Genomic DNA, 72089 nt, shown 5'->3' on the forward strand with positions numbered 1-72089 from the left:
GAGAGGGAAAGGAAAGGAGAGAACCTGCCCGGAGGAAGCCCGGGGCCCCCGTCTGGAGCCAGGCCCAGAGGGAGGGCCCGACAGCGAGCGCCTGGTGGCCGGGTTTGTGGACAAAAGGGTCGCCTCCCTACATTACATTACAGTTCATTTAGCTGACGCTTTTGTCTAAAGCGACGTACAAAAAGTGCAAACAATCATGGAGATACAACTCCGAACAGCAAGAATCTTGTAAGTACAATAGCTTTAAATAGGTACAATCGTATAAGTGAACACTGTCTTCAAATAGCCAGTTTCAAGTGCAACAACATAAGTACAACATACAGAAACAATAGAATACAAATTCAACTATTAGCTATAAATAAGCCAAACCAATACAAGTGCAACATACAAAGTACAGTTATTTAGTTTTCTTCATTCGCCGAGGTGCAGTCGAAAGGTGTAAATACTGTCTGCTGTTCTCACATCAATGGGGAGGTCATTCCACTATTTTGGAGCCAGGATAGCTAACAGTCGGGTTTTGTTTGAGGGAAATCTGGATCCCACTCGTAGTGAGGGAGTGGCGAGCCGATTGGTCGACACAGAGCGAAGTGAACGCGCTGGAGTGTATGGTTCGACCATGGCCTGGATGTAGGCCTGCGCCTTCGGGTTATGGGGGGTAAAACTCTGACTGTTGTTTGTGCCTATGCCCAAAACCGCAGATCGGAGTATTCGGCCTTCTTGGAGACCCTGAATGGAGCCCTTCAGCGGCCTCCAGTAGGGGACTCCGTAGTCTTGCTGGGAGACTTCCACGCACACGTGGGAAACGATGGAGACACCTGGAAAGGCGTGATTGGGAGGAACGGCCTCCCTGATCTAAACCTGAACGGTCGTTTGTTGTCGGACTTCTGTGCTAGTCATGGAATGGCCATAACAAATACCATGTTCGAACATAAGGATGCTCATAAGTGTACGTGGTACCAGAGCACCCTAAGCCAAAGGTCACTGATCGATTTTGTAATCGTATCATCTGATCTGAGGCCGCATGTTTTGGACACTCGGGGCGGATGAGTTGGATCAAGGGGTGGGGGAAGACTCTGGACAGACCTGGTAAGCCCAAACGGGTAGTGCGGGTGAACTGGGAACGTCTGGAGGAAGCCCCTGTCCTGGAGATCTTCAACTCACACCTCCGGCGGAGCTTTTCAGACATCCCTGTGGAGGTTGGGGGCATTGAACCTGAGTGGGCTATGTTCAAAACCTCTATTGCTGAAGCTGCGGTGATGAGCTGTGGTCTCAAGGTCTTAGGTACCTCAAGGGGCGGTAACCCTCGAACCCCGGTGGTCAGGGAAGCTGTCCAACTGAAGAAGGAGTCATTCCGGGTTATGTTATCCAGGAGGACTCCGGAAACAGTTGCAGGGTACCGAAGGACTAGAAGGGCGGCAGCCTCTGCCGTGTCAGAGGCAAAGCAGCGGGTGTGGTAGAAGTTCGGAGAAGCTATGGAGAAGGACTTTCGGTCGGCACCAAGGTGCTTCTGGAAAACCATCCGGCACCTCAGGAGGGGGAAGCGGGGAACCATCCAAGCTGTGTACAGCAAGGGTGGGACCCTGCTGACTTTGACTGAGAAGGTTATCGAGCGGTGGAAGGAGCACTTTGTGGAACTCCTGAATCCGACTAACATGCCCTCTATGGTAGAGGCAGAGCTGGAAGCTGATGGGGGATCATCGTCAATTTCCCTGACGGAAGTCACTGAGGTAGTAAAACAACTCCACAGTGGCAAAGCCGCAGGGGTTGATGAGATACGTCCAGAAATGCTGAAGGCTTTGGGTGTTGAGGGGCTGTCTTGGTTGACATGCCTCGTCAACATTGCGTGGAATTCTGTGCCTAGGGGGTGGCAGACCGGTGTGGTAGTTCCCTTATTTAAAAAGGGGGACCAGAGAGTGTGTGCCAACTACAGGGGTATCACACTTCTCAGCCTCCCTGGTAAAGTCTATTCCAAGGTACTGGAAAGGAAGGTTCGGCTGATAGTCGAACCTCTGATTGAAGAGGAACAATGTGGATTCCGTCCTGGTCGTGGAACAACGGACCAACTCTTCACTCTCGCAAGGATCCTGGAGGGGGCCTGGGAGTACGCACATCCGGTCTACATGTGTTTTGTGGATCTGGAGAAGGCGTATGACCGGGTCCCCCGGGTGATACTGTGGGAGGTGCTGCGGGAGGAGTATAGGGTGAGGGGGTCACTTCTGAGGGCCATCCAATCCCTGTACGCCCAAAGTGAGAGTTGAATGAATGTTGGCCTCCGCCAGGGCTGTGCTTTATCACCAATCCTGTTCGTGATTTTCATGGACAGGATACCGAGGCGTAGTCTTGGGGAAGAGGGGTTGGAGTTCGGTGGCCTGAGGATCTCATCGCTGCTCTTTGCAGATGATGTGGTCCTTATGGCATCATCGGTCTGTGACCTTCAACAGTCACTTAATCGGTTCGCAGCCGAGTGTAAATCGGTTGGGATGAGGATCAGCACCTCAAAATCTGAGGCCATGGCTCTCAGCAGGAATTGCCTACTCCGGGTAGGGAATGAGCCCTTACCCCAAGTGAAAGAGTTCAATTACCTCGGGGTCTTGTTTGCGAGTGAGGGGACGATAGAGCGAGAGATTGGCCGGAGAATCGGAGCAGCAGGGTCGGTACTGCAGTCGCTTTACCGCACCGTTGTGACGAAAAGAGAGCTGAGCCAGAAGGTAAAGCTCTCAATCTACCGTTCGGTCTTTGTTCCTACCCTCATCTATGGTCATGAAGGCTGGGTCATGACCGAAAGAATGAAATCACAGGTACAAGCGGCCGAAATGGGTTTTCTCAGACGGGTGGCTGGCGTCTCCCTTAGAAATAGGGTGAGAAACTCAGCCATCCGAGAGAGACTTGGAGTAGAGCCGCTGCTCCTCGACGTTGAAAGGAGCCAGTTGAGGTGGTTCGGGCATATAGTAAGGATGCCACCTGGTCACCTCCCTAGGGAGGTGTTCCAGGCACGTCCAGCTGGGAGGAGACCCCGGGAAAGACCCAGGACTCGGTGGAGAGAATATATCTCCTCACTGGCCTGGGAACGCCTTGGGATCCCCCAGTCGGATCTGGAGAATGTGGCCCGGAGAAGGGAAGATTGGGGTTCCTTACTGGAGCTGCTGCCCCCGCGACCCGACCCCGGATAAGTGGTAGACGATGGATGGATGGAAGTGAGGAAAGAGTTCAGAAGGTGTATGGCAAGAAAGGTTGCGGGTCCAGATGGCATCAGCCAAGGCTCCTCAAATCCTGTGCTGACCAGCTGTGTGGGATTGTGGAGCTATTGTTCAGCCTGAGCCTGAAGCTGTGGAAAACATCTTGTGTGGTACCTGTGCCAAAGACCCCTCACCACAAGGACTTCAGCAGCTACAGGCCGGTGGCGCTGACATCGCAGCTGATGAAGACCATGGAGAGGCTGGTCCTTGGCTATTTTGTGAGACCATCGATGGACCCACTGCAGTTCGCTTACCAACTTGGGATCGGTCTGGATGACGCTGATGCAGAGATCCCTCTCTCACCTGGAGAAGTCTGGGGGCACCGTGAGAATAATGTTCTTTGATTTCTCCAGTGTTTTCAACACCATTCAACCCAGACTGCTGGGGAACACGCTGGAGTGCTCAGGCGTGGATCATCACCTCACCAGCTGGATTCTGGACGACCTCACCAACCGTCCACAGTACGTGAGGACCCGGGAGTGTCACTCAGACACGATTGTCTGCAGCACGGGGGCCCCCCAGGGAATGGTTCTGGCGCCGTTTCTCTTCACCCTTTACACTGCAGACTTCACCCACAACACAGCAAAATGTCAGCTGCAAAAGTTCTCTGATGACTTTATTGTCGGACTCATCTCTGATGCTCAATGCAGGGAAGACCAGGAAGCTGGCGGTGGACTTCAGGAGGCGGCATCATTCTCCCCCAACACCAGTGAACGTTCTAGGAAAGGACATTGAGATTGTAAAATCTTACAAGTACCTGTGTGTTCACCTAAACAGTAAACGGGACTGGTCAGATAACTCTGCTACTCAGGTCTTTTGGAGTGCAGGGGGCACTCCTTAAGACAGGGGTTGGGAACCTATGGCTCGCAGACAATTTTGAGCTGATATTTTTTAACATGAATAACAAGTAATAAATAATTATACTGTGTCATTTTAAAGTAAAACATTTAGCAGCGGATTTTGTTTTTAGTTCTCCCCTCATTTTCTCCGCTCCGTCTCTGACTATAGGTGTGTTTGCACGTGTGTGTGTGTCGGCAGCGAAGCCCCGCCCTTCACAAAACAGAGCAGAGGAGAAATTTCCGCAAAGCAAACAGTAGACCAGGGGGGTCAAACTCAATCACAGAGGGCCAAAATGTAAAACTTGGACTACGTCGAGGGCCAAACACGGTCCACATTTATTGAACAGGATAGACATATTGGATAAAGTGCAAAAAGATATGGAACATATTTAAGTAGGCTACATTCTCCTTTTATGCAGTCAGAGCCAGATGTTTGGAATCTTTTCTTAGCTGCCAGTTTAATGTTTGGGGTTCTTAACTGTGGAAACCCTCAGTGAGTGAAGGTGTGCATCAGTGAGATGACTTCTGTGTTGGTTTTTGTTCATCTTCATCACAGAGAAAAGCTGCTCACACAGGTATGTGCTTCTAAACATGTAAAGCATCTGAGCGGCATGAAGGAGGGTTTAGGCATCGTTTCGGGGATGAAGCTTGGAAACTGTGCAGCGCCCACAGTCACACTTTGCCTTGAGTGTGCCATTACACTCGAGGTCAATCAGCTTCATTTGAATGTTCACAGGTGCTGTTTCCATGTCAATTGCAAACGGATTGCTGGGCAGTTCAATTTTTATTTTTGAGCTGCAAAGTCGGAAAATGCACTCAGTTTATCAACAGAATGCGCAGTCGGCAACACAGCGGTGGACATGATTTGTCAGTGTTTGGAAACACGTAGTGACCAAAGTTTCCTTGCTGCATCCGAGTCTCCCACAGGCAGCATGGCTTGGAACGCTCTCACTGCATCATACATGTCCGTGATCACACGGCCCTGAAGCTGGAGGTTTAACAGTGAGATGCTTCGTTATGTCGCACAAAAAACGCCACTTTTCGTCCCAGAGATCTGTGGTGTGTTTCTCTTTGCTTTCCAAAAACTCGAAACTCGAAAAATCTATTCAGCACTTTCCCTCGACTTAAATTGATTCTTATAAAGGTTCCTGTCTGTGTTACGGCGCTTATTACATGTTCCATCTCCATCAGAGCTTTACAACACAGCGCTTCCTGGTGTATGATGCAGTGATACACCATCAGCTCACCTGCACAGGTCTCCCGCTGCATCTTCTCCCGCATCCTCCCCACTAATCTGCTGATATGTCTTTTCCCGTGGTTGTGACAAGCATTGATTTAATTACCAAAACCGGTGGTCCAGTTATGATAGACATATGATATTTTCTCACGGGCCGTATATAATTGCCTTGAGTTTGACACCCGTGCAGTAAACACTGAAACGTGCACATAAATTAGATAAATAACATAAGCGCTTTTAGTTCTCGGAGACGTGTTATACTTAAAAAATGCACGCATACAGTTCATACATTCAATTTGATTAAATATATGGCTCTCAAGGAAATACATTAAAACATATTTGGCTTTTATGGCTATCCCAGCCAAAAAGGTTCCCGACCCCTGCCTTAAGACCTTCTTTGACTCTATGGTGGCATCAGCTATTTTTTATGGAGTGGTCTGCTGGGGCAGCAGCATCTCTGCTGCTGACAGGAAGAGTCTGTACAGACTGGTTAAGAAGGCCAGCTCTGTCCTGGGGAGCCCTCTGGACACTGTGGAGGTGGTGGGACACAGGAGAATGACGGCGAGATACCGTATGTCCTTTCTCCCTACAGCAGTCAGACTGTACAATCATCACGGCCCCTGGTAGACCACCACACCAAGAATCATAAAACAGATCTGTCTTTGCATTTACACTAATAATGCATAACATGCCTAAGTCAGGTAATGTACTATTATAGAACTACCATACATATCAGATTTCTGTCATTTTGAGCCTGTTTGAGTCAGTGAGAGAAATGACACAGCCTTGATTTAGATATTTCATCATAGTTTGGCTCATAAGTGGTAAGGGCAATCCTGAGACACTCATGCAACTTCTCATTGGTTATGCAGAAACGAGCCATGTTTTTTATGCCATTTATATGAGAAAAGCTAGACTAACAAGCTAACTCACAAGTATAGGTAGATCCAAAAATTGTCAGTATAAGCAAGGCCACCTTGTGGGGTACTGACACTGGCTAACCAAAAGTCCACTACACTCTCAGACTGCAAGTGCTTTTTTGAAAGGAAGACTGCATATCAACCAGTTCCATCTGAAAGATGCTCTCATCAATACAAGATATTACCTCTTTTACTTTTACACAGAAGTCTGCATCAGGCTCATGGGTCACGAGCAAACTGCAATACCTCAATGGGAATGCGGAAGCTTTGTAATCTCTCTGAAAAGTTCTCAGTGGAAATTCTCCAAACAACCTCTCCACAGTGTGTTACAGTGTTCTCAGCTCGTTGTTTTCCTAATCAGTAGCAGATGTGTGTATGTTGTGTGCACATACGCTGACTCTGGAGCTCAGGGTCTCAGACAGGCAGTTTGTTGTTCTTCATGTGGCAGCGGTGGTAGCGCAGCCTGCTCCACTATGATATCATTGGTTGCTGGTTGTGAATTAATTGAGGAAATGAGAACCTCATTGAACCCAAGCTGAGAACATTTCTTCTTCATCTATTGTGTTGCCTTCAGAGGTTTTGTTCGATTTTCTTTTATCTTTATATCTCTAGCAATTATTTCAATTATGACAGACCCTTGAGAAATAAATCTTTGTCTTAGATCTAACATGTTGTTTCAATTTCACCTCCAATGTGCTGATGAGCCCGTTTGTGGTTATTGACACAAACTTGCTTTGTCTGTTTCGACAGAGAACGGCATCTCTGAATCAGCTCCCTGTTGAGGACCTCAGAGACCCCCTGCCTCCTCAATGGAGATGCTACGTGTCTCCACAGGGACGCAGATACTACGTCAACACCACCAGCAATGGTAAGAGTCAATGAAATGTAACAGTCCAGGACACATTTTGAAGACATACCGTAGCTGCAGAAGATAACTCTCTCTAAAACCACAATCTGCACTTTTTACATTTCTGTTCATGTACGGGTTAAATAAACAAGATACATGTTAATTACTGGCTAACTGATTCCTCTGCTTCCAGCCTGTATGCCTATGCTAAGCTAGGCTAATCACCTCCTGAGTCCAACACCATATTTAATGCACAGAGACAAGGTTGATCTTCTCATCTCGCTCTCAGAAAGAAAGCAAATTGCCATTTTTCCCATAATGTTGAACTGCTCCTTCAATGTTTATTCTAATGAACACGTATGCAGTGTATATCAGAATCAGAATAAAAAATTCTTTATTAGTCCCACAAATGTACCTTGTTACAGCAAAATAACATATGAAGTAAAGTGACAAGTACACAATAATTAAATAGATAAAGATAAACAAGTACAAAGTGGTTGATAAAAAGTTATAAAAAGTGAATATTGCACGTGGCAGTGATAATTGCACAACAGTGGTGGAATAGTGTGTTCTTGGTATGGTGGTATACCAGGGCCCGTGGTGATTGTACAGTCTGACCGCTGCAGGGAGAAAGGACCTACGGTATCTCTCCGTGAGACACCGTGGGTGAAGCAGACCGTCGCTGAAGGAGCTGCACAGTGCGGACAAAGTGTCCTGGAGGGGGTGGGACATGTTGTCCAATAGAGAGGACAGCTTGGCCATCATTCTCCTGTCTCCCACCACCTCCACAGTGTCCAGAGAGCTCCCCAGAACTGATATAACTGATGGGATAAATGATGAAGAGTAATGAGTATAATAAGTAATATGAGTGCCCAAATTACAAAAATAAGACCCTAACTCTCAAGTTTGGCTTTTTTTCTTCCTGATTTAATTTTATACCAGGATGAATCCATAGTGTCTCATTAAGGTGGATTAGAATATTCTTTATTTCAGGTCCACTTTGTTATTTAGTCTGTGAAACAGGTCATGTCTTTGCATGCAGATATTACCCAGTGCTGTTTTTAGTTGTAATTTTTCTTGCTAGCTAGAAAGGTTACTACTGTGATGTGAAAGGGCTGCTCTGTGATTTATTCTTATTAAAGTGACTGAAGGTGCAACGTGTAAAAGATTAAAATAATTAAAAACAAAAACAAAATGTAAAACATGTTTCTGTGAGAAGACTAAGTGATTTTTTCCTTCCATTTGCTCAGGAGCCGTTTCTGTGAACTACTCCTGGAGATTGTGTCTTTCCATTGCACATGTAAACACAAACAAGCTACAAACCTCCTGGAGCGCATGTTGGATGAACAGTTTATAGCAGAAGTTTACTTTCTGTGGGAAAATTCTATCGCTGATTTGGTTGAAAGACTTTGTGCCTTCAAGACAAAGCTAACGATCTTCAAAACAGACATAATGATAATAACACTGCTGCACTTCCCACAACTCTGTGCATTTATGAGCACATCACCTGACGAATGTGCTGACCTGACCACAAACGTAACGCCAGTCATGACATGACAGACTTCATGACAAAAGAGATTCTATGGCTTCAGCATTTTGACAGCATCTTTCAGATGGAACTGGTTGATGTGCAGTCTTCCTTTGCTTTAAAACAGCACTTGCAGTCTGAGGGTGTAGTGGACTTTTGGTCAAACCATGTTAGCCAGTATCAGTACCCCACAATGTGGAAGGTGGCCTTGCTTATACTGACAATTTTTGGATCTACCTATACTTGTGAGTTAGTTTTTTTCATATCAATCCATCAAAACAAGCTTGTTTCTCCATGACCAATGAGAAGTTGCATGAGTGTCTCAGGATTGCCCTTACCACTTATGAGCCAGACTATGCTGAAATAGCTAAATCAAGGCAGTGTAATTTCTCTCACTGACTCAAACAGGCTCAAAATGACAGAAGTCTGATATGTGTGGTAGTTCTATAGTAGTGACTTAGGCCTGTAATGCATTCTTAGTGTAAATGCAAAGACACATCTGTTTCATGATGATTCAAACAAGCCTACTTACTGTTAAATTGTAAAAATGTATCCAAGATATGTATGTTATTGTGAGTCTGATGGCTGCTGTTTTACTATGTTCTATTTGCATTTAGTATTTCATTTTATGGATATGGACTTGTTTTCAAAGCACCTTATGTATGCTTGGAAGGGTTGAGGATATTATAAACAGGGCTACTTACTGTTAATGTGATGAATACTGTTTTATTATATTCATCTTTTTTCTACATTAGTGGACATGGACCTGTTGGGAAAACAACTTATGTCTCCTTGGTTTTAAAGATGCAACATTTTGCACTTTTGTGTCAAGCCTTGTAGCCATAGCTTTCCTACTGTTTCGTTTGGACTGGTTGCTTTCTGCAATGAATTATGGTGACAATTAAAGTGAAGAAAAGGAATGCACATTACTAGTTCATTTCATGTATTAGTAACTATTAACACTACTGTAAGTAAGAGTTATTTGTAGTGATTCATTGACAAAGTCCAGGAACCCCCAGGGATTTTCTTATTTGGCCCACTTGCTAATGAAGTTGAATACCCCTTCTCTAAGGTGTCACCTTATGACCTCTGACCCTGTCTGGGGTCAGAGTTCAATTCCACGCACAAGCCAAATCTCCATTTGCCTTTTCGCTGAAACAAGCTAGCAGCAGCAGCTACGATGGGGTGCTAGGTGCGTTTTTTACGCTAAACATGGCAGAAAAGCAAAACTATTTTCACAATGATTGGGAGGAAGAATTATTTTTTACAACAGTGAAATAAAAGTGTGTATGTCTCATTTGCGGGGAGACAGCAAGAGGCACATTATGGAGAGACACTTCGGTACGTGTCACAAAAGCTACCCACCTGGCAGCACTGTGGGCAGAACAAGATTTGAAGATGTGACAGTTAATAATTTCCTTAATTTTTTTTACAGAAGTGATAGTTTGTACTAAACTATAACCGGTGTGATTTTGAACAAAATACTACAAATGTTCTCATTCATACAAAACTGTCAATAAAGACATTTACAAAAATATCAGAGATGTGATAACTCTGACTTTCAAATGTTGAAATAGATTGAGAACATAAATAAATAATGTTGCATGTTTAAATATATCTGTGTTTCCTACCATGGTAAATTATTGTTAATAATCATGATGAATAATTAACATTAATATGTGCTCAGTCTCTTCACATATATGAATATTTATTATGATTATATTATCATTAAAGGTGAACCGTGCAACTATCTTATTCAGGAAGTTTGTATCAAACAAGTAGCACTTAGTAGTATTATTTAGTACCCTTGAAGTAGCTCTCAGTTTCAAAAAGGTTGGTGACCCCTGCCTTAGAGTATTCCTTCCATTTATTTTCCACTTTTAATCTGTCACTTTACACAAAATAATGTCCTGCTTTGCTCAACAACTACACTTTGGATTGAAAATAAAGCATTATCAAGGGGCAAACAAGGAGGGCTGGGCAGGAGGCCGGCGAAGCAGCTCAGGATGCCGGCGGAGAGGGGGGCGGCGGTGGAGACGCCCAGGAGGCCGGGCTGGATGCGGGTGGAGCCGCTCAGGAGGCCAGCAGGGAGGCCGCGATGGAGGCCGGTGGAGATGCACCGGAGGCCGGTGGGGAGGCTGGGCTGGAGGCGGGCAGAGCCGCTCAGGAGGCTGGTCTGGATGTGGACAGAGCTGCTCAGGAGGCCGGCAGAGATGCTCAGGAGGCTGGTCTGGATGCGGACAGAGCTGCTCAGGAGGCCGGCGGAGATGCTCAGGAGGTCGGGCTGGATGCGGGCAGAGCCGCTCAGGAGACCGTCTGGATGCGGGTGGAGCCACTCAGGAGGCCGGCGGGGAGGCCACGCTGGAGACCGGCGGAGATGCTCAGGAGGCCGGACGGGACAGCTGGTGGAGCCGCTCAGGAGGCCGGCGGAGGGACGGAGGGAGCACAGGGGCTGGAGTCTCGAGGGACTGAGGGAGCACAGGGGCTGGAGTCTCGAGAGACTGAGGGAGCACAGGGGCTGGAGTCTGGAGGGACGGAGGGAGCACAGGGGCTGGGGTCTGGAGGGACGGAGGGAGCACAGGGGCTGGGGTCTGGAGGGACGGAGGGAGCACAGGATCTGGGGTCAGCAGGTTCAGAATACCAAAATTCGACCAAACTGCTGAAACTGACAGCCTGTCAAACTCTGCTGTCTGATCATTTTCACGTGAGGCTGATGATCTGTGTTTACTGGAGCTCTAATGTTAACCGGAGCTGTAGCCCTTGTAACGTTACGTTAGTTTGTTTATCGGACTAAATCCAAAGGTGCTAGAAAATCGACCCACATATTTGTCTCATTTTACCGGTGGCGGTGCAGCCAGGAGAGCAGAGGAGGAGACAGGTCGCAGAGCCGGCACTCGGCAGCCACTGGAGTTACAGTGACTCACTATCACCTCTAGAGGAACAAGTGGTAATACAGACTGGACGGAGCACAGCTAGCTGTTAGCATGCTAACTTTAGTAGATATCTCTACAACACAACAGAGAGATGTCTTTAACATAACATTAACACTGTTACTTCTTCACACTCATACTGTTGATAATGTTAGTTAATTGTTTTAAGTATAAATGTTGACATATCTTACACATTGAACCTTTAATGGCAGTCTATAATTCTTGTGGAATCAATGGTCACCGGTTCGATACTGCTACTGCTGCTTCTAAATTACTAGTACTACTTCAGTGGTATTTTTGAATTATCATTGTTATCTCCCACAAATTTTCTTTAGGAAATGCTTATTCTAGTTTTGAATTAAATTACAGGTAATTTTTTTATTTATTTAGCAGACACTCTTATCCAGAGCGACCTAAAGAGAACTAACTACAGGGACAGTCTCCCTGGAGCAACTCAGGGTTAAGTACCTTGCTCAGGGGCACAATAGTGGCAGCCTCGTATTGAACTCACGTATAAAATTACTTTGTTACGTTGCATGGCTGGATCTTTAGTCAATTAAATTGACAAATGTCAATGGAGTTTCTTCTGGAACAGAATCCGGACATTCTGTTTTCATTTCAGCTCTTTTCCTGCAAATGTCAACATTGTTTAGTTTAGATATGGTAGGTTATATTATTAAATAGCACTGATAACAATATGCAGTCTGTCCTTGGCTGGTAGGCTTGGTGTCCAGCAGAATATGCTTACATTTCTCGTTACATCTCAATGCCACTGTCTGCTCAGCTGACCTCAAATGCTTGCAACGGCCTGCACGCTCAGTTTGTCGTAGTCTTACGTAACTGTAAATGCTAACCTTTATCCACAATGGCTACAGTGTATCTTCTGCTTTTTCCTTGTCTGTTTTATCGCTATAAGAGGAGAGTCTTCTCCAAAGAAATAAGGGGCAGCATTTCACCTCAACTACTGGGTCCATACTTATTACTTACAATCTGAATTTGGGCTCATTAAAGTATATTTATCAATCAATCAATCAATCCATCGGCCAAACTAAACGGCTGACATTCTGAGAGACAGAACGTTGGCCTACAGTTTACATTAGCCATCTGTGTGTTTACTGTGCCACTAACCGGGGGCTGTAAAGTCTGTGTAGCATTGCGTTTTGATAGTTTGTTTATTGGCTTGGATCTGGGGTGGCAGAGATGAGGGAAAATTATTTTTAATTAAATTCTGGCCATATCTTATACATTGCACCTTTGGGCACTATCGTTCCTCTGGGATGATACGGAGTGTGAATGGGCTGTCTTGACTCATAAAAACCACAGACAGGAGGTACAGTAGCTAATGCATCAAAGCCAAGTGTCATATAGTTATGAATAAAATATAGCAGTGTCAATGCTAACTTCTCCATTTCTCTTTCTCCCCGATCAGAATCGGGGCTGTATCGCATCTCTTGTGGCGTGTATGGTGGACAGTAAGCTGATGGCAGGGTATTTTTGTTTTTAGATTTGCTGTTGACTATTTGAATTAATTAATGTCTGCTACACTACTACTGTCTTCTGTTGTCAGTCACTAAGTTGCTGCTACACTCCGGTGAGTCTGAACCAGTGATATATGCAGAATGAACTTGCAGTTATGACTGACTGAATCTGATCTCTCACCTGTATAGAAACCTGTTTGACTGAAATTATAAGGATTTCAAGAGCTAGTTGGCTAGAAACTCAAACTGTTCCACTTGAGTGTCAACATTCTTAGTAAATATGTGCGATTTTACACCTCGTACAGTCACTAATACAAACATGTTTCAATTGACTGAAAAATATTTTAAGGGCATATTAAATTAAAAATGATATTGATAAGATAACTTAATTTGTCATATCAATTGAATTTCCTATTTTTCAATCTGGCAAACTGGGCATTATCCACATGTTAAATGTAATATAAATATAGTTTTTTAAATAGAACTTTTACTGCTATCCCTTTGGCAAGGCAGACAGTTACAATAACAAACACTTTTCCAGAGGTAAATAGATTATGCTGTATTTTTCTGCATTAGTATATTTCGCACAGTATCGATTTGTTTACGACAATCTAATCGAGGGAAATTGAGCCATTTAGGGTAAGTGCGCTGGTGTTGTACATCAAAAGTGAAGGCACAGCCTCTCTCCATAAGGCGCCAGTTATCCCCTCCATGCATGTAATTTGAGCTTGGTTCAGTTGTTTCCCCTGCTTCGCAGCACCAAATAGAGGTGATCCAGCCCAAGAGACTCAAATGAAATAAGAGCTCTTTACATGTCCGTCCTCTTCTTTCTATACTGACAGTAACGGCTCAGGGCTGTGGTGAGAATAGACTCAGGGGAGGATAGATCAAAGAGAGCCCTTCATATTAAGGTCTTTTCTCAGCCAGGCTTTTTGTGTCCCTATTTTCCAGCATCTTTACAAGCAGAAGTCAAATAGGGACAGATGATGGGAACGTATCAGTGCCACTAAGGCGCTCAGTTATACATTACAAATCTATTAAATGAAATTGAAAAGTTTGTACCTATCATATTCAGTTGTTATTAGTCTAAAGGAAAACAGATGATTGATGAAGGAACCTATTTTCTTTATCCAGTAACTTAAAATGACTGATGTGAAGGGGCTGTTGTACAGGACATTCTTTCCAACCATGAAGCTAAACCCACAACTTGTATTGCAGAATGTAGCCCTTTCCACCATGGGATTTTTGTCAAATGTGGTCCTGATGTGATAATAGTAGTTCTTGGTAAATGCTGGAGCCACAAAATACAAATTTGAGCACATTGGACGCAACAAGCAAGAATGCGACAACCATAACAGGTGACTCCCTGGCTGAGAGACCTGTCAATAAAGTTCACATCCCAAAATAAATGTTTCCAAAATACACAGTAATTCTCATATAATTATAATATATATATATATATATATATATATATATATATATATATATATATTTACATGCTACATATGTGCATGTGCTTATGATAAGTAATCACATAAGAGTATTTTTAAATTTTAACATTAACAACATGAACATTTTTCTGTAACTCATCTTGAAACCTGGGTCACTGTGTTCTTGTAGTAAATAAATATCCTAATAAGATTGGGACTTGGGCATTGTAAGATAGCTTTTAGCCATGATGGTGGCCAGCTGTTTTCACAAGGTTATGCAATAGGATAATTTAGCTGAGCATTCTATAGTTTGCTCTGACCTGCTTTGTGAAGGTATAATGAATTATTTTCCTAAATATAAAAACAGTAATATCATTGTTTATACTTAACACATTGCTGTGTAAGCTGTTATTGCTGTTAGTTGTGTTTGCTAATGATAATGTTAGCCAGTTACTTTAAGTCTATTTTAGAAAAGTTGGAAACAGTTGACGAATTAGGGTGATTCATCAACTCATCAAGCCTGGTTCCAGACCTCTGAAATGACATGTGAAATATGTTCTGGTGTATTGTGTTCATATGTAACACAATGTGTGGGTTGTTGTCGTAGTAGTATGCGTTATTGCTGTTGAGTTGTTGGTATTGTATTTGATCATTAGCCAGCCAACTAGCGAAACAATTTTTATGCACACCAGCATCATCTATTCCTTGTGCGCAAGTAAAGAAACCAGATCTAAATCTGTTGAAAGAATAATGTACATCCCACATAAAAATGCGCAGCCCCAGTGGCGCAGCTTGTAGAGTAGGCGTTCCCTCAATTAAAGGCTTGCCGCAGCACCCTGGGGTTCGAATCTGACCAGTGGCCATCTGTTGCGTTTAATTTTCCTTATCTCTATCCAATCTTAAACTGTACTATCATTTAAAGCCTAATAAGCCCACATTTTCCTCCCAGCACTCTCTTCTCAATAACACATACACACAATCATCAATATTTATTTTTAAATATAACATGATATTCAGTCTTAGATGTGTGTGTCAAAGAATTTTCAAGGCAAAGATACTTTAAATCCACTGCAGCCTTGCACTTCGCCAGTAGAGGTCATTGTACCTGAAGCTTCGAGTAATGAACCCATTTCCGAAACAATTGGCTGAAGCGAGTGCTTCACTACACTGAGGCACATGGAAAAGCTAAACCTGACAAAAACTGAACTGATCACTTGAGACTCACGACACATGAACAAGTGCCAACTGGCACAAGACAAGGGGGGGCAGGACTATTTAAACATGATGTGAGAGGGCACAGGTGAAAACAATCAGGGGCGGGGCATACCAAGGAAGGAAGTAAAACAAGACATGACACAAGGGGAAGGGAACATTTCAAAAAGTGAAGTGAAGTGCATGACGAGACTAGACATGAGTGAATCTAACTACACAAAGTGCACATGACAACCACAGACTAACTTTAAACTAAACAAAAACCTGACCTAAACATGAACATGAATACAGTTAACATAACTGACGAGACACAACACAGCTTTTTGGTCTGGATTAAGAATGTTCTTTCTACAAAGCTAGCTAGATATATAACTACATGGGAAATAGCCACAGGCATGAATTATATTTATCCAGCTGCACATGTTGTTGTTAGTTGACTTGCAGAAATAACAACTATTTTGTTGACATATTACTCTGATTGTTATGTCAAATATTAAGTGAACTGCTCCTAGAAACCGCTCCCACTTCTGTGTCGACAGAAAACAACGTCTGCTGACTCGTTAGGGTATAAAAACAAAGTAGATCCCACTCCAAACTATGAACACGTCAGAATGATGTCATGAAGTGAAGGAAAATGTCGGACCAGTCATCACAACAACTGTACTGTCAGACACTGTAAGATATGTGCCTTTTTCTAGTTCAACTGCTGACTGCACAAATGGAATCACTTCCTCTTATTTTTGCTCAAATTGAACAAACACTTACACAATGACAAGAATATGACAGCTGGGAGACCTACTGCTCTCCTAATCTCAACCCCCCCCCCCTTTCTCTTTAACACTCCATCAGAAACGACATGGGAGAGACCGTCCAGTGCACCTGGGACCCCCAAGACCTCCCTCCGCCACAAGACCTCCCTGCCAACAGGTACTACAAATTTATGTAGTGGCACAAAGCACCCGCTCATGCACACCAAACATACTTCCTGTGACTCATTTTATCTGCAGATCTGCTGGCCTACTGTGTCTTTGTGTTGGCCCTGCTCTAAAGGCAGATACACAGAGACAGACACTAAGGTTTGTGTGATGTTTGTCATTCTAATGGGAGCAGCCCCCATTCATTTGTATCCCTTTGATTATAAACCAACTACACTAAGTGTTTTAGTAGCTAAGACATTAATTTAGTTTACATTTTTTTAAATTAAGAATTTATTAAGGACTTTGCACATAAACTCAGTGATTGATTTAGGAATAGCTAGCGAAACCCAATCCAGATCTCAGTTTTTTATTATCCGTGCTTGCCCTATTAAAGACATTTATCAAGCAACAAAACAAAAGGACATTTCAGCACTGGCTTGATTTAACTCATAAAAATAGGTGAATTTTCCCAGGATCAGCACAAATTTACAGCCCATCTGCAAACACCAAAGAAGTAATGACATTTCTTTCTCTCTCTCTGTCTTGATCTCTCCTTTTTTCTCTTCTTTCTCTCCAGTGAATGGATTTCCCTTGCATCATGTGGAAGAGTCACACAGTCTGGTTAGGAAAAGCAGTACAGAGCCACAGGTAAAGCTGTCTGATTATTGTTATCCCTGTTCCTCGAGAACATGTCACACACCCACCGCAGTGAGTATAAGAGTGTCAATTAAGCAATTAGCCATGAGAAGCCGTAAGTCACAGTGATATTACAACAGCTAAGGGCCGATGTTAGTGGCGACACAGAGCCTAGCTGTTAAAATCACCGGCCTCAAGTGGTTAATTTATAAAACGCTTACTACCTGGCAAGGTTTTCTAAAATAAACACACTGCAACATAAAATTAAACCATTTATTGATAACAAATAATCATTTGACCGCCAAGCAACCTTCAGCGACCGAGCATAGTAGACACACAGACGCTGTGGAGCTTGATTAAAGATTGGGGTGATTATTCTCACACACACACACACACACACACACACACACACACACACACACACACACACACATTATTTAATTAATAATTATTTAATGAATCATTTTTAATTTTTGTGTACTTTTGTATTTTGATACTTTAGCCACATTGTTTCTTTAAACTTTCATGCCAACAAAGCATCGTTGAATTACATTGAATTAATTAATTAATTAATTAATTAAATTAAGAGTGAGAGCTGAAGCTGAGAAGAGCTTGACAGACAGATGAAAACACCTATGGGTGGGGGAGGTCACACCATGGGTTTTTATGTGGTATGTGCCATTTTGCTACCAGGGTACCCTATTCAGGTGCTTTAATGATGTACTGAATCGATTGTCAGAAGATTATTTAGAATTTTAATAAGCCTTAATCAATTAACTTATTTATCCTATAAAAGCACAATCAAAATATAAGTTAAGATACTAACGTTAATGCTTTTCTTTTCTTTGAAATCTTCAAATCATCATCAATTAAATACTTTGGTTGCAAATCTGATCTGAAAATAACAATCAATTAAAGGCTCACTGTGTAGTTCTGAGCCACCTTCTCCAAAGAAACAGGGCGCAGTATTTCACCTCTAAACTGGCTCAATCTAAATTCATCAATCAAAACCATCAGTTATTAAAAAACAACTGTAGTATTATCCTGTTTATATTTTATATATTGTATTCTAATTTAATCTTTATATTGTGTATTGTATTTGACAGCTATATACCTCTCTTTTCTAGTGTTGATATATTTACATGTGGAGCTTAGATATCAGCTTCTAAGCAAGGTACTTAACCCTGAGTTACTCCAGGGGGACTGTCCCTGTAGTCAGTCCACTGTAATTCACTCTGGATAAGAGCATCTTCTGAATGACTAGGAAAAACCTTGTTTTGAGTTTCAGTTCTTCCAGTCAAATGTTTAGAGCTCAAATAAGCCTGAGGCCACTAACACCCAATCAGCAGTATAACCGTATGTGAGGTAGCCAGAAGTGATGATGATGTATACCTGCGCTAAACTTTGCCTTGACAGCTCTATGCTCTGCACGCTACCTTAAGGCTGAAGGCAGCTTTAGAACTGTAGGGTTTCTTTTAACTAGGGGTTGGTTTTGATACTTTACATTTTCCGATATTCATTTTGATCTGTACCAAAAACTTTTAGAGTTGCAATAATCTGTTTTTGGGCCACATTTGTAATCAGTATGCTGGAAATTACACGTTTGACACATTGTGGCCTTCTTAATGTGTGTATATGAATATGTTAGCAGATAGTTAAAATATACAGACACAAAGCAATTAATCTGGTCACCTGACACATTTTTGCAATGTCAAAAAGGACCTTTTGTTGATTTGTTATGACATATTTAGTCTTCAATGTTGAACTTCAAAGGAGGCGGTCCCGGAATAATGATGCAGTTCAGAAATATTAGTTTTCTTTCTGTCAAGGCAAATGGAAATTGACATTTTTATTTATTGCTATTATTATTTATTATTATTATTAGTGTTATTATATTCATATTCATATTATATGTCTACTTATTCACTAAACTAAACACTTAGCACCTGTCTCGTCTTGCACATTGTGTCGTGCACTTCCACCTCAGGTTGAGTCATCCAGTCAGGTTGTCCTGATCTCAGTCTATCAAACAGTCAACACTCCTGCTGAAACACTAGAAACTTGTTACAAAACCTGCCATCCTCCCCCTGTGATTTACATTCAGCAGTATACTTAAGAAATAGGCTGCTAAGAACCAATCAGATTGCTTGATTTGACATGTCCATTTTATAATGAGGCTTAATCAGCGCTGGACTCTCACCCGTCTAATGAGGCCACCGCCGCTTAACACCTAACAAGACAAATGGAAGCGAGGAAGATGCTGGCTCTGAGTTCATATTTGAAATGGGCCCTTGCTGACTTCAGAGAAAGATAGAAAGAAACCAGTGGTACTAGTTCAGGATGTGTGAATGGAAACATAGCTAGTGTGGTTTTTAGTTTTCAGAGAGTTTACTCCGTCTTAAGAGTGAGATGCTGTTCACACAGTAGCCAGTTTAAGTCAGACTTGAGTAGGCATGAAACTTAATACCTGCTTCAGGTCAGGTTGGGTTCTTGGTCTGCCAAGGTTGTCTATGTCCAGCTAACAACACGGTAGAATACAACCAGACACAATCACAACATTGTGGTTCTCTCTCCTTTCGGCTTTGTTTTGATCTACACCAACTCCTGAGAGAAAGATGTGACTCCGCTTTTACAGCGGGCCATAAAACCAGGTGAGGGGAACTACTCCCTGTGGTTTCCCCTCTCATATTACATGTAGTCATTTCATCCATTGTAATTAGTGCAGTTTTTCATAAATAATGGTGTATGATATCATCTTTCCACATATCAGATCTCTCTCTTCATTCATAGAGAGTTAGAGCAGATCAATCCTAATCCCTTGATCATAATTAACCAGGCAGGCAGGGTGCAGTTATACAGGATCCAGCCACCACTTTATCATGCTGTCTCGTCAATTATTTCCTTTGCTGCCTCTTACACTAATGCATACCCAGTCATTCAACAAATATAAGTTTGTTGCTGAGGATTCAAGGTCCTGTTCTCTTGTCTATCTTTTTATTTTTAGTAAGAGAGGAATTCCCTTTCATCTCACTTTATATGTATTTATTCTCTCATCATCTCTGTCCCCTTTGTACACTCTCACTCTGTTGGTTCACTCCGGACACTGCAAAGGATTCTAAGTTTAAGTGTTAAAAATCACACACACACATACACACACACACACACACACACACACACACACACACACACACACACACACACACACACACACCAGCAGCAGTAGAGAGCACCAACAGCACTCGCCAGGAAAACAACTGTGAGCGTGCGAGTGACCATGTGTATGTTGAGCAGTCATGTCTGACAGGCAGGATGGAGGTTTTGACAAAGCGTCCTTCTTCTCTCCGCAGAGCCCAGTATCAACGTCGCCCACCAGGAAACAGAACAAGAAGACCACGGTCACAGTGAGTGGAGCACCTAACCGGAACTCTTAACTAACCATGAACTCACCCTGGCTCTCTTCTTGAAGGAACACATTTTATACCACAATAAAAGTTTAAAAAAGGAAAAAGCAATTTCCTGCAAGATAGCACAGGTGGGATTAATTTTTTCAGATCAGTTGAGGCCATACAAATATGAATAACATTAATACACATATTAATTACTCCTATGAAATGTTTTTGCTGCTGGTTTTCAGTTGCACAACAGTGTACACAATAGTTACACAGTGAAATCATTATATTCAGCATCTAGGTTCTCAACCTTTTGTGGGCCAGCGCCCCCCATTATCCAGGTCCCTTACCGCCCCCATCAAATAAAATGTAGGCTAATTGTCTCCCCTGAATTTTTATTTTAATTATTATTCTGTTTGTATTATTCTGATTATTATTATTCTTAGTATTTATTATTTATATAACATATTGATTATATTAATTTAGTATTTTAATTCTTATATTTTTATTATTATTAGGCTGCTATATTATATTATTATAAAAACTCAAATTCTCTGAGATTGAAGTTGCATAATAACATTTCTAAATAATAATAAATATTATATTATTAAAAATATGTTTTGTTGTTGTTTTTACCTTCAATTGACCTAATACGCCAGTTACCCAGGGAGCAAACAAAGACATTTTATTCAGGAGTGTTAAACAAATGCAACGGTAAGAAGTTTGAGATTCAAACTTTAATCTGTGTCATAGACCTCAGCCAATCAGAAACGGGTAAGACATTCAAACTTTAATTGGTGTTAAACACAGCAGTCTCAGAAATGCGAAACAATTTGCACTCTTAAGTGTTCTAACGATAAATAGCAGCCAACAAAGGAACAAGTCTGAGGCGCTGCCCCTCCAACGGAACCCCCTGAAATTCAGTTGTTTTTAAAAATACAGTTAGGTCCATAAATATTTGGACATTGACACAATTTTCATAATTTTGGCTCTGTACACCACCACAATGGACTTGAAATTAAACAATCAATATGTGCAGACTTTCAGCTTAAATTTGAGGGTATTTACATCCAAATCAGATGAATGGTGGAGGAATTACAACACATTTTATACGTGGTATCCCCTTTTTAAGGGACCAAAAGTAATTGGACAAAGTAACATAATCATAAATCAAACTGTCACTTTTAATATTTGGTTGCAAATCCTTTGCAGTCAATGACAGCCTGAAGTCTGGAACCCATAGACATCACCAGACCCTGGTGATGCTCTGCCAGGCCTCTACTGCAGCTATCTTCACTTCCTGCTTGTTCTTTGGGCAGTTTCCCTTCAGTTTTGTCTTCAGCAAGTGAAATGCAAGCTCACTTGGATTCAGGTCAGGTGACTGACTTGGCCATTGCAGAACATTCCACTTCTTTGCCTTAAAAAACTCTTTGGTTGCTTTTGCAGTATGCTTTGGGTCATTGTCCATCTGCACTGTGAAGCGCCTATGAGTTCTGAAGCATTTGGCTGAATATGAGCAGATAATATTGCCCGAAACACTTTAGAGTTCATCCTGCTGCTTTTGTCAGCAGTCACATCATCAATAAATACAAGGGAACCAGTTCCATTGGCAGCCATACATGCCCACGCCATAACACGACCACCACCATGCTTCACTGATGAGGTGGTGTGCTTTAGATCATGAGCAGTTCCTTCCCTTCTCCATACTCTTCTCTTCCCATCATTCTACAAGTTGATCTTTGTCTCATCTGTCTATTGGATGTTGATCCAGAACTTTACAGGCTTTTTTAGATGCGTTTTTAGCAAACTCTAATCTGGTCTTCCTGTTTTTGAGGCTCACCAATGGTTTACGTAGTGTGGTGAACCCTCTGTATTTACTCTGGTGAAGTCTTCTCTTGATTGTTGACTTTGACACAGATACACCTACCTCCTGGAGAGTGTTCTTGATCTGGCCAACTGTTGTGAAGGGCTTTTCCTTCACCAGGAGAAGAATTCTTCTGTCATCCACCACAGTCGTCTTCCATGGTCTTCAAGATCTTTTGGTGTTGCTGAGCTCACCAGTGCGTTGTTTCTTTTTAAGAATGTACCAAACAGTTGATTTGGCCACACCTAATGTTTTTGTTATTTCTCTGATGGGTTTGTTTTGATGTTTCGGCCTAACGATGGCTTGCTTCACTGATAGTGACAGCTCTTTAGACTTCATATTGAGAGTTGACCTCAACAAATTCCGAAAGCAAATACCACACTTGAAATCAACTCTAGACCTTGTATCTGCTCCTTGTAAATGAACTAATGAGGAAACAACACACACCTGGCCTGCAGCCAACAGATTCAACATCACTGCTGCTGTTGATACCAATATTATTAAGAGCAATCTTTGGATACCCATTGTGCTGATTGCTGCGGGCCAAAGTAGAACTTCAGAGTATTGAGGGAGAGAGCTGAACGATGAATCCTAGAAAGCTTTGTGTTTGTGCGTGTGTGTACGTGTGTGTGTGTCTCAGGTTGTGGCATGTTGATACATATTGAGCAGCAAAATAGGTCATTCAATTATTTGAAACCTGGGATTTAAAGGTTGAATTTGTCAATGGAGTGGATGGTGTCTCAGGGGCTGGATTTAAGGTGGTTAAAAAAATCGAGTGCTCTCATTCGATTTAATCTACATGCATTTGTTGGTGTTTTTATGTGTACGCGTAAAATATATCTGCAGAGTTCTGCATGTAAAGACTCTGTTGATTCTGATGACTGAGTGGAAACCATACTTCATTACCATACAGCGCAATGGGCCCGATGACACTATCAAATATTTTAAGCCAGATTTTAATTGGAATTTGTCTCTTAATTGCATTTAGAGCTCTTCAAGCTTTTTCTTTTACTGCATTCACTGCCCTGTTCAAACTTCCTGATGCTATTGTGGTTAAACCAAGGTATGTATAGCTCATACTACGTTTGATGATATGGTTATTTATGGTTAACTGGTATTCCTGTGGCGTTTTTGAAAAATCATGACATTCTTCATATTTACTGCCAGGGCCCAGTTCTTGCAGTACTTTTCGACTCTGTCCAGCTGTTGCTGTAGTCCTTGTTCAGTAGGAGACAGTAGAACAAGGTCATCAGCATAAAACAGAAACTTCACCTCTCTATATAGGAGGGAGAGGCCATTGATCCAACTGAACATTTACATGGGGGAGCTGGGATGTGTGGATGTATCAGGAGGTGCGGAGAGTTGTTGGGCTAGGTGCAGAGCAGAGAGGGTGGGTCTGGGACACTTGCAGGGAGAGTCCGTGTCTCTGTACTTATTGTGGGCACTGATAATAGTTGGTCTGTCAGGTGTTGGACTTGCTTGGTGAAGGTGCTTACTCCATTCTCAGCACATTCCTGCCAGATGAGAGGCACAGAAACTCTGGGGATGATGCCCCGGATGCTGAGTTAGTAAAATACATTTAAGGAACATGAATGCATACAGATAGAGAGGGTATTGGGCACTCATCGTCTTCACTGTAGATGGAATCAGTGAAAAATATGAGGTTGTTTTTCTTCCTTGCTTCTTTTTGTTGGGCATAGTTAGTGAAGAGGACCTCTGGGTGTTCCCACAGTGTTCTGCTTGTGTTTCTTCCTAGCTTTTACACTTTTACATTCTCTCATACAATCTCTCTGCTCTCTTCTTTGACAGCTGTGATGTTCTTATCTGCCTGCTGGACAGTTTCCATGACGACCACTTGTTTTGTTCCGAGGGAAGCTAGGCTAATTGTTAGCCTTTCTAGCCTATAAACACTTAAATTTTTTTTTCTTCTTATCTTTATAAAATAATTCACAAATAATAATCTTTCGCTCCCTTCTTCAGTACAGCTCCTGGCACCTCTTTCTCTATTTCTGTCGATCAATGAGCTACATGACAAAGATTTTAATTTGGAAATGATAAAATGTTCTCTTAATTGCAATTAGAGCTTTTTCTTTTAGTGATTTCACTGCCATGTTGAAACCTCTCTCTCTCTCTCTCTCTCTCTCTCTCTCTCTCTCTCTCTCTCTCTCTCTCTCTCTCTCTCTCTCTCTCAGATTAACTGTGTGACGTTCCCGTCGCTTGCATGCATCCCGGAGCAACAGCTGCTGAAACCAAACGAATGGAGCTACTGTGACTTCTTCTGGGTAAATTCACCTCGGCATTTAAGAGACAAAAAATGTGTCGTCTACTGTCCCTGAGCACAACTTACCCAAAATAAAGAGTTTTGGTTATGTTCATCTGTTCATAAACACGTACATTCTCTCTGGACTGGAGGGTGCTCCACAAAGCGATATATTTTGTTTTTGTTTTGTGTCTGCACTATAGGAAGATTAAAAAGAGTTGCGAGCAACGTCTCTCCCTCTCTCTCTCCCTTATCTTAAACCTTATCAAGTTAGTTTTCACAAATACGTTTGTTTTCTGTGAAATAAGCAAGTGACCTGTTTTGACCCCCTCAGAGAATCAAAATCAAGAACTGTTAAGAACCGAAATCGATAGGCAGAAATGGAACCGGAACCAGAATTGTTAAAATCCAAATGATACCCAACCCTAGGGTCAAATCAAGACCAGTACGCTAACACCAAACAAGTGTAAGCTTATTAGAATAATGAGCAATCAAAAAAAGAAAAAAAGAACATCCTTTCAAAAGGTGATTGTTCTGTTGACATTGCTGCTTGCCCCACTAAATAGACATCTTGAGTCTAAATGAAAACAACACAGGATCCTTTTCATCTTTCAACAAGACTCCATATTTATCTCATACTGCTTATCCTGCATGCTGATCAACGCATCAGCTGGAGTGCAGTGAGCCAACTGGCCTCTGCTGCTCTGTTTGGACATCTTCCACCCCTGCAGTGTAATCTCTACCCGATGTGGTGTTTGGCTCTAACACACTGTAGTCATGCACACGTAGGTGAGAACATAGTGGAAGGAAAGAGTGAGTTGGGAAAGTGGACACCAGAGCCAGGGAGTGGCAGGACAGTCAATCTCAAACCTCTAGGTTTTGATCTCTGTTTTCAAGAATTTATGAGCTTAATAATCCATTTGTTTACATTCTCTTTCTGCATTATTTAGATTTTTTAAAACATCATGTAAACAAAAAACACATTATTGGAATTACTGAAATTTTGTATAGCTTGAATTCTGAAGAGAATTCTGAAGTCGAAACCTTGTTTCAGGGCCATGTGTAATAATAGTACATCTACATGAAATATTTCATATGGAAAAAATGCTGTGACAGAGGGCTTAAATTAAATATTCTTAGTCATAGCGGAGAATTCTTGAATTCAAAAGGATTTAATTAAAACTGCCTGAAACTGGTACTGACACAAAGTTTCACGGGGTTATGAGTTCCACGGGTTAATATTTATGTCTACTTGGGGACAGTGAAACAAATTGAAAACACAACTATGACTTATTATCACCTAATAAAGAATTTCAAGACATTGAGCATTAGCAATTATTTGTCCACATGACAAATTCACTATTAATATTCATTTTAGCTCTCTTTTGTTATTCATAAACTACAGAGGGAAATATCTGTCTCTTTAGCTGCCAAATGCTCCGATATTTTCTGAAAAAAGTGAAATAAATAATATTGAAATAATTTAGTGGAGCAGTATGTGAGAACACAAATGTCCAATTTATTCGAGCAGACCTTAAATAGTTTACAAAACAAAACAATGAGCTGAAAGAAACTAAAATACACAGGTACAAAATGATTTTGCAATTGCTAAACTTGCACAAATAAGATGGGTAATACTCACAGCACCTCAAAGGGGTGAAATACAACCCTAACTGCGTTGCCAAGCAAATAGAGTCTCACTGCTCCTGGGCTATTTGCATGTATTTACATTAGGTAACAAGCAGACATTTGGTGCAAAATTGTTTATATTCTTTCTATGCAAATGGGCCTCATTGCAAAACCAGTCCAATTGTCCAAATATCAGCGCAGTTACAGAGACATTTTAGTGTCGTCAGAGAGTTGGTGGTAACTGGAGTGCATTTATAAGGGGGGACTTCCCACAAGGATACACTGGAAAGCACAAGGAAGAACGAAGAGAAGGAGGCCGCCGCTCTGGAGGCCGGCCAGGAGGCAGCTGGGGAAGAGCTGTGGTCTCGAGAGGCAGCAGGGGGACATCTGGGGTCTCAAGAGGCCGCAGGGGGAGAGCTGGGTCTCAAGACGCAGGGGGAGCACTGGAGCCTGTCGCGGCCCGGCAGCAGGAATGGAGGGCTTTCGCGGCCCGGCAGCAGGAACGGAGGGCTGTCGCAGCCCGGCAGCAGGAATTGAAGACCGGGAGGTGAAAAGACTCCTTTTCAGAGGCCTGGGAGTCCTCTGCACACTCCGAGGACCTCCCAGGGCCAGGCGAGTGCCCAGAAATGGCTCAGGGGGAAGGATCGGCGGGGTTAGACTGGCAAAGTGGGGTGTCCACAAAGTCCTTGAGCCATTCGGGAAAAAACTCTTCAGTCCCTGCTTCTTAGCAATGTCCTCTTTTGCTAAACGTAGCGCAGCCTGCCGTATCCTCCAACAGGGTCTCCCTTAAACTCCCTAAAAATACTAATTAAAGTGTATGCTAAATCATAGATCTCCTCGTCCCCAACGTCTGCTGGTTCCATAGTTGGTCTGTTCGTACTGTCACGGTGGAGAAAAGGTGAGGACCCAAATGCAAAAAGAGAGCTTTATTCAAAAAGCTTACATTTATCGATTATCTGGGTTGAAAACAACATCACTATTAAGAACAAGTATCCCTTGCCCCTCATCAATTCAACCTTCGAGCCATTACATGAACCTACCGTCTTCTCCAAGCTCGCTTACCATTTGGTCCACATACGGCAGGGGGATGAGTGGAAGACGGCATTCAACACCCCCCTTGGTCATTTTGAATACCTCGTGATGCCATTTGGACTCACCAATGCTCCCGCCGTTTTCCAGGCTCTAGTGAACGAGGTCCTCCAAGACCTGCTGAATTGTTCTATATTTGTTTATCTGGATGACATTCTGATTTTTTGCAGCACTTTGGACATGTACAACACGTGCAACAAGTTCTCCAAAATAAATTGTTTGTGAAGGCCGACAAATGCAAGTTTCATGTGGACTTCCTGTGATACATTATCGAGAGGGGACATGTCAGGACGGATCCAGAGAAGGTTCAAGCAGTGGCCCCAACCTACCAGTCGGAAGCAGCTTCAGCGTTTCTTGGGTTTCGCCAACTTCTATCGCCGGTTCATTAGGGACTACAGCCGTGTTGCCGGACCTCTCAATCAACTCACATCCCCGGCAGCATCCTTCTCATGGACTCCTCAGGCTGAGGCTGCATTTACAGAGCTGAAAAGACGGTTTACGTCAGCTCCAGTCCTCATTCATCCCGACCCAGCTATGGAGTTTATCATCGAGGTGGATGCCTCCAAGGGAAGTCAAACGGTATGTAAGGGTATTCTGTCCCAACGCACTACCACGGACCAGAAGCTCCATCCTTGCGCGTTTTTCTCCAGACGCCTGTCTGGAGCTGAACAGAACTACGACGTCGGCAACAAGGAACTACTCGCGGTTAAGCTGGCGTTTGAGGAGTGGAGACACTGGTTGGAGGGGACCGAGCAGCCGTTCATCGTCTGGACGGATCACAGAAACCTGGCTTACATACCATCCGCCAAGAGATTAAATTCCCGCCAAGCTTGCTGGGCATTGTTCTTCGGCAGGTTCAATTTCACAGACTTTTGGTCCAGGTTCCAAGAACGATAAACCTGATGCTGTGACCAGACAGTCTTCCATTGACCAGGATTTGGCCGCTCCTGATACTATTGTTCCATCTTCCAGCATAGTGGGCGTCGTTACGTGGGAGATAGTGGGAGTTATCAGGAATGCTCAAAAGGATCAACTTGATCCTGGTAATGGTCCTAATAACCGTCTGTTTGTTCCCGATTCTGTGCGCTCCCAGGTTCTTACATAGGTTCATGCCTCTGTTAGTCTTTTCTCTGGCTATCATCTACAGACTAATGTGCAGACGGAGCGGGCCAACCAAGACCTGAGGACCATGCTGCGGTGCGTCACAGCTCAGAATCCCTCTTCCTTTGCGGTGATTGCGGTGCCCTCAGTCCAAGTTCATCTGCATCGCTGCAGGAAGATTTCGAAGAATGCCCGCTCGGCTCTGCTGAGGACCACGGAACGTAACCAACGTGGCCCGTGTGTGTGGTCCTGATGTGGTAGTGCAGGAGCTAATTTGGTTTGTGGATTGAGGGGGGGCGGTGATCGAGAATGGGATATTTGATATTTGAATATTGAATGATTGAATGAGTTGATTTCCGGGGGTGTGGCGTGGAGGCACTATTGTGGGTCGATGCGGGTCACATTGAAGGGTAGTGATAAAAAATTATTTTATTTCAAAAAGTAGGAAAGGAAAAATTAAAATAGGAACTTGTGATGTTAAATATATAGAGTTTTATTATTTTAAGCACTTTATTTTAATGTAATTGTACAAATGAAAAATATGTAAATAAAGTGTTTTTTGAAAAATCAAAATAATGTCTGTCTCTCTCTCTCTATATCTCCGTCTGTCTCTTTCTGTCTCTCTGCCTCTCTTTCTTTCTTTCTCTCTCTCTCAACTGAAAATGTTACCTACTATACCTTTAATCAATCAATGGACTTAAATAAATAAATACATTATTCAGTGATAACTACATCATATGCATCATATCAGAGAGGGATTTGCCTGATTGTGTGTTAATGCTTCACTTAATGCATTACTTTTTCCCTGCATGCAGCCGGTGGTTTATTTGCTCAGGGTGTGATGTCCTCCTGTTTGTTGATAAGTGTTTGTTTGTTCAATGTGTTTTTCGTGTGCTTGCTGTGTTTATCTCGTAGACTGATAAGAAGGATTCCCAGGGCAACGACTGCATCACAGGATTTGAGGTTTTGCTACAAAAACAGCTGAAGGGGAAACAAATGCAGAAAGAGATGGCAGAGTTCATACGAGAAAGGTATCAGATGTTCATCAGCCATCTTTTTTTCACACTTCATCCTCAGGTTACCATGAAAACCAGAAAATTGTCATTAGAACAAACCATTTCCTCTTTCATACATCATGTGTTGCACAACACAGGAAAGGCGCATGAAAGAGTCCGATTGCGTAAAGACTGTGTGGTAATAAAACTATCTACTTCCCTCTCAGGATAAAGATAGAAGAGGAGTATGCCAAGAATCTCTCCAAGCTCTCCCAGATCCCTCTAGCAAGCCAGGAAGAAGGGTGAGTGAATGAGAAAGACAAACTCCTCTCATAGAGTAGCTAGATCAACATTAAAAAATAAAAAGGCTACATGTCAACACTTGGAAAATAAGTCCAAGTGTGCAGTCGCTTAAAATGTGGGAAAATATATAAATGGCTGCAATGGCACATTGCTAATTATCAAGCAAGAATGTCACCTGTTTTTTTTCACCGGTTCCAGCTTCTCAAATATGAGAACGTCTTTTTATGGTTTTATATCATTGTAACTATAATGTTATGTAATGTTTTTGACTGTTCCCTCAATATGCTCTTATGCACTCTTATTTTGGTGCACTTCTTATTTGTTACTATCTGTGCCGCGGTGTGCACAACATAAAGACATAATGCGGCAAATTTGATCGGCCAAAAAGATTGGATATATGACACCGGTCGCAGATAATTTTCGATCATCTCACAACTGGCTGGTTTTGACTGGTGGCCGAACGATCAGTGCATCTCTAGTGATTATTGCTTTTAGGTATTTACCAGTGTTATTGCCAGGCTGACATTCAGCTGAAGGCTAGGGCTAATGGACAGTTTTGGAACTTACTCACAGAGGAAAAGTACCCAAACATGAGGAAATGTGCTACTTCCCTGACTGCATTATTTGGCTCTACTTATTTATGCGAGTCAGCCTTTTCCCACATGAAGATTATCAAATCCAAGTACCGATCCAAGAGGACTGATGGTTTTTTGATGCTACATCAACAGGCTCTTTGATGCAAAGAGTAGTGCTCAAATGTGCTTGATTAGGCTGGTCCAATCTGTACTTACTACTGGCTGGGTAAAATCTGAAACTCTATTGTGTTATTGTTGACTCTGTTCAAGTTCTCTTTGTGTTGGCCTGTCCAACTCAAACAAAAACTTACACCATCCCCCCTGAACCCACCGACCAGCTCCAGACCACCAGCATCCCCCTCCCCCACCTTAAAAGTGCCATCTTTATTCTAGAAATGAGCATTAACAGGCTGATACAGAATCTCAGTAAAGCATCCAGTACAAACTTTGCCTCACCCTTCACTTTAGAAATACTGTTCTGATCAGCTGTCTCTGATGGTCAGAGACATCTTTATCACCTTACTGGAGACATGCCACATGCCTGCTTCAAAACCTCAACCATCATCCCCAAAAAACCAAGGATCACAGGACTTAACGACAATAGACCCGTCGCCCTGACCTCTGTGCTTATGAAGTCTTTTGAGCGTCTTGTCCCACATTAAAACCCACACCAACCCACTCCAGATTGCCTACAGAGCCAACAGTTCTGTAGACATCAACATTGCCCTCATATGCTCCAACACCTGGAACCTACGTCAGGTTCCTATTTGTGTACTTCAGCTCTGCCTTCAATAGCATCATCCCTTCTCTGCTGAAGGACAAGCTCACCAAGCTGCACGGGCTAGGAAGAGACGCTCTAGACCTGTCCTTCCATCCATCGTAATGGGAAATGTCCGTTCTCTTCCCAATAAGATGGACGTGCTAGCGGCGCTGACCCGGCACCAGAGGGAATACCGGGAGTGTAGCATCATGCATCATCAGAGACTTGGCTATTTGCCGCTACTGCCGCCAGAATTCTCACATGTTATTGTGATAGCGCCATAGCTGCTGGGGTCTTGAGGGGAAGCTGGGGAACAGCTGGGGTCTGCAGCGGTCCGGCATCAGCTGGAGCGGATGTCTGCAGAGATCTGGCAGCGGGGATGGGGGTCTACGGAGGTTCGGCAGCAGGAACTGGAGTCTGTCGCGGCCTGGCAGCAGAAACAGGAGGCTGTCGCGGCCCGGCAGCAGAAACAGGAGAATGTCGCGGCCCGAAAGCAGGAACTGGAGGCTGTCGCGGCCCAGCAGTGGAAACAGGGGGCTGTCGCGGCCCGGCAGCGGAAACAGGGTGCAGTCGCGGTTGTCTGCCGTGGTCTGGGTCTCTTGCGCCAAGACCTGGAAGTCCCCTGGAGACTCAGAGGACCTCCCAGGGCCAGGCGAGTGCTCAGGGACTGGGATATATACACAGACACTAAACGAGGGGAACAAGACACAGCTGGGGAGAGAAACTAAAACACAAGGGCAAGGTGAACGGACACAGGAGGAACAAATCAACAATCACAGAGTGAAAACACACAGACAGGAAGTACACTAGACATGACATAAGGGGGAGTGAACACTTCAAAATAAAACAGGATATACAAAATCACGATCATGACATCTTCTACAGAGACTGGAACATTATGTTGGCATAAAAGGAACCGCACTAAGCTGGTTCAAATCCTATTTATCTGAGCGATCTCAATTTGTACGTGTTAACGATAAATCCTCCATGACAGCCAAAGTCGGTCTTGGAGTTCCGCAGGGTTCTGTACTTGAACCAATTCTATACACCTTATATATGCTTCCTTTGGGCAATATTATAAGGAACCACTTTATAAACTTTCATTGTTATGCGGATGATACCAATTATATCTATCAATTAAACCAGACGAAACCAATCAATTGGCTAATGACATAGAAGCTCTGGATGGCATTAATTTGGCCTCCAGCACCACCGTAAGGAATCTTAACGTTATCTTTGATCAAGATCTGTCTTTTAACTCCCACATAAAACAAATCTCAAGGACTGCCTTCTTTCATCTACGTAACATTGCAAAAATAAGACACATCCAGTCTCAAAATGATACAGAAAAACTAATACATGCATTTGTTACTTCAAGGCTGGATTACTGCAACTCATTGTTATCAGGTTGTCCCAAAAAGTCGCTTAAGACTCTGCAGCGGAACGTGTATTGACAAGAACAAGGAAACGGGATCATATTACTCCAGTATTAGCTGCTCTGCACTGGCTCCTGGTAAAATACAGAATAGAATTCAAAATCCTTCTCCTGACTTACAAAGCAATTAATGGTCAGGCTCAAGCATATCTTTAAGATCTCATAGTACCTTATAAACCAACTAGAGCATTGCGCTCCCAGACTGCAGGGTCACTTGTTCCTAGAGTATCTAAGAGTACACAGGGAGCCAGAGCCTTCAGCTATCAAGCTCCTCTCCAGTGGAACCAGCTTCCAGTTTGTGTTCGGGAGGCAGACACCCTCTCTCTCATTTAAGAGCAGGCTAAAGACTTTCCTTTTTGATAAAGCTTATAGTCAGGGCTGGCTCAGGTTTGGCTTGGATCAGCCCCTAGTTATGCTGCTTAGGCTTAGACTGGCGGGGGACACCTCCCTGCTCTTCTCCTTCTCTTCCGCTCTCCTCCTTCTCTTTCTCTGTCCTCCCCTCCCTCTCTCTTCTTCTCCCTCTCTATCTGTATGTATTTATGTAAATGTATGTTACTAACTCATCATCCGGTGCATCATCCCTGGAGTTTCTGTGTCTCATGTGGCAGGTTGCCACTGATAAAGTTTACGTCAGGATCAGGAATCGTGGCTGCACCTGCTGCCCTGGTCCTGCTGGACTCCGGGAAGCCTTTTTGACATTTTCTTGGATTCATCCATACTTTCTCTTTTTTCAACACAACATAATTTCTGTCAAATGTTGTATTTGTACTATGTTGTTTATCCTGTACACACGACATCTATTGCACGTCTGTCCATCCTGGGAGAGGTATCCCTGCTCAGTTCCTCTCCCTGAGGTTTCTTCCATTTTTCCCCCCTTTAATTGTGGGGTTTCCTTTAGGAAGTTTTTCCTTGTGCGATGCGAGGGTCAGAGGGTGTCGTAACGTGTACAGTCTGTAAAGGAGGAGACAAATGTATAATTTGTGATATTGGCCTATATAAGCAAATTTGATTTGATTTGATTTTAAGAAGAGCCTGGAGAGGCTGGTCCTTGGCTAACCCTAACCCTGGGTGACAAGCTGTAGCGCTCAGGCGTGGACCATAACCTTTCTAATTACACTACCTTGTCAAACACACCTTATGCTTATGCTTGCTTATGGTAGCTAATGTTAGGTATTATTAGCAAACAGTCAGTTTGCTAACTTTATAACTCTGCTTGGCCTACTGTGGTGCTACACATGTGGGGTTTGTACACTTTATTTTGCATTCTAAACATTAATATCAGACCAGGAAAGTGGGTGAACTCCCTCCCCCGTGTACATGCATATACAATAACTCCTCTTCATATTAGCATGGTAATAGAGAGTGTAATGGAGTTATCCCATATAGAATCCAGATAATGCCATCCAACTCAGTCTGCCCACACCCAGAAAAGTGCAACACAATGCTTTCACTATTCTCTCCCTCAGGTCAGCTCTGTTGTCTGACTGGACAATTGTTGTTTTGTTGGTCAGTTCCTACCATCTGCAGCCCAGAACCAGCCGTCTATTTATTCCTGAATTTACCATTTGTTCGGTAGAGATGTGGCCGTGACCACTTTTAATGCTACTCAGTTCTGTTGGATGAAAGAAAAACATGGCAGGAGATTTTTTTTCCCTGAGATACACAATTTTGTTGGCAATTGCTTGCCTGTCCCTAGGAACTGTGATACTGTGGATACATGAGAGATGCCATTTACACTGCTTCAACTTTTGCAGCTCAGGATCATGAGGTTATCTTTCCTCTAGCTCAGGGGTGTCAAGGTCAATTACGGAGAGGACCTCAATTATGAACTAGTCATAATTATAATAATATAATTATTACACAATGTGCCTCGACTAACTTAATTTTAAAATCACAATATAAGCCTTCTCAGTGTTATTGCCCACAGCTGGCCATATCATCTGTTGAACTGGATGTGGACCTCAAGCTAGATTTACTGCTTACTTGTGTATCCGTGAACTTTGGCACCGGCTCTGCTGCCCCCCCACCCCTTTCTCCGATACTTTGTGCCCTCCCTACATGTCTTTATGTAAAAGTGTGTGTGGTCCTTTCTTGTGAGATATTAAACACACTGCTTCTTATCGGTACTTAGGACACTGGGGGAGGCTTGGGCCCAGTTAAAGAAGAGCCTGGCAGACGAAGCGGAGGTTCACCTAAAGTTCTCCTCAAAGGTAATTCATCACACTTTTCTCCACCTCAGCTGCAACCTGCCTGATGCCCATACCTAAAATTATGTTTCTGTGTGACCTCTGTAAGATCCCTTCTGTATAAATGAAGACATCTCTGTGGGACAGAGCTGCTCAGGCTTGTGTAAAGAGCAGGTTTATTCCACATCTGCATTAATTACAAAGGACAGACGGTAGAATGGTCATCTGTGTGGACAAATAGAAAATCCTTTGTTGCTTTTTTAGATTACAGTAGGTTTACATTTCTGAATATCTATACTCTGTACAATACATTGACGCAGTGGTTTAAATGTAAATGAAATAAATGAAAACAAAACAAAAAGTCCATCCATCGCTTATCCGGGGTCGGGTCGCGGGGGCAGCAGCTCCAGTAAGGAACTCCAATCTTCCCTTCTCCGAGCCACATCCTCCAGCTCCGACTGGGGGATCCCGAGGCGTTCCCAGGCCAGTGAGGAGATATAATCTCTCCACCGAGTCCTGGTTCTTCCCCGGGGAAGGGCGTGTTAGTCGGATTCAGGAGTTCCTCAAAGTTCTCCTTCCACCGCCCGATATCCTTCTCAGTCAAAGTCAGCAGGGTCCCACCCTTGCTGTTCACAGTTTGGATGGTTCCCCGCTTCCCCCTCCTGAGGTGCCGGATGGTTTTCCAGAAGCACCTTGGTGCCGACCGAAAGTCCTTCTCCATAGCTTCTCCGAACTTCTACCACACCCGCTGCTTTGCCTCTGACACGGCAGAGGCTTCCGCCCTTCTACTCCTTCGGTACCCTGCAACTGTTTCCGGAGTCCTCCTGGATAACATAACCCGGAAGGATTCCTTCTTCAGTCGGATGGCTTCCCTGACCACCGGGTTTCGAGGGTTACCGCCCCCTTGAGGCACCTTGAGACCACAGCTCATCACCGCAGTTTCAGCAATAGAGGTTTTGAACATCGCCCACTCAGGTTCAATACCCCCAACCTCCACAAAAAGTCCTTCTCTTAAAATGTGTGAGAAGAAAATACAGAAAAAAAATCAATTTGACCTTTTTCTTTTGTATTTGTCAATTCATAACAACAATTATTCCATTACAACAATGTACAGAAAGTAAACATTTGAAAACGCCTCATCTGCATGTTTAACACTTTGCTACAATATACTGTAACATACCTGCATTTATGACAAAGGACAGAGTCTGAAGTTAATTGCCATTGTTTTGGCCACAGACTTTCACAGACACAGACTTTTGCCTAGTGCCTCTGTTGCTTTTGAAGATTACCCATAATCCTTTGCTATTAATACTGCAGGTATACATTTACAACAGCAGTTGGTGTAGTAGTCCTATTTAATGGGATTTAACCTGAACCTTTGCAACTATGTTACACATGCATATCTGTGAAGATTAAATGTGAAGCACATTTCCAACACATCAATTATAAATTATTCACATTAATTTGACTGTCCCATAAACAACCAAAGTACCAACTGTACGTTAGAAGTTATCTGTAACTAGGTAATGTATTTATTTGCTCTAGATCTATTATTGTCCACTCACATCTTTGCATTTACTTTATATTCAATCCTGCATCTCTAAATTTCCCCTTGTGTTCAGTCTCTGAACATAACAAAAGCATAAATGAGAGCTATGATGGCTAACATCTGTGTGAATGATCAAAAGTTCAGATGATGTGCAGTCTGGCACCTTATATGGCAGCATTAGTGAATAAATACTTGGGTGAGTTTTGACATATAGTGCAACACTAGAAAGGCGCTATAATAATGCAAGTGCATTTACCATATAAAACATTTATTTTGACAAAGTTAATCGACTCGAGAGGCGGAGGGATCGCCGGGGACTCGAGAGGCAGAGGGATCGCCGGGGACTCGAGAAGCGGAGGGATCGTCGGGGACTCGAGAGGCGGAGGGACCGCAGGAACTGGGGTCTCGAGAGACAGCAGGGGGACAGCTGGGGTCTCGAGATTCGAGGGGAGCACAGGGGCTGGGGTCTCGAGAGTCAAGGGGAGAACAGGGGCTGGAGTCTCGAGAGTCAAGGGGAGCACAGGGGCTGGAGTCTCGAGAGTCAAGGGGAGCACAGGGGCTGGAGTCTCGAGAGGCAGCTGGGGAACAGCTGGGGTCTTGAGAGGCAGCTGGGGAAGAGCTGTCTGCGGAGGTCCGGCAGCAGGAGCGGGAGTATGCGGCGGTCCGGCAGCAGGAACGGGTGTCTGCGGAGGTCTGGCAGCAGGAACGGAAGTCTGCGGAGGTCTGGCAGCAGGAATGGGGGTCTGCGGAGGTCTGGCAGCAGGAACGGGGGTATGCGGAGGTCCGGCAGCAGGAATGGGGGACTGGGAGCCGACCTGACCCACGGCCAAATTGCCTTCTTAGAGGCCTGAAGGCCCTCTGAACACTCAGAGGACCTCTCAGGGCCAGGTGAGTACCCAGGAATGGGTCAGGACTTGGAGCAGGAGGAACAGGGTCAGTGGGTCAGGCAAGCTGGCAGGAAGGCAGACTGATTGCTGAGGTCGATAAAATCCCTGATATTCCCAGGCAGAAGAGTCATCAATCAGGGCTTCTCAGCCGCCTTCCTGTGGGCTTTCTGAAGCACCGCCTGTCTGTCCTCCTCACAGGTGGCTCCCTCCCATTGCCCAAAACAGATGATCAATGGAATGTACCACGCATATAAATCATCATCTTCCAGGAGTGAAGTGAAACTTCAAAATAAAACAGTAAACAGAAAACCAAGATCATAACAGAGTTACCTGCTCCAAAGAAATAATGGGCAGTATTTCACCTCTAAACTGGGTCCATACAATCTGTAATTTTTATATTATAGTTTAGTAGTAGTAGTAGTTTGACATATTTATTGTATTAATTTATTGTATTAATTTATTCTTTATATTGTGTAAGAATACCAAAATTCAACCAAACTGCTGAAACTATGACAGCCTGTCAGAAAACTCTGCTGTCTGATAATCTTCACGTGGGGCTGATCATCTGTGTTTACTGGAGCACTAATGTTAATCGGGGCTGTAGTCTGTGTAACATTACGTCAGTTTGTTTATCGGACTAAATCCAAAGTGGCAATAACTAGAAAACAACCCGCATATTCATCTCGTCTTCCCGGTGGCACAGCAACCAGGAGCAGCACGCTGGGGAGGAGAGGTGTTGGCCTCGGTCAGACGGAAACTCCCTGTTGCTGCCGTTAAACCGTTACACCGGTCCAGCAGCCCGCTGTGAGCAGGCACTGGGGTTTGTTCTGGCTGATCTGAAGTCTGATTGAGCCTCCGTCAGCGATCAAAGAGACTTGAGTTCAGCCAGCACAAGCCCCAGCCCTGCAGTCACAGCGGGCTGCTGGACCTGTGTAACGGCAGCAACAGGGAGTCTGCAGTTCCACTGTGCTGTAGCTGAACTCCAGCTAACTGCTAACTGAAGCTACGGTGATTCCCGGGGCTGCCGACAGCTATACAAGGTTTTTTTCATTTCTGCCACTTTGAATGTAATCTATTAAACAAACTATAAAACAGGAACATGGCTGTAATATTTACAAGAGTCAGGCAGCTGTACTTCTTCTCCCTCTGTACTGAGGGCAGACTGGAGCTACAGTGACTCACTATCACCTCTAGAGGCACAAGTGGTATTACAGACTGGACGGAGCGTCGCTAGTCAGTTAGCATGCTAACTTCAGTAGATATCTCTGCAACACAACACATAGATGTCTTTAACGTAACATCAACACTTACCTCTTCACATTCTGTTGATAATGTTAGTTAATGGTTTAATAAGTTTAAATTCTGGCATATCTTACACATTGAACCTTGTATAAGTAGTATTACTTAAAGTCCTGTAGTCTACATATTACAGATTTTGGTAAACCTTATTAAATAAAGCTCTTAGGAGGAAAATGGCTGCTAAAGCAAATGAAACATCTCACTATTGGAGACACTGTGTTCAAATTCCCATTATGACACCTTTCATTATTTTCTGCTGGTCAGTATTGAATTATTGGTTGTTTTTGTTTTGAGAAGCTCCAGAGTGAAGTAGAGAAGCCTTTCCTGACCTTCAGGGAGAACTTTAAGAAGGATATGAAGAGGTTTGACCATCACATCGCTGACCTACGGAAGCAGCTGGTTGGCCGCTATGCAGCGGTGGAGAAGGTACACATGAGCACATACATAGCACAGCAACATTAATTAGTAACACAGTTCTGACCTTCCAGCAGCAGGATTTCAGCAGATGGCTGTTTGCTGTCCCTGGAATGTTTCCTGCTTTTTATATGTACAATGGAAATCAATTGGCTGAGTCTCACATCATCTGTCAAATCTGAGACAAAACAGTTTATCTCTGATAAACTAATTGGATGGACAATTGAAAGGACGGGAAATAAGATTCTGGCTATGTTGGCTAGATGATGGATAGATACTGAGACCACATTATCACAATGATGTATGGAAGCAGACTACAGTCAACATTATAATAGCAACATACTTTTTATCACTTTAATTAGAATGATTGTGATTGTCTACATATTTGTTTATTAAAATGTTTGTTGCCTGAACTGACCTGCTACAGACAGGTTGATAATATGAAAGTGTCTTGCTTTAGGTTAAAAATATTTCTCTACATGCAGCTGTGAGATGTGAGTATGTCACTGACTCCAGTCCCTTATCTCCTGCAGGCCCGTAAAGCTCTGTCTGACAGACAGAAAGAGCTGGAGTTGAAGACTCAGCAGCTGGAGATCAAACTCAGCAACAAGATTGAAGAAGACATCAAAAAGGCCCGCAGGAAATCCACACAAGCAGGTCAAAGATTACACTGCAGGGTTACTTTGGGTCATAGTCTCACTCAGGTGTTTGTTGTTTGAGGAAGGAGAGCACTGCCTTTTAACCTCTTTCTTTCTATTTTCTATTTTTTTAAATATCATGCTAAAAGATTTTTAAGCCTTCAATGTTCTTAAAAGACATTTATACTGTCACACGGAGTGAACGGAGAGCCATAGATTCCACCGGGAAGCCTTTTTGACATTTGCCCTGGGGCAGCAGGCGCAGCCACGATTCCTTGATCCTGACATAAACTTTATCAGTGGAGTTAGTAACATACATTTACATAAATGCATACAGATAGAGAGAGAAGAAGAGAGGGAGGTAAGGAGAGAGGAAGAGAAGGAAGAGAGCATAGAGGTGTGCCCCGGCAGTCTAAACCTATAGCAGCATAACTAGGGGCTGATCCAAGTCAAACCTGAGCCAGCCCTAACTATAAGCTTTATCAAAAAGGAAAGTCTTTAGCCTACTCTTAAATGTGGAGAGGGTGTCTGCCTCCCAAACACAAACTGGAAGCTGGTTCCACTGGGGAGGAGCTTGATAGCTGAAGGCTCTGGCTCCCATTGTACTCTTAGAGACTCTAGGAACTACAAGTAACCCTGCAGTCTGGGAGCACAATGCTCTAGTTGGTTTATAAGGTACTATGAGATCTTTAAGATATGCTGGAGCCTGACCATTGTAAGTCAGGAGAAGGATTTTGAATTCTATTCTGTATTTTACCGGGAGCCAGTTAATACAGGAGTAATATAATCCCGTTTCCTTGTTCTTGTCAATACACGTGCCGCTGCATTTTGGATCAACTGAAGAGTCTTAAGCGACTTTTTGGGACAACCTGATAACAATGAGTTGCAGTAATCCAGCCTTGAAGTAACAAATGCATGGACTAGTTTTTCTGCATCATTTTGAGACAGGATGTGTCTTATTTTTGCAATGTTACGTAGATGAAAGAAGGCAGTCCTTGAGATTTGTTTTATGTGGGAGTTAAAAGACAGATCCTGATCAAAGATTACGCCAAGATTCCTTACAGTGGTGCTGGAGGCCAAATTAATGCCATCCAGAGCTTCTATGTCATTAGAAAATGCGTTTCGGATGCATTTAGGGCCAAGTATAATAACTTCAGTTTTGTATGAATTATGAATTATGTCTATTATTGTCTTAATTTAAACTTGCTATATATTAGGGGTGGGCGCTATGGACCAATATCAGTATTTTAGGCTGAATGGTGATACATGGTATATTTTATATCCTGGAATGTGGGCTAAATGTTCAGTTGTAATAAAAGCCAAATGTGAGATGTCACAAGCACTTTAATTATACAAACTTTATATAAATATATATATATAAAATATAAAACATGTAAATGAACAATTTTATTAAAATAAATAGCCTATATTACAATTGTAAACATAAAAATAGGCCTATCTCTGAGAATGCTAACAGACTGAGAGTAATTTAAGGTTTTCCTCTCCTGCTTAACAAAATACACAGCAGTACAAATGGCGATGCAAATGTAAACAGAACAAAAAAACAACAAGTCTGCCCCGTTTGAAAATATACAGCTGCACATTATATCAATATGTAAATTAACAAAACTAGATTCAAACCTTATATATGCCTTGACCGTATATGATTAATATGCTAAATTGTTGCCAAATTGTTATAGGGATAGTCAGCGGTAGTGTCTATAATGTGAATTCCTGGATATTAAATGTATCAAATGAGGCTTTCTGGGTCAAACTTTACAGGAAGAGTAACAATTGTGTTGGGGAGCAACAACAACCAGATCAGCTAATTGATTGCATTCTGTCGCAACTGTTCACAAGGCGCAGAGGGAGAGCAGGGGCAGGTTTGTGTGCAAACTACAAACTACAAGCCTTTCTCATTCACCAGTAGACATGATAATAATAATAATAATAATAATAATAATAATAATAATAATAATGATAATGATAATGATAATAATAGCAATAACAATAACTATAACAATAACAATAATAATAATAAATTGTATTTATAAAGCGCCTTTCAAAGCTAAAAGCAATCTCAAGGCGCTAATGCCTTAGTACAGCATAATATAAGATCAAAACAGTTTTTTTTCTGTGGACCTGAAGGGCCTTATTCAAAATATTAATGTGAATAAAAAGTAGCAGATATATCAGCAGATGTTGATTGCAGAAGACTGAGAGTTCTCTGCTGAAGAACAGAATGATCAGCATCATTTCCTCCCTGATTTAATTTAATTTAATGATTAGGATTTGTTTTGTTGTCAGCAGGATACAGGCAGTAACATCAATGAAAGGATGGATAAAACCTTTCCTTTTATCATTGCTTATGGTATCATAATGGACTTATAATATATTTATAATAAGTCCAGATTGTCTGCATTGTTTGGGGTAATCACATCAGGTGAGTTAGGTGGAAGAAATACTCTACCTGAATGAAAGGGTAACGCATCAGCTGTGAGTATATAGTTTGACAGTAGTACAATCTAGTGGTGGAACTGAGCACAATACATTTTAATGTACAGTATTCCCAGAGAAACACATTTGGCAGAGGCTTTTCCTCAGTTCTTGTCGTATTCTCTCTAACAGGTGATGATCTGATGCGCTGTGTCGACCTTTATAACCAGTCTCAGTCCAAATGGTTTGAGGAGATGGTCACCACAAGTCTGGTAAGAAATCCTGTGTTTAATGTGTGTGGTTTGGTGCATAAGAAGAAGCTGTGTTGCTGTGGAACCTTTTTTCTTTGAGGTGTTCTTCAGGTTGATAACAACATCTTATAGTATTTTACAATTGCTGTAGCTAATTTTTCACAACAGTTTCAGTGTGAATAGCTTATAATGTACATGAACTGACTTACTGAATGATACATTAACTAATTTGATAGATGTTTTTGTGTGATTTTGTGTGCTATTGTTAGACTTTCAGTCAAAACTTATACGTGTAGTATTTTGTGTTAAGAGTTTTGCAAATTTAAACTTGTTAAGTACTGTTCTGCATTTTATGGCATTTTTTGTTTCCATTTGGACCTCTATAATCATCCACATTGGCAAAATACACATACAAACACTGTAAAACTATTTTTGTAAGACATGTATAAGTTTAAAAGTAATGGGAAACTCCTCTCTAATGCCCAATATGTAGGCTCCTGGCCTGGCTATACTTTCCCAAAAGCAATGCATCAGGGCTCCCTCTGAATATTTACATTAATTTCAAAGACTTCAAAGTGCATTGTTACTTTTATGTCTAGATCACTTTAGAGTCTTACGTTTGATGCCCCAACGTTAACCCCATTCATTAAATGTGTGACTAGTTTACAGTTTGCCAAACAGGGAGTTATTCTTGTTCCCTCATTGTAAGTCCCCTGTTAGCATCTTTCTTGCTCAGTGAGGACAGATGAAAGTGCAGAGATTTCTCTATGACTCACAACAAACTGTCTCCTCAGGAGCTGGAGCGGCTTGAGGTGGAGAGGGTGGAGAGGATCAGACAGCATTTGTGTCAGTACACCACCCTTCGACATGAGACAGACATGTTCAACCAAAGTGTATGTACAACGTCAACTCAGTTGATATTATATTATAAGTACTTAACAAAGGGCTGTCTCTTTGAAAACTAAGACACGTGTACCGTTTGATTAAAGTACCATACAGTATCTTTACCAATGCTAAAGTAAAGTCATTCAAAAACATGTCTCTAGATCCTTAGAGGCGTCTCTTAATCATCTTAAATTTCAGTATAGTGTCAAAAGACATTTTGATGAATAACTTTTATTTACTTAACTTAACTTTTTTTTATTTGCAAGTAGAAGTCAAATGTAAGAAAAGGTACTTAACTAAGTGCCTAACTAAAATGTTTGGTAGGCATTAAGTTAAAACAAGACTTTATTGATCCCTGAGGGGAAATGCACATTACGGCAGTATAGAAACAGGCCAAGAGGTAAGAGAACAGATAAAGAGGTGATGTTAAAAAAGCTATACACAATATATAGATTACATGCAAAGTCTGATGTCAAATTTGACAGCTGAGACCCAATTATTATTATTGTATTTAAAGATGAGAGAAAACCTTTCTTTTTTTTGCACCTTTGAATTACCTTTTCTATTGCACACAATTGTGCCCTTCATTATGTTTGTTACTTTATATTGTACTTTAGCGTATATTGTACATTAAAAGCACCCACATTTTCCTTGTATGAGAAAAATATTTGAGTTGAATCAATGCGATCATGACCCCGCCCACACCACCAGAGAGAACCAAAGAGCCGCTGTACCATTGTTAATTATATCACTTCAGCTGTTCTTTCTGTGTCCAGACGATGGAGCCGCTGGATCAGCTGCTGCAGTGTGTTGACCCGGCCAAAGACAGACAGCTGTGGGTGCGGGAGAATAAGACTGGACCCATCAGGCCAGTGGACGTAGAGATCTGACCTCAGTGCTGTGTGATGGCTCTGCATATGCACACTTAGCCTCTGGCTCACACTCTGACCCAGGGGCTACATGCCTGAGGACTGACTGGGACATGAACTCTGTGCTGGGATCTTCACTCCCCCCACTGATCCACTTGTGACTCCTAACGGACTGAGGGATGGCTCTTCACATCCCGACTCCTGCTGAGGATGATGTCAGTATTTGGGGAGTATTGTGAGTAGCCTAAGTGATGAATTGAAGATGTCAGATAGTGACAGGTAGTAGTTTTCTGTTATGCAAGGTCATGCCCAGCTTAGATCGCACAGGAAAATGGGAACTATGAGTTTAAATTGTGAAGCAAAAGGTGCACCAACCATGAACATTTAACACCTGTAAATGAGTAGCTTTATGTCATGCATGTTTGGATATGCTTTTGCTCTGTGGGGTAATTATTTAATTAATTTGTGTGTTGACATTTCTGTATAGCAGAATAAGTATATATAAGTATATATACTAATATGCTAATCCTCGCTCACATGCCTGTCTTGCATGTCACATATTAGGTTTAACAAAAAAACTATGATATCATTTTGAATCGTTTTGACCAAGTGATCAAAAGCAGGATTTATTTCTGGATGTTGTTGGCTGAAATGACAAATCTTACTAGCAGATTATTTTTAGTTTAACATTGACACTAAAACTCTGTTTCCAACTGACTTTTAAAAATGTCCAATTTCTTTTCAAATGAAAAGAGTAAAATTGTTAGCATCCTCACCAGCTGATGATTCATGTAGAAGACATGGAAATAAAGAAACAGCATTGGTGTTTGTTATAATATAGGTTTCGTGTGGATGCTAACTACAGAATGTTTTTTTAACAGTATGCTTCACTTTTATTAGAGAAAAGGAAGTACGAACGAGAAATAACTGAGATTACAGATTAGAGAAAATAGACACACTGTACACTTTTGGGTTTTTGGTTCTTGTAAAAAGACACCAAGAATCATTTTGACATGGAGTATTGCTCTTATTGGTTTTTACATGTTTTCACGTATTGAGAAATCCAAAGTTTGCCTGCTGTGACCAGCTGCGGTTGCTAAACTATGCTCTTGGTCAGGTTTAGCAGACGGAAATCACAAATCTGGCCAGAGTTCTTCACATATTTAAAATAAGTCTGTAATTTTAAATTTAATTTCCACCAGTTTTACTTAAGTCCAAATAATAATTAAGAATCAGCCAATTGCACTTTATACCCAAATGATTCTGAGTAAAGTTGCTGTTATGAACAGTATTCTAATATAACTTACTTGTTACATATTTTATTACTCATACCTTTTGGTTATGTTCACTACCTGTAAATATATGGGATATGTGATTTGCAATGAAAGCAGGCAGTATAGTGAAGGATGTAAAATACAGTAAATAATCTTACATAAAGACATATTACATACAGAAATTAAATACTGATTATAGCCTATATGGAGCATATTTTATATGAAATATAAACAGCCCTCTTAAATTTTCTACATTTTTGTAAATACAAGTCAGTTGCTTTAGTTGGATTCACTGCAGAGAGAAATTCTCTTTCTAAAACATGTCTTCTCCAGTATTACTGCTATGATTACTTAACTATTTGGTGTAGAGGATTGAGAGATTTTATACAGAGCTAAAGGTTTAACATTAATAAAATAAAAATTCTGTCCTCCTTTCCGGGTTGGTTTTTCTTTCTGTGTGATGTTTTTGTTCACCACAAAATGGAAAAAGGCATATTATAAATGAAAAAAGTATTTTTATTTAGTTAAAAAACATTTTCACATTCAACAATGAAATGTTTGATAAAGCCATGTTATAAATTTAGGCAGCGATAATATAGATAAGGTTAAAAGTTCAGATACAATTGGAAACCTTCAACAGTTTAGGTCAAATACTTTGCATTTCTTATTATTTACCCAAAATAACCCATGTACTGATGGCACCTTGTTGCATTTCTTACTTAGTAACACTTTACAAAATTGGTTATAAGACCTTTATAATTAGGTAATGATGAACTAATCATTTACAAATCATTGAGATGCATTTGTTGATACCACAATACGAAGTAGTCAAAAATGTGATTGATGTACACTTTACCAGTTTGAACCGGTTTAACTAGGTGCAAATAATAGCTGCTGTTGTAGCTGAATATATTCATCTAAAAAGGTTTTTATTTATTTCTCTGGCAGGTATGAAATAGTGGCTACATACAGTAATTAGCACGTAGAGCTGGAGATAATGTTTAACATTGTGTCATATATTAGGAATCAACTTGCTAACCTAGACTTCTTGGCTAACCTGCTACCCTAGCCATGCTGTCTAAAATCCGATGTTTGCTAGTCTCAATGTTCTGTACATTTTCTACGAGTTAGTACGGACTAACTTGTAGAAAATGTTCTAAAAGTTACTAGTAAGATTTATAAAGTTACAGAATATGGTTCTTACTTTGTGCCTCCAGTCCTTAGCAGTTGGGAAACATTTAAGTAGCTTACAGGTCCGGTTAGCTAGCATTAAATACAGTTTTAGCTTCTCTATCTTGCTCATTTAGGCAAGATAAGGCATACATTGTTACATATTAAATTTCTCTGAGTAGAGAAAACATTGTTTGGGCCACAGTGCAACATTTATAAATGATGAATAGTTTATGCTTCAGATGAACAGCTATTAATTATTGTTATGTCATTTACAAATGTACATAAATAATTTGTTAATGATGTTCATAATAAACGGATGATTAATTAACTACTTATAAATCATTGCAATAAAATACTACCTTTTTGGGATTTTGGGATTTTAGTACAAACATCAGAGAAGCTTAAACTGCAGTTTCACAACACATTCAAACCCATACAGCACCATGTTTCACTCTTGAAAAAAAATAGTTGTAGCACCTGGAGACAGCTGAAGCTGTACTCTGACATTCTGAGCATGATGGCGTCACAGCTTGGTTTCTAATCTACCATGAGCTTCTTGACGAAGTTGAGATACACTGGGATGAGGGAGCTGACCTTGACCATTGTCGTCGTTGAGGATCTTTTCCCCTCTGCCCTCTGAACCCACAGAGCTGGGTGACCTGACCAGGCCAGGGTACGTAGTGCTGTAAACCTAGTGGAACACAGACATATCTCTGATATCTCTGATTTTGGAGTAAAATTGCAAGTCAAACTATTTTCCTATTATTATTTTTTTTTTTTGCAAAAAACATTATTAGTGTGTCACAATTATTAAAAATACATGTGCTCCGTTTCTGCATATACTGTCAAAAGATATGTTTAAATGGTAACGCAGGCATTTACTGCACTTTGATTCTACTCCTTTACATTACAACAGTTGAGTTGAGTTTTTCAAGAACATTTTTTCCACCCAAGCGTGGTTTGTTAATTTTATAAGAATAGGATAAAGGGTAATTTCCTACAATTAAGGAAATCACTTGATATAGCAACATAATGTAACATGTTCTAGCTTCTGGTTAGCATGCTATTCTAACTCTTAACATACCCCATATTTGTCACAACAGAATGCTGAAGCATGAGATGTTAGTCATGAGCTGATGATCTGGCGGATGTCTTCACTGTCTCAGCGTGCTTCTGCTCTGAATCCAACTCCAGCTCCATCTCCTTCACCTGTCACAATTTAGCTTTTTACTGGCTAAAAAAATTAACTGTTGACTGAGTCAACTGGCCAATTGTAAAACAATCTGGTTAGGGTTTGTTAGGGTTAAAATAACTGATATTTTAATTGCAATAAACGTATCAAAAGGATATAAAAATAACTACATCATTATGTAGTTATTGATACCGATTAGTAAAAAGCATGAATTAATGCTTTGTCAGGTCTGTCCGCAAGACGACAAGCAAAACACTTTATAATCAACTTCTGGATGATCTTCTTGCCTCCCTTCAGTGCCATCTGCTCGTCCTCATCCAGCCTGCTGCTCATGTCTTTGATCTGAGCCTCCAGACATTTCTTTACTCTCTCCAGGTGGATTGTGTGCTCCTGCTCCAGACGCAGCTCCTCCCCCACTCGCGCCAACTGAAAGAATTTCACCACCCATTTAAAAAACATCTATTTCAAATAACTAAAAATGTGTTCAATCTCCAATGTAATATCTCAATACCAGTTGTTTTGCATGTGTTTTACCTCACAGCTGGCCTTCTTGGACTTATCTGTGGATCCCCTCAGCTCTCTTTGCAGCTCCTCATGCTCCTGCTGCAGAGTCTGGAGATCCACCTCCAGCTTCCTCCTCCCACTCACGGTCAACTGGAAATGAACACAAAAGAGAAAGAGACATCAATCTACGGCAATTTTGCCAAAACAGGTTAGATTTTTAGCTGATGCCTCCACAGCAGCCTGAAGCAGAGAGACACATTGTATCACCTGGTTGTTGAGGTCGCTGTTTTTCTCATTGGCCTCCTGTAGCTCAGTCTCCAGGACCTTGCGGGCCTTCTCTGCACTCTATTGGTCAGCGAGGGGTGACTCATGCAGCCCTGAAGAGCTGCACGAGTCACCCCTCGCTGTCCAATAGAGTGCAGCGTCGTTCCACGACCGCCTGCTCCCCCCTGCACTCCTTCTGGCGCCGTACCTCCTCCTCCAACCGGGCCTGCAGCTCCTGCGACAGGGGAAAGTAATTATGTAAGTAAGCCTCCTAGGAAAGAGTTAAAAACAAAAGCATACTGTATCTTATTGTCAGACCTTCATCTGTTGCTGCATCTTCTTGCTGTTCTTGCTGAGCTCTGTGTTGTTCTTGGTGAGCATGTCCACCTGCAGCTCCAGCTCATTGATGTCAGCCTCCAGTTTCTTCTTCAGCTTCAGCCCCTCGGCTTTGCCTTTCACCTCCACATCCGGGCTGGCCTGCAGCGACTTCAGGGCCCTCTGGTGGCTTTTTCTGACAGAGGAGAGGGATGGACTGAAAAAAGGTATTACAAAAATTATCTGTCCATGACTGCAGAGAAAGACCTTACCTCTAAAGATAATGTAGAATGGCTTTGTTGAAGGAATAAATAGAGATACAGTGTAACGCTACGATCTGAACACAGGAAACTGGACACAAATGCACAATACAGAGGCAGCTCGTAGTTAGTGATGTGTCCTTCCGTGTCGAGGCTTCGAAGAGTGTGTCGAGTAATCGCGTAAGATTTTTGTGAAGCTCGTATCGATGTTTGTGTAGATGGCGTATGTGGTGACGTTCGAAGCGGGTTTGGCGTGCAAATCGAAATATAAGGGGGAGCGAACCGCAACTGAGCCCCCTCATAATCAACACTTTTTATAACCACAAATTTGTGGGTTGTTGTCGTAGTATGCGTTGTTGCTGTTGGTATTGCGTTTGTATTGTATTTGATCATTATGGAGCCAGCCAACTAGCGAAACAATTGTTGTGCACGCCAGCATCATCTTCCCTGTGAACAAGTAAAGAAACCAAATTTAAATCTGTTGGAAGAATAATGTACATCCCACAGCCCTGGTGGAGCAGCTCGTAGAGCAGGCGACCCATTTTCAAAGGCTTGCCGCAGCCGCCCGGGTTTCGAATCCGACCAGTGGCCATTTGCTGCATGCTAATCTTAAACTATACTATCATTTAAGGCAGGGGTGGGGAACCTTTTTGCTATCAAGGGCCATTTTATTTTTTCAACATCCTTCGAGGGCCATACTAATTATTGAACTAAGATGCATCCCATTCATTTCACCTTTTATGCTGTGCAAAAAAGCAACTTTTTTATCCATGTATCTTTTACTAGAAATCATAAATCCTTTATTAGTCCCACAATGAGGAAATGTATCTCGCCACAGCAAAAGAACATGTGAAGTAAAAAGGCAGTAAACAATAATTAAATAAAAAATAAATAATATAAGTACCAAGTGGTTGATAGAAAATAAAGTGAATATTGCACATGTGATAATTGAACAGCAGTGGTGGAATTGTCTGTTCTTGGTGTGATGGTCTACCTCTCTATCGTTCCATGTTTGTATGTTCCGCTCTGGAGAGAGCTGCTTGTTGGGCCAAACTCCGCCGAAGAGCGTTAACTTTATCCAAATGCACTCGTCCTTTCAGCTCGTGCAGTTTGTCATGTTTCGTGCTGTACGCTCGAGATTATTTGTATTCACCGCAAACACGTCCGCACAAACTAGGCACACTGGCCTTTTACTTCCACAAAAAAAATCATGGTTCATCCATTTCTCCTGGTAAGTGTGACATTCCGGGTCCAGCTTTCTCTGTTTTACACTCGCCACGCTACGTTCACTGATGTCAATGACGGTCTCGTTTAATATTGAAGTTTATTGACATGACGTGACCACGTGATGACACGTTCCGCTCGTGTTGTGTTCAAGGACCGTGACCTTGGCCAGGAAAAATGGTCCATCGCCGGTTTTATACTATTGTTGTCTAGATTGTTTTGGGGTTTTGTTTGCGTGTGTTTATGAATTACCTCGAGGGCCGGATCAAATGGTCCTGCGGGCCGTATACGGCCGTATACCCTCAAACTCCGACTGGGGGATCCCGAGGCATTCCCAGGCCAGTGAGGAGATATAATCTCTCCACCGAGTCCTGGGTCTTCCCCGCGGTCTCCTCCCAGCTGGACATGCCTGGAACACCTCCCTAGGGAGGCGCCCAGGTGGCATCCTTACTAGATGCCCGAACCACCTCAACTGGCTCGGGCATCCTTACTAGATGCCCGAACCACCTCAACTGGCTCCTTTCAACGCAAAGGAGCAGCGGCTCTACTCCGAGTCTCTCCCGGATGGCTGAGCGTCTCACCCTATCTCTAAGGGAGACGCCAGCCACCCGCCTGAGAAAACCCATTTTGGCCGCTTGTATCCGTGATCTCGTTCTTTCAGTTATGACCCAGCCTTCATGACCATAGGTGAGGGTAGGAACGAAGATCGACCGGTAGATTGGGAGCTTTGACTTCTGGCTCAGCTCTCTTTTCGTCACAAAACGACTGCAGTACCGCCCCCGCTGCTCCGATTCTCCGGCCAATCTCTCGCTCCATCGTACCCTCACTCGCGAACAAGACCCCGAGGTACTTGAACTCCTTCACTTGGGGTAAGGGCTCATTCCCTACCCCGGATTTTGAGGTGCTGATCCTCATCCCAACCGCTTCACACTCGGCTGCGAAGTGACTGTTGAAGGTCACAGACCGATGATGCCATAAGGACCACATCATCTGCAAAGAGCAGCGATGCCATTATAATCATTCCGCCAGTTTTACATTGTCCACTTGATGGCGCAGTAGAGCAAATGAAGCACCATGAAGCTTCGGCCCATAAGTGAACCAATTGGATGGAAAGCTTCAATGCTTCATGAAGCTTCATCTCGCCATCACTACTGTTGAGGAAAAAGATGAAGAACTCGGAGCTTGAATGTCGAATCAAAACAGCAATCTTCTAGTTAATTTATTAAGGTGATCAAATTAAATCAAATTTATTTGTATAGCCCAATATCACAAATTATACATTTGTCTCAGTGTGCTTTACAGACTGTACAGGTTACGACACCCTCTGTCCTTAGACCCTCGCATCGCACAAGGAACAATTTCCTAAAAGAAACCCCAAAATTAAAGGGGGAAAAATGGAAGAAACCTCAGGGAGAGCAACTGAGGAGGGATCCCCTCTCCCAGGACGGACAGACGTACAATAGATGTCGTGTGTACAGGATAAACAACATAGTACAAATACAACATTTGACAGAAATTATGTTGTGTTGGAAAAAAAAAAATAGAAAGTATGGATGAATCCAGGAAAATGTCAATAAGGCTTCCCGGTGTCCAGCAGGACCAGGTCAGCAGGCGCTGTCACGTTTCATGATCCTGACGTAAACTTTATCAGTGGCAACCTGCCACATGAGAGACAGACACTCTGGGGATGATACCCCGGATGGTGAGTTAGTAACATACATTTACATAAATGCATACAGATAGAGAGGGAGAAGAAGAGAGGGAGGGGAGGAGAGAGGAAGAGAAGGAAGAGAGCAGGGAGGTGTCCCCCGGCAGTCTAAGCCTATAGCAGCATAACTAGGGGCTGATCCAGGGAAAACCTGAGCCAGCCCTAACTATAAGCTTTATCAAAAAGGAAAGTCTTTAGCCTACTCTTAAATGTGGAGAGTGTGTCTGCCTCCCGAACACAAACTGGAAGCTGGTTCCACTGGAGAGGAGCTTGATAGCTGAAGGCTCTGGCTCCCATTGTACTCTTAGAGACTCTAGGAACCACAAGTAACCCTGCAGTCTGGGAGCGTACTGCTCTAGTTGGTTTATAAGGTACTATGAGATCTTTAAGATATGCTGGAGCTTGACCATTAATTGATTTGTAAGTCAGGAGAAGGATTTTGAATTCTATTCTGTATTTTACCGGGAGCCAGTTATAGCAACAGGATGATGCAAACATGGCACACACACCTCCTTTTTCTGCTAGGAGCATGTCTAAAGACATTCTATCATGTCAATAAGCTGCAAGCTGCTTGTTGTTCAGCTTGCCCCTTAACGGCATCCTTTGTGATAATTAATAAACCTCTGTTAGATGCAATAAATGTAATTAATCCAATCCACATTCTTATTGGTAGTTGCCCATCATAAAAACAATGAGTCGAAACCTGCTTCGATTTGATCTCTGGCACTCCCCGGGGCACTCCTACTGCATTTCTTGTATGCTGTGTAGCTGAAGCTCTCCCCAGTTGCTGTGTTTCTCTTCAACCGAGTTCAAGCTCACAAGAGCTTGACCTGTTGTGGGCCAAACATAGAAACGCTCGACCAGTGTCATCAATGCACATATTTCTGTCTTGTGCTATTGGTTCTGTGAATTGAATATCTCTTAAGGAGATCTTTGCAAATTGGGCTGAGTGGTTCTGTTACACTGTGCATCATTGTTAACAGAAAGGTGTACTCTGTTATTCGTCCAAGTAGAACTGGGACTGGGCTTTAAAGCAAGGAGGGGCCTGGCTGGTGCACACACACACAATATCTTTACTGAGCTAGCGGTATACAGTTTCCAGTCAAGCCACCTATTCTTTTATACATATCCTATCTCCATGCTATTCTATTTCTTACTGTTGTAACTTTATATCCTTTCATACCGACTGCTTTGAGATTGCAGTCTTCTTGTTGTCTACCTTTATCCTAAAGTGTCCTTGTGGACCTGCTCCTAAAACCTCTGCTGCTTAAAACAAACTGTCTCTAATCCCTGGGATGCGATGAAACGATGGTGAGGAATAATGGATTACAATCATTTATTTTCTTACATGTCACTCCTCTCCGTGGCGCAGATGTGCTCCTCTGCCCACCTGATCTGTTTTGCATATTGTTAGAGAAGAGGGACAGGTTATTACATCACAGAAATCAAATTTGATGTGGTTGTGACTGACTGATGTTCTTTTAGGTTCCACGTTTCTCACCAGATGAGTGGGAATACCGTTGCTACATGATCTGATTTTGATGATCTAACTATGTTGGGTGGTTGTTTCTGAGTCTCAGGTGTACAGGGCTATACTCACCCTCCTGTGATGACTCTGACCTCTGTTTCACAGTCCCCTTCTAAAACTTCGGGTTGTTGAATCTTCACTGATGGTGAGACAAGCGCCCCTATGGGTAACGCCTCCCTGTGTAGTCAGACTTCACCACGAAGAGGTCCAGTTTCTGCTTTATGGAGTCAGTGTCTCTCACAGGAGTGGTGATATATTTACCATTTTACAGTGTGTCAGGTGTCTCCAGGATGCTCTCTCTTCAAGTTTTCTGTATGTGACACAACAAATTTCGTAATATCTTTTCTTTCTAACAGTTATGACATTTCTTCTTCTAGGTCTACTTCTGGATGAGATTGTCCATAAGTTCTCTCATAGCTGGAACATAAAATATAAATCAAAATGGCAATAAGCCTCTTGCAAAATGTGCATTTTTAATATTGCTGGTGCTAAGCACTTCATCCAGCTTTTCCTTGTACACCAGACATTGTTGTTAATGCTTCGATGATATCATTTAAAAATGTGTCTCATTATCACAAAATATTCTTTCTGATATCCCAAACTTGGCATATTTCAAAATATGGCTGATACTTTTCCCGGCATAGATAGGGAAACTTGGCATGATTTCCAATGCTATTTTATACCATTTGTCTTTCACACTTATTTACATCAACACTGATTATTGTACCGTAAATGCTCTTATTCTGTCTAATGTTTTATGTCTTTGCAGTGAAGTACTTTGGGCTGCAATTCTTACATAAAGCTTATTATCATTATTATCCTTTACTAACATTACCTTATTTTACAGTTCATTTAGCTATAAACACTTTAGCTACTGTCATAGCGTCTGCTGTATGTGTTGGAAATACTTAAACTCATTTTATATATGTCTATTATCGTTAAACTATATTTATTTCCTTCACATTTATTTAGTTCACTGAAATCCATGCAGATGTGCTGAAACGGATATTCTGAAGTAGGCATTTGGCCTTCAAATCAAATGCTATGAATATACACACACACACAACAGGCCCGAATGAGGCACGGCAGTAGTACAGTTCAGGGATATTCTAAACTCGTAAGGCAAGTCGGGTTTACCGGGGCTGGAGATCGTGCAGGCGTGCAGGCGTGCAGGCGTGCAGGCAGTGCAGGCAGGCAGGCAGGCAGGCAGGCAGGCGTGCAGGCAGGCAGGCAGTGCGTGCAGGCAGGCAGGCAGGCAGGCAGGCAGGCAGGCTTTCCGATGTAGGCTTGCAGATGATCTGACAAGTGTGGACTGAAAAACAGGGCTTTCTATACAGGGCATGATGAGTGGTAAATGCAGTGCAGCTGGTAAGTTAACGAGGGTGGAGCAGAGACAGGTGGAGGTAATTGAAAACAATTAGTGGTGTTACCAGGCAGGGAGAGGGCTCATGACAATTGTTGCCTACTGAAACTTGATCAGTTCTTAGTGTCTGTCTCTCATGTGGCAGGTTGCCACTGATAAAGTTTACGTCAGGATCATGAATCGTGACAGCGCCTGCTGACCTGGTCCTGCTGGACACCGGAAAGCCTTATTGACATTTTCCTGGATTCATCCATACTTTCTATTTTTTTTTTCCAACACAACATAATTTCTGTCAAATATTTGTACTATGTTGTTTATCCTGTACACACGACATCTATTGTACGTCTGTCCGTCCTGGGAGAGGGATCCCTCCTCAGTTGCTCTCCCTGAGGTTTCTTCCATTTTTCCCCCTTTAATTTTGGGGTTTCTTTTAGGAAATTGTTCCTTGTGCGATGCGAGGGTCTAAGGACAGAGGGTGTCGTAACCTGTACAGTCTGTAAAGCACACTGAGACAAATGTATAATTTGTGATATTGGGCTATACAAATAAATTTGATTTGATTTGATTTGATCATACGTGTTGTGCTTTTATATAAAGCAATATACTTTGGTAGCTGTACTGCCTTCAATAAGTCTTCTATTAGAGTGTGATTAATACGTTTGTTAATCAATGTTACCATACCTCTATTCTGTCCCTGTTGAGCAAACACATGTAATGTTGAACATGCATAGTTACCGTCTGTGTAGATATTTCCAACTTTGTCTTTCTTTTATCTGCATGTCTCTGTCAATGCTATCAGTTATGTTCCTTTTCTGACAGATGATTAGGTAGAGCTTCTGCTTTTAATACGTCTGTCTGTGTCACTACATAAATCTTGTCACATTCGGACCCTCTAGTTTACTTTACATGATCTGTTAACAAACATTTCTATCTCTGGTTCCTTTTAGGGAATGTCAGTCAAGTCTGGTCTTGGTGAAGTTTCTTGTTCTCTGTCGTTCAGTCATGTGGTTCTCCGTCTTCAGCTGTTGGTAATAATGTAGATGGATCAAAGTTGTACATTATTCTATAGTTAGGTGCGGTTGTGAAAACAAAACTGCCACTGCATGCCTGGTGCCTTGCAGGTGACATGTAGGTGATTTTGTTCTCTACCAACAAAACTGACACTGCATGTGTTACTGTTAAAGTCAATGGCCTGAATAACACTTGACCTGACCTGACCTGCCATTGAAGCAGGCATTGCCTTATCTACTGAGTCTAATTTTGAAGAGGAGTAAACCACTGGTCTACTCTTATCTCCATGGTTCTGTGTTAATACTAATGTCATAAAGTCTGCTGTTACTATTTCTAAAACAGATGAGTTTACCAAAACTTTCTTTCTTTTCTTAAATAATTTGTCGGCTGTTTCATTCCATATTATCTTATCAGATACTGACATAGGGTTTTTAGGAATCAGTTTTGACAGAGGATTAATTAATAGTGCATCATTTAGCACTCAGTTTCTACAGAAATTACATAATTTGTCTCTTAGTCTGGTTTAGGTGCTTCTAATTAAGTTCTTCCGCTCCTCTTCAAGTGCTCTGCCTGATTGTGAAATGTTGTAACTCAAATCCTTTACTATTGATTTGAACAATTGTAGTTTATTATATCAAGGCGCGCACCATATCCTTATGGGATTATTGTGTAAGTGCACACTTCTTTCCCTCATACTGGAAAGCAAACTAAATCAGACTTTCTTTTACCACTTGGCTGGAAAAGAATGCATTTGCTATTATTAAAAATGTGCTCTCTGGATCTATGGATGCTCTTGGTACTACAACTTTATTTACTACCTGTAAATCTGGTACCATTATCCATCCTATATATGGCAGTTTTCCTTACTGGAAATATCAATTGCTCCTGGCACTTGATCTAATTCTCTCAGACACTTCTTGCTTAAACAGATACCATCTCTAATATGGCCTGATACTAAAGTCTTTTATTATTATTTTTTATTCTGAACGTAATCTATCGTCAGTTGATTTTCCTGCGATTGTTTTTATGTTATGCTCTTTATTCTGAGTATTTTGCGGCTCTGTTCTGCTCTAATCAGTTATGTCTGCTCCGGAATTACACAAAAAGTCTACATATATGTCATCCACACACTTATGAAACATGTTTTCTCAAAAAAAATAAGAGACAGTTTTCTACACTTTACAATTCAGCCTCTTTTAATTGGCTCTATGATAGTGTGTGTGAATGCAGATATACGACCTGGTTCCGGAAGTGTGGACCCCCGTTGCTGGGGAGTCATGTTTTCCTGTCAGTCCTTTTTCTGACGTCTGGTCTGCAGTTTCCCTCTGGGATTCTGGTTTCATATTTTTCTTCTCTTTAGTCATAAAATATCTCTGCTACAGGGTGCTGCCCCTAGTAGCTCCCTGCTCTTATTTTCTCTCTTCATCACTTAATTGTCCAATATTTTAACATGATTGACACAGGAGTGGTGCTCCGTTTAACATATTCATGTTCTACTTTTGCATCACCTGGTTGATACTCATCACCACTCCAGTTTTCAGATGGATTAAACCTTTCTCCTAGGGTAGTTAAACTCTGTCTGTCCTCATGTTTTTTGTTTATTAATATCGGGCATTCCTATAGCCTACTGGATGGGTACAATGTCTCCTTTGTTTCCAAAGTCTTTCCATCCCCCAGGTGGGGGAGGAAGTAATGGCCAACAGCTGCTGCTACCACCCCTGGGCCTGTGTTTCCTGTCTTTGTCTTAATCAAAATCACTTGGATCTGGTGGGGCTTACCTCTACGCACAGTCTTGGCTCTGGAACCGTACTCCTGGCCCCTGGCCTTCTGGAAAACCATCTGGCACCTCAGGAAGGGGAAGCGAGGAACCATCCAAGCTGTGTACAGCAAGGCTGGGACCCTGCTGACTTTGACTGAGAAGGTTATCGGGCGGTGGAAGGAAAACTTTGAGGAACTCCTGAATCCGACTAAAATGCCCTCTATGGTAGAGGCAGAGCTGGAAGCTGATGGGGGATCATCGTCAATTTCCCTGATGGAAGTCACTGTGGTAGTCAAACAACTCCACTGTGGCAAAGCCGCAGGGGTTGACGAGATCCGTCCAGAAATGCTGAAGGCTTTGGGTGTTGAGGGGCTGTCTTGGTTGACACGCCTCGTCAACATTGCGTGGAAGTTTGGGACAGTGCCTAGGGGTTGGCAGACCGGGGTGGTGGTTCTCCTATTTAAAAAGGGGGACCAGAGAGTGTGTGCCAACTACAGGGGTATCACACTTCTCAGCCTCCCTGGTAAAGTCTACTCCAAAGTACTGGAAAGGAGGGTTCGGCCGGTAGTCGAACCTCTGATTGAAGAGGAACAATGCGGATTCCGTCCTGGTCATGGAACAACGGACCAACTCTTCACTCTCGCAAGGATCCTGGAGGGGGCCTGGGAGTACGCACATCCGGTCTACATGTGTTTTGTGGATCTGGAGAAGGCGTATGATTGGGTCCCCCGGGTGATACTGTGGGAGGTGCTGCAGGATTATGGGGTGAGGGGGTCACTTCTGAGGGCCATCCAATCCCTGTATACCCAAAGCGAGAGTTGTGTCAGGATACTCAGCAGTAAGTCGGACTCGTTCCCAGTGAATGTTGGCCTCCGCCAGGGCTGCGCTTTATCACCAATCCTGTACGTGATTTTCATGGATAGGATATTGAGGCGTAGTCGTGGAGGAGAGGGGTTGCAGTTCGGTGACCTGAGGATCTCATCGCTGCTCTTTGCAGATGATGTGGTCTTTATGGCATCATCGGTCTGTGACATTCAACAGTCACTGGATCGGTTCGCAGCCGAGTGTGAAGGATGAGGATCAGCACCTCAAAATCTGAGGCCATGGCTCTCAGCAGGAAACCGGTGGATTATCTATTCCGGGTAGGGAATGAGCCTTTACCCCAAGTGAAGGAGTTCAAGTACCTCGGGGTGTTGTTCGCGAGTGAGGGGACAATGGAGCAAGAGATTGGCCGGAGAATCGGAGCAGCGGGGGCGGTACTACAGTCACTTTACCGCACTGTTGTGACAAAAAGAGAGCTGAGCCAGAAGGCAAAGCTCTCAATCTACTGGTCGATCTTCGTTCCTACCCTCACCTATGGTCATGAAGGCTGGGTCATGACCGAAATGGGTGACGGATGGGTGGCTGGCGTCTCCGTTAGAGATAGGGTGAGAAGCTCAGCCATCCGTGAGAGACTCGGAGTAGAACCGCTGCTCCTTTACGTTGAAAGGAGCCAGTTGAGGTGGTTCGGGCATCTAGTAAGGATGCCACCTGGGCGCCTCCCTAGGGAGGTGTTCCAGGCACGTCCAGCTGGGAGGAGACCCCGGGGAAGACCCAGGACTCGGTGGAGAGATTATATCTCCTCACTGGCCTGGGAACGCCTCAGGATCCCCCAGTCGGAGAAGGGAAGATTGGGGTTCCTTACTGGAGCTGCTGCCCCCGCGACCCGATCCCGGATAAGCAGTGGACTATGGATGGAAAATGTAAATGTATTCGAAGGCACTATCAGGAACAGAATGAGTGCTGAGGCAGTATGGTAAAAGAGAATGACTGACACCTTTATAGTGTCTAGGTTTGCCCTATTTGTGTCTTATATTACATTCATGCATTTAAATACAAATCAAATTGTCTATTTGTAATGGTACACAGAAGGAGAAATGTTACTACTCTTTGTTCATGTTTCCCTGTTTATGTGGATGGTTCAAGTATTTATTGTTTTAACTTTGCTGACCATATATCATATACTGTATATTCCATTTCTATTCATCTGTCTCTTCAGGAGAAATAGTTGCTTTATCTGACCAAAACTAACTCATGGTGCAAACAGATTGGAGAGTGTGTGTGCTGACATACCTCAGGTCTACTGCTTCTACAAGCCTCTTCCAGGTTTTTGTGCAAATGATTGCTGAAAACCTGGATCCTGTCTGGAACATTGCCTGTGGAGTGAAACAAATCGCTTTCTGTGATTTTCTGATTTTAAATAATGGACAAAGAAAAGAGCAGGTGGTGTGAAGCTGACCTTTGTCTGGGTCATTAAGCTGGAAGATGTTGGGTCTGGCTGGATCATCTGGCATCACCACCATACATCCAGTCACACACACCTTCTTACAGGGGCTGGACTTATACTGTGGTAAACAAGGGTTACAGCAAAGATGTCAAAACTAATGGTATTTTTATTTGAATCTATGGACATAGCTATGTTTAACTGATGTTAAATGATAAAAAGGAATCCATACATCAGAGCTATGGAAATACAGCAATGGAGACAACAAGAGGACTCAGTAATTGTTTATTGTTCTGTCAGAACCGAAGGTTAAAGAGGCTGCATCCCGCCTAGTGCCCCACATAATGCAGTGTGTCCATCTCGGACAAGGACCATAATTCAATGTGCATAGCTTGCATAGGCACTAAACACACTCAGGCATCGCCGGCTACTGCAAACTGTAGATCAACGGGCTGGGGGAACTGGAGCTGGCTGAACCCCCAGCGGTGGAGCCTTGAGTGGCCTATCACCTCCACCCAAACAGTCTCTCTCTCTGCTTCCTCTTACCTCTCTCTGCCCAACAAAATGGAACACCCCTGCTATCTGTGTACCAGGTGGAGATCCTAGAGGAGGTGGGCTGACAGCCAGAACATGGGTCACCTAACAATGCCTTCTGGGACGAGATCTGTGTGGTTAAAAGACCCTATCCTGCGCTCGTCACATGGTGCAATACAAGGCTGTGGTCGTATAATGGGACTTGCAGTCTCAGACGAGAGGGCCCTGTGGCTTAACCTCTCAGGCCTGAGTGATGACCAGAAGGCAGAGGTTATGGCTGCAACATTCAACCAATAGTGCAAAGAATACTCGGAGGGGAGATTAGCATCTCTCATTCAGTGTCTCTCCCTCTGCCTGCTGGGGAAAGTCGTATCATTCGGACTATGCCTGCGCCTTCTTGGTCTCATGGCGTTGGTGATATCTGTTGTGCATTTAGGTTTTCTACTGATGAGGGATTTTCAGCGCTGGGAAACAGCATTTTGCCTGTACCTACGATGTCACTAACACCGGTACGTGTAGCGTGTGGGCCCGAGGAACACTTGCATGAAAAATGCTCACTGTTTTTCTCCCTGTCGGACATAAATGCACCTCTGGGTCTGGACGAATGGACGGGTCAGTGACAAACCCCCATTTTACAATCTAATTGGCCTCACAATAACCTCAGAACTGCTAATATTAATACATTCCAGAAGACAGTAACTGTAGCTGCAAAAAACACAATGGAGACCACACAATCAGAGACAAAAAGGGACTGATTTTGTATATAGAATTATATGTATGTTAATTAGGCAAAATGCTTGATTAAGGGAATGGAAATAACAGGAAGACCCACCAGTCTTAAACCAGTTCAATGGTGCATGCATGATGGAGGTAATTGTCAGATAATAATTTCCCCCTCCTCCCTGCATTCTTCAGGGGAGATCAGAAGGAAGTGTTTAGGTGCCACAAAAGACACAGACACAGCGGTGAGAGTGAATCAAATGTAACCCTTGAAGATTATAGGTTAAGATTTAGGAGTAAGGTCTCCTAGTAATAGCTCCCTCTAATCTCTCAACTGTTGAAAGTCATCTAAAAGGGTTCTTTTTCAGTTATCATGTCAACTAACTCATTAGGCTACGGTATTAATTACTGATATTAATTGTGTAACCTGTAAGTCATTCATCTACCATTATTGCCTCCATTAAATTAAGCATGTGTTTAATAGGGTTCAAACCCTGAAGGGGTAAAACCCTATTGAGTTTGTGCTGATGCCCCAAGAAATTTGACCGCAATCAGCCACATGGTGGCTTTCTTGTATTCTTTGCACCGCTCGAGTGGCAGCCTGTTACAGCAGCTCCTACTCACCACTGAGTAGTTTCTACTTTATTGTGTACTTTTTGTACTTATTTTTAAATAATTCTTGTTTACTGCTCTGCAACTTTGTCTATGAAATCAAGAAATCATAGACACCAAACCCACTATTTTTGCACTGGTTTTAGTTTTAGTTTTCCTGTTAACAACTGTGACCGGGAATCACACGTGCAGCCAACGCATTGTTTACACCAGGTAAACAATACACCAGATCAGCTGTTAGCCTGCCATAGCATGGCGGAGAGACCTGATGTTCCCTGTGAGCTGAGGAGAAGAAGAGGATGTCGTGCCGGGACTGAGTTGCGGGCTAGGAAGAGACATGTCTAGGAGACTAGACCTGCCCTTCCATCCATCGTGAAACATGCAGCCATTCTATCTGCCACGAGAATTCTCGCATGTTACCACGATAGCGGCGTACATTCCCCCCAATGTGGCTTGTTTTATTTGTCGTAAATTAACACAGGGTCAACGATACAATGAAATGTGTCTGAGAGAGACAGCATGTCAGCTAAACTGTCAAAAATAAAATAAAATATACACAATATTTTGAAGAAAAGAGTACTATATACAATTTAGTGCTATATACAATTTAAGTTAAAACAATAATAACAAAAACAATATAGCTTATCTACATGACAATATCGCTTATGTACATGAAAAGAAGGGGGGGTTGTGCAGTACTGTAAATAATAATATTTATTTATATTGATGTAATGCAGACAGTGATAGGGTGTGTCTGTGGGTCTGGAGGTTGAGAAGCCTGATGGCTTGGTGGTAAAAACGGTCCTTGAGTCTGGAGGTGCGTGCAGCCAGGCTCCTGTATCGTCTGCCTGACGGTAACGAGGAGAACAGTCTGCGTGCTGGGTGGCTGTGGTACTTAATGATGCTGTGTGCCTTCCGGAGGCACCGCTGGTGGAAAATGTCCTGAATGGCCGGGAGACTGTTGCCAATGGTGTGCTGTGCCGCTCCCACCACTCTCTGAAACGATTTGCTGCTGTGAGCAGAACAGTTCCCATACCAGACCGTGATACAGCCTGATACGTCAGCAAGCTCTCGGTGGTTCCTCTGTAGAAGTTTGTGAGGATGCTGGTGTTCATGCCAAACTTCCCCAGTCTTCTCAGGAAATAGAGCCACTGACAAGCTTTCTTGGTCACTATATCCGTGGGAAGTGTCCAGGAGAGATCCTCAGTGATGTGCACACCGAGGAACTTAAAGCTGCTGACCCTTTCAACTTCAGCATCACCGACATGGATGGTCCAACCCCCTTCTGTCTCCTGTAGTCCACGATCATCTCTTTAGTCTTTCTGATGTTAAGAGAGAGGTTATTTTCCTGACATCAGCTGTGCAGTATCTTCACCTCCTCTCTGTAGTCCGTCTCAGAATCAGGAATCCTTTATTTGTCCCACGACGGGGAAATGTACGTTGTTACAGCAAAGAGCAAGAGAGTAAAGTGACGAGTACACAATTAAATAGAATAAAATACAGTAACAGTAATATAAGTACAGTCATTGGAAACAATTTCTAAGAGTGAATATTGCACATGACAGTGGTAATTGCAAAAGTTATAAAAAGTGAATATTGCACATGACATTGATAATTGCACACAGTGTTGGAATAGTCTGTTCTTGGTGTGGTGGTCTACCAGGGGCCGTGGTGATCGTCATCATTGTTCGTGATGAGGCCCATGATGGTCGTATCGTCAGCAAACTTAAAGATGATGTTTAAACTGTGCTTGGCAGCACAGTCATAGGTGAACAGGAAGTACAGGAGGGGGCTTTCCACCACTCTTCCCACATGCCCCACCAGAGACAATAAAACACTGGACTAACTGTATGCCAACACCAAGGAAGCATACAGCTCATCACCTCTCCCTCCCCTGGGTAGATCAGATCACAACCTGGTACACCTCCTGCCTGTGTACATACCCTATGATAAATGGTCTACTGAGTCTGAGGAGGCCCTGAAAGACTGTTTCGACACCACTGCGTGATATGTGCTCACGGACTCTCATGTGGAGGACATTAACAGCCTTACAGACTGTATTATGGACTACATAAACTTTTGTGTGGATAACATCGTACCCACCAGAACTGTACAATGTTTCCCAAACAACAAACCTTGGATGAATCCTGAGATAAAGGCTTTCCTCAAAGACAAAAAGAGGGCCATTAGGTCAGGTAACAAGGAAGAGCTGAGGATTGTTCAGAGGGAGCGTTAGGTGGTAGATCAGAGAGGGCAAGAACTTCAACAGGAAGAAGATGGAGGAGCAGCTACAGCAGAGGAATGTTAGCGGTGTCTGAAAAGGCCAGAAAACCATCTCTGGGTACAAGGACCCAGACGCTCAGCCCAAGGGGGACCTAAAGTGGGTGAATGACTTGAACATTTTCGATTTCGATCAGTCAGGCGCCCCACTCCTGGCTCATTCCCCCTTGCTCTTGCCCCATTGTCCTTATCACCAGGATACAACCTTGTCATCTGAACCCTGCCCCCTCCATCAACCCCCAGCTGTCAGGTACTCCACAATCCCACTCTGTCTCCTGCTTCTTCACCCACACAACCAACCAGGTGAGGAGTGAGCTCAGAAGGTGAAAAAGGCAAAAAAGGCTGTGGCTTGTCCAGGTGGCATCAGCTCAAGGCTCCTCATATCCTGTGCCAACCAACTGTGCGGGATTGTGGAGCTATTCAATCTGAGCTTGAAGCAAGGGAGGGTACCACAACTGTGGAAAACATCTTGTGTGGTACCTGTGCCAAAGAACAGGTTCATTCACAGCACGGTAGGCCAGCACCAGAGTTTTGAAGCAGATTCGGGCCACCACTGGTAGCCAGTGAAGGGAGCGGATTGGGCCGGGCTGCTGCATTCTGGATGAGCTGTTGAGGTTGGATGGTACATGTAGGCAGTCCAGCAAGTTGAATTGCAGTACTCAACTGTATGTTTCACCTTTGTTTGGCTTATTTGAAGCTATTGTACTTGCAAGATTCTTGCTGTTCAGAGTTGTATCCTCATGATTGTTTGCACTTTTTGTCGCTTTGGACAAAAGCGTCAGCTAAATGAACTGTAATGTAATAATAGTCAAGGCATGAGATGACAAGTGCTTGGACAAGAAACTGCGTCGCCTTCTGAGTCAGTAGGGGACGTATCCTCCTGATGTTGTACAGAGTGTGTCTGCAGGAGAGGGTTGTTGCAGCGATGTTGGCACTGAAGGACAGTTGATCGTCCAGTGTCACACCCAAATTACTAGCAGTACGAGCCAGGGAGACAACAGAGGTGCCAATGTTGATGTTAAGGTATTGGATGGGGGAGCCCTTCCCTGGAAGGAAAATGAGCTTGGTCTTGTCAAGGTTGAGTTTCAAGTGATGTTCAGCCATCCACCGAGAGATATCAGCCAGACAAGCCGAAATCCGTGCCTCCACCTGGGTTTCAGATCTGGGAAAAGACAGAATCAGTTGAGTGTCATCTGTGTAGCTGTGGTAGGAGAAGCCATGAGAGTGATGACAGAGCCAATTGAGTTGGTGTACAGAGAGAAGAGGAGGGGACCTAGGACGGAGCCCTGAGGTTACCGGTGGTGAACTCACCACCGGTAACCTCAGGGCTCCGTCCTAGGGTCTCTGTCAGCCAAGGATCCGACAGAGACCCTCTCTAGGTTACCCTATACGTGCGGTCCTTTGGTAGGATTTGAGCAAGGAGAGAGCAGAGCCTGAGACTCCCAGTTGTTGGAGGGTGTAGAGGAGGATCTGGTGGTTCGCTGTATCAAACACAGCAGTCTCAGTTGACTGGCTTGCCTTGAAACCAGATTGGTGTGGATCGAAGGTTGTTCTGGTGAAGGTAAGACAAGAATTGATTAAAGACTGCACTCTCAAGTGTTTTTAAATGTATCAATTACTGAAAACTAGCATCACATATCTGACCATTTTTGTCGTCTGCACTGGAACTCTGGTATTGTTTTGGCACATGGATCAAAAGCAACGGCAACAACATTCTGCCTCCAAACCAACTGTGGACCTGAATGAATTTGTGCTGCTCACAGCATTTTTCAATATGCAGAGCCTCCCCCCGTCATCATGAATAAAACTAATAACAATAACATAAAATATAAATGTATATTTGTTCACTTGTCTGTGCTATAAATGCATTTTCTGTATGATTCCAATATTTTTGATAATTTTTAGAGTCAAAATTGCTGAATGTGCGCATTCTCTGTTCGGTTACAGGAGAGATGTGAGCTATGGCAGCGACGAGCTGAACCTCACTTCGGATTGCGCAATCCCTCGCAAACTAGGTTGAGCGCGTGCATTTGGTGCGTGTCTGTTGCTATCTCTCTGTATGTCGCCAATATAATGTTTACAGACACTTTTATTATGCGTCCTGACATTCCATATTCTAGTTAATGTATGTAATGTATGTGTGTAACATATGTAGTCTTGCTGATGTGACATAAAACCACCGTGAGAAGACACCAGGTGAGGCAGACAGTACTCTGAGCACATGAGCCCACACTTAAGAGGGCGCACGCGAGCCCACAGGTTTGTGTAGCTGCTGTTCTTCTACGCAGAGACTGGTAGCTCCAACAAGCTACTGCTGGCTAACATCAGAGTCAGGTGCGCTGTAGCACTGTTTAGTTTAGTTTAATTCTCTGACTGACGGCCAAAAATGGAAGATTTTACAAGTAAAGGTAATACCACAATTTTATTGAAAATAGGATCTGACTAAGAGAAAACAATCCAATATTTAAATTAAAAACGAAATTTTGACCTTGAATAAAATATTATTTTGTTAATAGTGCAGTCTGTATTAATTAATTATCAAAGCATCAGACTAAAAATGCTATGGAGGGTGCAGAGCAAATACCTCTCTGAGCCACTATAAATGTAACGTTCTTTTTTGATCAAATATGTACCTTACCTGTGTGTTTATAAAGAATGCTGATATGAGATATGCAAAAATAACCAGTAGTACTCATTCATGCTGCCAAGAAAATGGTGAATAAGCTGCTCAGTTGGGTTGATATATTTGTAAATCTGACTCTAGAAGAGTCAGTGCCTCCCCAGCCATGAACCTCACCGCACGTCACTATACTTCAATACATGATTTTTTTTTAATAAACAGCTTTTTACAGCATGTCTTTCAGTGTTATTCTGGATGATCAACAGAACTGATGAACTGACCCTTTAGAGAATAAGGACTACCATATTACCAATGTACCTGTATATAGTGGAATGGAAATGGAATAAACAGCCCACAGCCAAATTACATTTCTGAAAGCTGAGTACAAAATTACATCTGGCTTCCAGCAGCATGCGGTAAAGGGATGAGGTGAGATAAAACACATTAGAGTATAACTCCAATTACCCCATAAAGATGAGTTCACTCTTATTTAAAGCAATATTGACCTCTTCCTCTTCCTCTCAATGTACCTGTAAACATAGCTGCGGCTCCGGGGGGAGTTGTGGAGAGGGACCCTCCAGTTGGGGCCCAGTGTTGCGTACCTGTTTGTCACACATTGTCACAGACCTTTTGGTTAGCAGAACTTTTCAGTGTATCTCAGTCACCAGAGGAACCAATATAATAAACCTAAGCCAACTCAAACCATTCACTGAGGTACAAACATGATCATATTGTCCAATCACAGCCTGATTTTAACCTGGCAATCATAGATAAATTAAATATTTATTCTATGTTCTTGCTAGGACAAATATAAATATAAATAAATATAAATAGATATACACTACGATTAACTTGACATAGGATATTAGCAACATTCAAATATATACATAGTTAAATCTGGAGATATTCTATATTTTTCTTCTTGTCAACAAATGTTCTGAGCCAAATGCCCACACAAAGTCCTGCTGCCCCAAATACTGACTACAGTACAAAATGTGGATTAATCCGCCGCTGAAAATAGTCCCAAACTAAGTCACTAATTGCCCCTATATGTTTGCTAAAAACTACCGTGAGCCGCTGTTTTAGGAAATGACTGACCTAAAAAAAGTATATGTAAATGTTTATTTGAGAGATAGATTTAAAATTTCACATCTTCAGGAGCAACCAATGGGCTTGTGGCTGAGAGCCAGATAAATAACACAAAATATACATTGTCAGCCTTTATTATTCAACAGAACCTGATTGTAGTCTTATGATCACGTTGAGAGGTGGCATTATTTAAATGATATACCAGTGTGAGGAAGCAATTTCTTTGTCCTCAGCTTGTTATCTAAATTCTTAAATGAACCACTTTAATGCTATGCATACTTCATTTGTCATTTCAAAGTGATTATAGTGGTTATATGTGATGATTAGCTCTCACCTCTCCATTCCAGGGGACAGCTCCACCCCAAAAGAGCTTTCACTGCTGCCTATTCGGAAAAAAAAACAGGACAAGTGTATTCTTTGGTCTCAGGTTTATGAGAAAAGCTAATGAGGCATTTGTAAATATAATATAACAGTGTGGAAGAAATATTTTGTTAAAGAAGATTTCAAATTTTTAAAATAAGAAGCAACACAGATGATTATGATGAGGATTCATGAAGCATGGAGAAAAGACACACCCACAAATGGTATCTTCACTTTTATACTGTGCATCCTGAGAGCAGGGGTTTCCAACAAACTGTGGTATATGGAAACTACATGGTGAGGAGAAAAGGGTTAATAAGGCTAATATAAAATATGACTGGTTCACAAGGTCACAAGAACTGAGTCTGGGGTTTTTCTTCATGATACAACTTACACTTCAGTGTCACTTAAGTTGCTATTGTGACAAAGATTATGGATCAAGTTGTTTAAATGTGAACTCCTTAAGGCCCTGTCACACATATCCGTATGACAGAAACGTATTATTCATTATGCTGTTGATTGTAAAAACTAGATTTTAACCTCTTAAAGTGTGGCTGTCAAAGGGTTTTTCTTCAAGTATGTAATTGTTAGAAGCAAAGTGTATTCACATATACAGATAGATACATATCTATAAAAATAGATACATTAATAAATATATATGTCGGCTGTATTCATCTACATTGTGTGAATGTGTAAAAGCTCAGTCCAGCCATAGCTCTGCCGCCTGTGTTGGATTAGTGAATTGATGCAGTGTTATCATGTGCATTACAGTGTGTGCCAGTGGAAGCTGGGGAGACACTCTCTGCCTCCTTCACCAGAAACACACAGGGGTCTGTGTGCATCATGCTTGGAATACTTCTGACTTGTATGTGTCACAATGTGGTTAAAAAGAGGACCCAAGCGCAGTACACACAACAAGCAGGGGGCACAGATATATATATATATATATATATATATATATATATATATATATATATATACATACACACACACACATAATCACAAGAACAGGACAAAGCTGGAGGAGACAGGCAAAGACACGAGAGCAGCAGGGTGATGAGACACAAAAGGATCAAATCAGGGCAGGGCAAACAAATCACAAAAAAAAAACAGGGACATGTCCAGAAAACAAAAACACAGGAAGTAAAACGAAACATGACACATGGTGAGTGTTCGTAAAACAGGAAAAAAAAACGCCGCCGGGGATCATAACGGTATGAAGTTTTTTTGTGGTACTAATTACTGCAATGGGAAAAAGCTCAAACACTGCAGAGGACATACAGACAGCTGCATGTGATTGTGCCTGCTGGTATTTGGTAATAATAATAATAATAATAATAATAATAATAATAATAATAATAATAAGCTTTTCTATAGCACCTTTCATACAAGAATTGCAGCCCAAAGTGCTTCACAGCAAAAACATAACAATTAGTTCAAGATTAGACAGAATAAGAGCATTTACAGTACAATAATACAGTGTTGATGTAAATGAGTCTGAAGTACCATTATAAAAATAGCAGAATTAAAATAGAAGATAAAATAGCAGATAAAATAGCAGATAAAATAGCAGAATTAATATAGTATAAAATAGCAGAATTAAAATAGTATAAAATAGCAGATAAAATAGCAGAATTAAAATAGTATAAAATAACATTGGAAATCATGCCTAGTTTCCCTATCTGTGCCATACTTAACGAGCCTACTGCCAGGAAATCACATTCACATTACATTACACCATTCTTGTAAATGTTTTAAACTACCAGAGGCATATTTTGAAAGCATGAGATCAATAATGGGCCCCTGTGGCCTTTCAACTGGTTTACTCCCTTCAGTTAAAGCCACTTTTTCTCCAATACACATTTATCAAAGAAACTTCCTCTTTTTCCCGTGGTAAAACAGTCTATTTGATCTCAGGTTTTTCAAAAATACACAGTCTGAAATTTATCTCAGTTACCTTTACACATTCAATGTTAAACCAGGTATAGCAAAAATTAATGAAATCATTTAAGTGGCATAGAGTAGCAGCATTATAAAATAATAATAATAATAATAATTCACCATTAAGAGGCTAAGATAAAAATATGTAAAATATCACCATTAAAAGGCTAAAGTAAAGAGATATAAAATATCACTATTAAAGGGCTAAAGTAAAAATATATGTTTTTAGCTTACTTTTGAAGATATTGAGCGAGCTTGCTTCCCTAATGTCTGCAGGTAAAGTGTTCCATAGCTTTCGTGCATAATTGCAAAAGGCTGCATCCCCAATTTTCTTTTGGATGTTTCTGGGAACATTTAGTAAACCAGTAGTGGATGATCGTAATGTTCTTGGGGGCACATAGTTTATTAAAGAGTTGGCAGTGTAACTTGGTGCGGTTCCGTTTAGGGCTTTGTATGCAAGAAGGAGGACCTTAAAGTCAATTCTAAAAGTTACTGGAAGCCAGTGTAGAGCGGCTAACACTGGACTGATGTGGTCTCTCCTCTTGGCTCTAGTCAGCAGCCTCGCTGCAGCGTTTTGGATGAGCTGAAGTCTCTCCGTTGTTTTTTTTGGGAGGCCGGTAAAGACGGCATTACAGTAATCGAGTCGGCTTGAGATGAAAGCATGGATTAGTTTTTCAGCATACTTTTGATTTATAAATTGTCGGACTTTAGCTATATTTCTAAGGTGGAAGAATTATTTTTTTGTCACCTTGTTTATGTGGGATTTAAAACTTAGATCTGAGTCTATGATAACACTAAGACTTGGAACTTCAGGGAAACATCAATTCTCACAGATAATGTACTAAGGATTTGTTCTAATTAGAATCTTTCCTACAAACAAGAAGACAAGGTTTACTCATGTGCCATTTTGTAATCACGAAACATCTGTGGTAGAGTAAGAATAACAGGAATCCATGTGTTAATTACTCCACGAATAACTCGTAAAGTTATTGGCTTCTTACCCAACCATCAAACATCAGCCCACATTTACAATTTACACTCATCCAAAACCATATTAAAACACAATGGGGAAATATTTGCCTTTTTTATAGATATAAAAAGACTAATTTGGCAAAGTGAATTGCTCTTTCAGCTCACATAGTGTAGCATTAGAGGCTAAATGGATTCATTAAATCCAAATAGTCTGACAATGAATGCTGTATGATAATTGTAAACAAATGGTCAGATTTCTTCAAACAAGGAAGAGTGGTGCATCAGGGATGCCATCTTCAATATCTATATCAATAACTATATTAATAAACAGGCCATGACAGTCTTCAAGCCTTGGATTAAATCTGCAAGGCAATGAAATATGCATGCATATACATGTACGATCACATCATCATTTCTGTCACATGGATTGTCTCTGTTGTATTTTTACTATGTTGTTTATCCTGTACACAGGTCATCTATTGCACGTCTGTCCGTGCTGGGAGAGGGATCCCTCCTCAGTCTCTCCCTGAGGTTTCTTCCATTTCCCCTCTTTTGTTTCTTTTGTTTCTTTCAGGAAGTTTTTTCTTGTGCGGTGCGAGAGTCTAAGGACAGAGGGTGTCGTATGCTATACAGTTTGTAAAGCCCACTGAGCCAAATGTGTAATGTGTGATATTGGGCAATATACTGTAAATACATTTGATTTGATTTAGATAAGGCACACAGGACATACTATATCATCCCAATAAATTCAATCCACCAATTAAAATTATTATTATTCAGTAACGTTATTCAACAAGTGTGCGTGCAGGGATATTTTTTTGTTCACTCCTCTCCTTTCCTCCGTTCTGTCTCTGACTGTAGGTGTGTGCGCACGTGTGTCGGGAGCGAAGCCCCGCCCTTCGCTAAATAGACCTCAAAATTGTCTGCGAGCCATATGGCGTCATCGAAAGAGCCATAGGTTCCCGACCCCTGACATAGCCTGCTGTGAGGAGACACACCAGTTCAGTCTGGACCTCCCACTCTCCACGCCCCTAGTACCCTACCAATTACCTTACATGCCTGAAACACAACCGGAGGAGGCTACCTTCACCCCCTTCTG

At 42.4% G+C, this 72089-nt stretch overlaps 2 protein-coding genes across 2 annotated transcripts; one reads left to right on the plus strand and one right to left on the minus strand.

Annotated features, from left to right (window-relative positions):
* Window positions 1-6752: 6752 nt before the first annotated feature.
* Window positions 6753-45733, plus strand: LOC115024736 (growth arrest-specific protein 7-like). Its single transcript, XM_029456541.1, has 13 exons — window positions 6753-7100; window positions 16507-16584; window positions 17152-17222; window positions 20558-20611; window positions 24656-24745; window positions 29458-29573; window positions 29765-29839; window positions 34742-34820; window positions 38829-38957; window positions 39479-39602; window positions 42212-42291; window positions 43065-43163; window positions 43932-45733. Exons 1-13 carry the CDS (start codon window positions 6932-6934, stop codon window positions 44043-44045), a joined length of 1278 nt encoding a protein of 425 aa, XP_029312401.1. The 5' UTR covers window positions 6753-6931; the 3' UTR covers window positions 44046-45733.
* A 162-nt stretch (window positions 45734-45895) lies between these two features.
* On the minus strand, window positions 45896-48538 carry LOC115024818 (myosin-8-like). Its single transcript, XM_029456673.1, has 5 exons — window positions 48512-48538; window positions 48435-48470; window positions 48198-48317; window positions 47556-48089; window positions 45896-47162 (listed from the first exon to the last, which is right to left on the minus strand). Exons 1-4 carry the CDS (start codon window positions 48536-48538, stop codon window positions 47859-47861), a joined length of 414 nt encoding a protein of 137 aa, XP_029312533.1. The 3' UTR covers window positions 45896-47162; window positions 47556-47858.
* Between the last annotated feature and the right edge of the window lie 23551 nt (window positions 48539-72089).

Source organism: Cottoperca gobio, chromosome 19 (assembly GCF_900634415.1).
Source record: "Cottoperca gobio chromosome 19, fCotGob3.1, whole genome shotgun sequence".
NCBI lineage: Eukaryota > Metazoa > Chordata > Actinopteri > Perciformes > Bovichtidae > Cottoperca > Cottoperca gobio.

Excerpts from the sequence above, each read along its gene's own strand:
- LOC115024818 (XM_029456673.1), bottom strand. The coding sequence starts at position 48,538 with ATGAGTCACCCCTCGCTGACCAATAGA. Across the intron at positions 48,471-48,511 it reads ACCCCTCGCTGACCAATAGA|GAGGCCAATGAGAAAAACAG; the intron begins GTGCAGAGAAGG and ends ACTGAGCTACAG. Across the intron at positions 48,318-48,434 it reads ACAGCGACCTCAACAACCAG|TTGACCGTGAGTGGGAGGAG; the intron begins GTGATACAATGT and ends GTTCATTTCCAG.
- LOC115024736 (XM_029456541.1), top strand. The coding sequence starts at position 6,932 with ATGAGCCCGTTTGTGGTTATTGACACAAACTTGCTTTGTCTGTTTCGA. Across the intron at positions 29,840-34,741 it reads CTAGCAAGCCAGGAAGAAGG|GACACTGGGGGAGGCTTGGG; the intron begins GTGAGTGAATGA and ends ATCGGTACTTAG. Across the intron at positions 42,292-43,064 it reads AGATGGTCACCACAAGTCTG|GAGCTGGAGCGGCTTGAGGT; the intron begins GTAAGAAATCCT and ends CTGTCTCCTCAG.